This window comes from Hibiscus syriacus, unplaced genomic scaffold (assembly GCF_006381635.1).
Source record: "Hibiscus syriacus cultivar Baekdansim isolate YM2019G1 unplaced genomic scaffold, ASM638163v2 tig00111105_pilon, whole genome shotgun sequence".
Lineage (NCBI taxonomy): Eukaryota > Viridiplantae > Streptophyta > Magnoliopsida > Malvales > Malvaceae > Hibiscus > Hibiscus syriacus.
In genome coordinates, this window is record NW_024062987.1 from 5,682,981 (window position 1) to 5,755,069 (window position 72,089).

The window sequence follows — 72,089 nt, forward strand, 5'->3', positions numbered from 1 at the left end:
TTTTGAACGGTGGAGAGCTCGATTTCAACTCGTCCAAATCTTTAACCGCTCCACCTCCCACACGCGCCGCCGCCTACGGAGTCAAGGACGACACCGTCGGACTCAGAACGACACCAGGAACACGATGGTGCGGGAGGTGTCGAAAACCGATCAACGATCGGAGATGAATTTAAGATTTTCCCGGCGGTGGTGCTAAAAAAAATCGAGACTTTGACTCGAAATTCACGTCGTTTGGCAGCGTTTCACTATAATTGGTTTACTGGGTTTTGATTACGGGTCGACGATGAACACGATGGTGGTTTCAATTTGACGATTGGAAGTCGGACGACGTCGAAATCGGGCTTGAAAGTAAATGTGCGGGAGAAAGGAAATATAAGCAAAACTTGTTTCTGATTTTTGAAATCAGAAACGCTTTTAAAACAATGCTGCCGACACTCTTTGGAGGAATTCAAGGCTTGGTCCCTGAATTTCCTTCCATTTCTAAAATGACCTATAAATTTTCATAAATTTTATTTTAGTCACTAAATTTCACCAAATTACACCGAGTTAATTTTTTTTCTCGGGTTGTTACAATTCTCCCCCTCTACAAGAAATTTCGTCCTCAAAATTTACCTTATGAGAATAGTTGAGGAAACTGAGCCTCCATTGACTCCAATGTCTCCCAAGTAGCTTCAAAGGGGCTTCGGTTACTCCATTGAACTTTTACCATCGGGATACATCTATTCCGAAGAACTCGCTCATCACTTTCCAAGATCTGAATGGGCTCCTCCTCATATGACAAATCAGGTCTTAGCTCTACCTCTTCAACTTGAATGATGTGACCCGAGTCTGGACGGTATCGCCTCAACATTGATACATGAAAGACATCATGAATACGATTGAGCTCAGGAGGCAACTCAAGCTGATATACAACAGGTCATATCCTCTTCAAAATACGAAATGGTCCAATAAATCTTGGGCTCAATTTACCCTTACACCCGAATCTCAATACTTTCTTCCAGGGTGATACTTTTAAAAATACCTGATCTCCAACTTCAAACTGAATATCTTTCCTCATTTGATATGTATAAGACTTCTATCTATCAAATGCCTCTTTCAGACGGTCACGAATCAATCTCACTGTGTCTTTCGTCTCGCGTATTAACTCAGGTCCCAAAGTCTTCCGGTCACACAACTCAGTCCAACATATCGGAGTGTGACATTTACACCCATAGAGTGCTTCGTAGGGTGCCATACGAATGCTGGTCTGATAACTATTATTGTAAGCAAATTCAGCCAACGGCAAAAAGTTCTCCCAGCTACCATGAAAATCAATTACGCAACCCCGCAGCATATCCTCCAGAATCTGAATCACTCTCTCAAATTGACCATCAGTTTGTGGGTGAAAGGATGTACTATAATCCAATCTTGTTCCCAAAGTCATAGGTAGCGCCTTCCAAAATCTCGAAGTAAATCTCGGATCTCGATCAGAAATAATAGACAATGAAACACCATGCAATCTGACAATCTCTGAAATATACAATCTCGCCAGCTTGTCCAAAGTATAATTTACCCGCACATGAATGAAGTGAAGTCTGTTAACAATCACCAAATTGAATCCTTTTTCGAAGGAGTCATAGGTAAGCCAGTAACAAAATCTATAGTAATACGCTCCTATTTCCATTCAGGAATCTTGATAGGCTGTAACAAGCCTGATGGATGTTGATGCTCTGCTTTAACTTGTTGACAAGTCAAACACCTAGCCACAAAGTCTGAGATATCTTTCTTCATGCCAACCCAATGATACCTCTCTTTCAAATTTCGGTACATCTTATCTCCACCGGGGTGCATAGCATATGGACTACTATGAGCCTCATTAAGAATAATCTGTCTCAACTCAGAATCATCAGGCACACAATATCGACCCTTAAAGCACAAAACTTTATCCTTATCAATGGCGTAATCTGAGCTTGTCCTCTACTCTACTTGCTCAAAGATGGATAACAATGAGCTATCAAGGGGCTGCTTAACTTTAATTTCATCAACCAAAGTCGGCTTAATTTGTAATTCTGCTAACAAAGTGCCATCGTCATATAAATTCATCCTGTCCATTAAAGACCTCAACTCCGTTACCGCCTTTCGACTCAAAGCATCCGCCACAATGTTAGCTTTACCAGGGTGATAATCAATCACACAATCATAATCCTTTAGAAGCTCTAGCCAGCGTCGTTGTCTCAAATTAAGCTCCTTCTAGGTCAGAAGATACTTTAAGCTCTTATGATCAGTGAAAATATAACACTTCTCTCCGTAAAGATAGTGTCTCCAAATCTTCAATGCAAAAATAACTACTGCTAACTCCAAATCATGAGTTGGATAATTACACTCATGTGGTCGCAGTTGACGTGACGCATAAGCCACTACCTTTCCTTCCTGCTTTAGAACACAACCAAGTCCTGAATGTGAAGCATCACTATACACTGTAAAATCCTTCCCTGACTCTGGTTGAATCAACACTGGTTCTTGAGTCAAAACCGCCTTTAATTTCTCAAAGCTCTCTTGGTGTGCCTCGCCCCAATCAAACGGCACGTTCTTCCTTAACAGCTTTGTCAAAGGAGCAGCAATGATCGAGAAGCCCTCGACAAAACGTCGATAATATCCAGCCAAGCCCAAGAAACTACGGATCTTAGAGACATTCTTGGGTCGTTTCTAATTCACAATAGCCTCGATCTTGCTTGGATCGACCTGAATACCTCGAGCAGAAATAATGTGCCCCAAAAATGCCACTTCTTGATGCTAAAACTCACACTTGCTTAGTTTGGCATATAGTCGATGCTCTCTCAATGTCCGCAGAACAATCTTCAAATGCTCGTCATGCTCTGCTTCCGTCCGAGAATAAACTAGAATATCATCAATAAAGACAACCACAAATTGATCCAAATATGGCCGGAACACACGATTCATCAAATCCATGAAAGCTGCGGAGCGTTCGTCAAACCAAAAGGCATTACTAAGAATTCATAGTGATCATATCTAGTGCGAATGGTTGTTTTTGCAACATCTGACCCCTTAATTTTCAATTGATAATACCCCAAACGAAGATCAATCTTAGAGAATACAGTAGCTCCTCGCAACTGATCAAATAAGTCGTCAATCCTGGGTAATAGGTACTTATTCTTGACCGTCATCTTGTTCAACTTCCGATAGTCAATACATAGCCTTAGCGACCCATCCTTCTCTTTCACAAACAAAACTGGAGCTCCCCATGGTGAGGTACTATGCCGAATAAATCCTCGATCGAATAATTCTTGCAATTGGACCTTCAAATCCTTAAGTTCCTTTGGAGCCATGCGATAAGGTGCCATAGAAATATGTGAAGATCCCGGATAAGTCTCAATCTCGAACTCTACCTCTCTATCAGGAGGTAACCCAGGCAACTCCTCTGGAAAAACATCAGGAAACTCGCTAACTGTACGAATTTCCTCGATCGTGGACAAGGAACCTTTAGTGTTCAAAATACAGGCAATAAAAGTCTCATACCCCTTCCTGATCATACGATCAATTTCCATAGCTGAAACAATATTGGAGAGATAACCACGCCGTTCACCAATTAACATAATAGTCCGACCATCTGAAGTCTTCAGAGTAGCTCGCTTGTATTCGCAATCCAGATTTACCTTATGTTTATTCAACCAATCCATCCCAAGAATTAGATCGAACTCCTCTAAAGGAAGCTCCATAAGATCAGCGAGAAAAATTTCTCCCTGAACCTCCAGAGGACAATGCCGAAATACTTTATTCACTAATACTGTCTGTCCTACTGGACTTGTAACCGTAACAGTATTATTAGTGTTCTTAATTGGAATCTGAAGGTTTCGAGATACTGAGCTTGATACATAGGAGTGGGTTGAGCCATTGTCCAGTAATGCAAAGTATGGAATAGAATAAATAGTAAATGTACCTACAATAACCTCAGGCTCATCTCTGTCATCCCGACGTCTAGTGGCATAAACCAAAGCTGGCTGTCTAGCCTCAGAAACTGTTGGCTCTATATTCTGCTGAGGTCGGGCTCTACTATCTGTTCTGGATGCTGATATGAAAGGTCTTCCCTGACTGCGACATCTGGCTGGAGTTTGAACTGATGCCTGGGAACGCGTAGGAGTCTGGTTAGTTACCCTCTCAGATGAAACTAACTGTGGGCAATCCCTCGGGAAATGACCACTGGATCCACACTGGTAACAAAGTCCCATCTTCTTACGACATTCACCTCTGTGTCGAATACCACAATACTCATATAGGGGGCCATAATAAAACGATGAGGAACCACCTCGACTGATAACTGAAGGTGAAGATACTGCAGGCCTAGAACTGGTATTGCTTCTCAAATGACCTGAAGTACGAGTGTTCTTTCCAGGACGTGCAGAGAACTCGTTCGGGCCAGAAAATTTCCCAGGCCGCTCTCGATCAACACGATATCTTGCTGGAGCTAAGGTCTCTACCTCCTCAGTATCCTTCGCTCTGCCCACCAGCACATCAAAAATCTCGTCTTGATGGGTAACAACCTGCCTACGTAGCTCATATCTGAGTCCAAGAGCAAATTTACGGCATCGATCTCTCTTAGTAGGTACCATACTGAATCCATACTTTAGCAGCTTCAAGAACTCGATCTCATACTCAGAAATGGTCATGTCTCCCTGTACTAGGTCCTGGAACTGCTGTCGTCTCTGAGCTAAGTAACGCTCTCCCAGAAAACGGCTCCTAAAGCGTTCCTTAAAGAAATCCCAAGTCAGACGATCAGCCGAAATACTACTGACTGCTGACTCCTACCAGGTATGGACATTGCCATCTGACATCGCTACTGCACCCAGATATCTCTTAGTTGGATCCAAACCCAACTGATCCATACGTCTTTCTGTATCCTGGAGCCAATCTTCCGCTTCAGTAGGAGGTCCACCAATCTGTCCTTCAAAAGTTCTGACTCCATTAGCAATCAGAGTCTGAGAAATAGGCACATCTGATCCAACACCAGCAGCTCTGACTGCTCCCTGAATCAACTGTAGAAATTGTATACCAAAATTCTCATCAGGTGCAACTCTGGTAGAATCAGACTCAATATCAGTCGCTCCTATGATTGGTGTAGTTATGCCAATACCAGCTGTATGAGGCAAATTCGTCGGGGTCGCAGGAGCAGGATCACCTGTCGGAGGTGGGGGATCTACTCGAATCTCATCGATTGGGTCCACAAATCTATCCATTCGACCTCGTCCACGGCTAGTTCGACGTCCACGTCTAGCACTCATTTTGGTAGATCTCTAGTTTACTATAGAAGATAAAACTTAAGGTTAGGTAAGCACTTGGAGTCTCAAACACTATTAAAATCGTAAAAACTTTGAGACATGGCCTTAGCAACATGTTTTGTAAAATATTTCAAAACCGTATTTTCAATTTGGACTCATACACAGTCCGATGTTTAACAACCAAAAGCTCTAATACCAATTAAATGTAACCCCATAGACTCGGTCTATGCGTTTCGACTAAGTCTAGTGAATCACATTCATAATTCTTAAAGATATTGTTCTGAAACCATTATTCAATCATGGTAAAATCACATTATAAATGACGTTTATGAAACTATAATAATTTATACTATAAAAATACATCTCATAAATATAATGAAGAAAAACAAATTAATTTAAACATGTCTTAAAAATCCAAATTTACGATAACCCAAATACAAATAGCAAAGGAGAAATCATTATAAAATTCAATACTTTAAAATAAGGGTCATGTTACCAAAATAGTGTCAACTTAAATGATAAAACATTACAATATGATATACTTCAAGAGATATGTTGATCCTCCAAGTGCTCAATCAGGTGTATCTAACCAACAGTATCTGAAAGGGGAAAACATTTTCGAAAAGTGAGCTAGGCTCAGTGTGTCCCAATAGTACAATAAAATCATAGTAGATACAGTAAATGAGTAATAGTTCAGAATTTCATCATCAAATCATAATGAAGTTTAACTTTTGAAACTCGTAATTTAAAACCATTCTCCTGTACACCATCCGCAATTCCCCAGAACTATGTCCATAGGGCTTACCTTAAGCACTCAGCAAAAAGGTAGCCAACCTAAGAATAGGCTTTCGGGCCTGTATTCTTAAGTCCGTAAATCCGTAGGGCTTACCCTAAGCACACAGCAAAGGAAGCCAACCTAATGAAGCATCTTGAGGCCCATGGGCCTACCAAGAGTCACATTAGGTCCATAAAGTTTACCAGCTTGATCAAAGCTGTATCTCCGTAATGCAATCCAACCCAAAATCAGTATTTCAAAAATACTATTTATGCAGTAAGCATAATTTCCATAATTCTATATTCAATATTATCATATACCAATGAAAACCAATAATCATAAATCAATCATATTCCATAAACCATCACCAGTAAATAGGTAGATTAATAAAATATTAAGCCATAGCTTTCAATTTACCATATTTCAAAACATATAAAACAATCGAGTAGTACACAGGGAACACACCTCGACAATAAGTTCAAATAGTAGATCTAGTGATTGCTGCTCTCGCCACGCTCTGCTACTGTTTTCAAACCTAATCCATAATGACACTATATTACTAATGGGTAACAAAATTAATTTCTGAAATCATAAAATTTACGGGTCTTACGGATGAATATTGGCACCCGTGGTTTAACTGATCTAGAATAGCTGGGTCGAGCTGTCGAACGATCCGGAGAGTCTCTTGTACCTTCAAACAATAATAATTTATTAACTCCAAGACTTACTTAATTGATCAAAGCTAAAATTCTTAAGTATATAAGCATTTTCCGGGTTTGACTATCAATTTGGAGGATTTTGATTCTGAATTTAACCATACGGATTGCGGAATCGGAATCAGAACATCGAAAAACATAAAGTATGACTTTTCGAAAATTCAAATTCTTAGTCAAAAACTAAGTCAACGGGTTTGACTGATGATTTGGAGGCTTTCGGGTTCGCATTTGGTGAAACGGACTTCGGAAACGGATTTGGCACGTCGAAAAATATGAGAACATATATACTCGAACAAAATCAAAGGTCGAAAATTCCCAAAATGTCACATTTTTTCAAAATAATTCCCAGCATCTCACATTTTTCAAAATAATTCCCAGAATGTCACTTTTTCAAAATATTTCTCAGAATGTCACATTTTTCAAAATATTTCCCAGAATGTCACATTTTCACAAAAATTCCCAGAATGTCACTGGGTCGGGTTGGGTCGGGTCACCGGGTCGGGCCGGGTGGGTTAACGGTTCGGACCGATCAGACCGGTTTGGATCGGTCAAGCCGATCAACATGAAATCAACCAGTTCGAAACTCTCCCACGAGCAGGGGCGGCGCGTGGGGGCGCGTGAGGCGTCGTACGGTCTCCAATAATTCATGAAAAAAATTCTAAAAATTCTTTTAAGCGATTTTGTGTCACTTACCAACCTCGGTTCAAATATTTGAACGGTGGAGAGCTCGATTTCAACTCGGCCGAATCTTTGACCGCTCCACCTCCCACACGCGCCGCCGCCTACGGAGTCAAGGACGACACCGTCGGACTCAGAACAACACCAGGAACACGATGGTGCAGGAGGTGTCGATAACCGATCAACGATCAGAGATGAATTTAAGATTTTCCCGGAGGTGGTGCTAAAAAAACATCGAGACTTTGACTCGAAATTCACGTCGTTTGACAGCATTTTGCTATAATTGGTTTACTGGGTTTTGATCACGGGTCGACGATGAACACGATTGTGGTTTCAATTTGACGATTGGAAGTCGGACGTCGTCGAAATCGGGCTTGAAAGTAGATGTGCGGGAGAAAGGAAATATAAGCAAAACTTGTACACATTTAAAACAATGCTGCCGACACTCTTTGGAGGAATTAAAGGTTTGATTCCTGAATTTTCTTCAACTTCTAAAATGACTTATAAATTTTCATAAATTTTATTTTAGTCATTAAATTTTACTAAATTACACCGATTTAATTTTTTTCTCGGGTTGTTACACATCATCTTAAAATATTTTTCCTCTCGTTTGCTTTGACAGCAGAGGCAAGGCCATCGCCATATCCTGTTTTTTTTTACAGCCCTATACAATACCTTTTCTCTACTGAAAAAGCAAAAGAAAACAAATCAAATCTTTTGTATGGTGCTTGCTGTTCCGAGAACACAAATAGAAATCAATGAACCCTAACTACAATTTTGGAACTTTTTTAGTTTAAACAGAGGATTGAAAGTTGGTAGACCATACACAACTCAAAGAGGCTTAATGATTGTTTAGCTTGCAAGAATCAAGCAAGCCTTGGGTTTGGTGATGTTGAGGCCGATACAAGCTCATCACCTTAAAAACGAAACACCCCAAAAGATGAAAAAATCTGAAGATAGAAACCAAAACCATAAACTATTTCGTTTCCAAAGTGAAGAAAATAAGTTATTATGATCTTTTAATACAGATCTCCCCTCAGACCATCATCGTTCATAACGAAACACGAATAAAGATTCTTTGGATAATGCACAGGTAGTTGCGAATAAAAAGAAACGGGTCTGCAAAACCTACTTGAAACATTAAATTCTCATTCTTCATTCATTTCCAAAGTACTATTTACAATCATCAGCAGCAGCAGCTATTCCAAAAAACATTACTACTTCCTAAGAGGAAAAAACAGAACAGCTGTCCAGAACATGGGTATTTTTCATTTCAGTAACAAGAAAAGGCAAAGGGAAAAAACCCAGGAAAAGTCGATGAAAAAAAAGGAACTTTACGGGTTAGTTTTTGTTTTTTTTTTTTGGCTCCTCTGTCTCTTCATGGTTCAAGCAAAAACAGAGGCACAAGACAATGCCATCAAAGAAATAGCAGCTTGTTCTTCTTCTCCCAACTTCCTTCTCCTCTGGCACCTTTGTTTCTTCACCACCCCAGATAATGATGATGAACTTTGCAACAGAACTTCGCTTCCCAAAGCATATAATCTCATCTTCACTTTGTCACCAAGTCCATTAAAGTTTCCATTAAGCTTCTTACTACAATCATCATTTGAAGTGGCAATAGAGCTGATGTGTGCTGAATCTGATATCTCTTTCTTTTTCTTCTTCTCTTCTCCCTTGTTCAAACCCAACATTGCTCTTATTTTCTTCCTGTATCTGATCCCACATGCATTGCAAAGTGACTGAAATTTACCCAAAAAAGTTGTGAGCTTCAAAAGAGAAGATGTGTTGCTTTGAAAAGGGGAAGCGAAGAGAAAATAATACCTTGGGACCAGCGGGGCCACCTCTCCAAAGTGGAGTCTTTGTGGTTTTGCAATCAGTACAAAACTTCTTGTTGTTCTCACTCATCGTACCCTCACTAGATGATTTCTGGATCATAAACGGAAACCAAGTTAGTACTAAACAAGAAATTGGGTGTAAAGGAAAGAAAAGACAAAAGCCTTTAAGCATGGAAGATGGCTAATGAATATCAACCTTTGCTTTCAGATCCATTATAACCATGCTGCAACTGTGTAAAGATCGTTGATCAAAAACAGGATGATAATGGTAAATGGAAAGGGCTAAGCAATACCAACTTGGTAACACAATCGACAGCTTTTCTCATTCACTGAGAAGAAGAAAAACAGAGGGACTGAATGAAACAGAGGAAAAACATAGCAAAGGGGATAACCTTTTGCTCTCGAGAAACAAAACCCAGAGATGAAAACAACCCAGAAGAAAGAGAGAGAAAACTAAAATTTGCCGATAAAAACGAAGAAGAATAAACCTCCCCAGAAAAGGGGGAAAACCTGTATAAAAGTACCGACAGCGAGTGAGAGGTTGTTTGTCAGAGGGGGTGGAGGCAATAAACCCTAGACGGGGGTGTGCATGTAAAGACGGAAATACCCCTGTGGGTGACAGCTGAGCGCCACTCCTCTGTCAATGGAATTTTGAGATATCCACGTGGAGGGGGCGGGGCGGGAGATGAAATTTCAGCTGCTGTCAACTTTTTTTAGTATCGCTATCCAATTCTGATATGTTTACGTATCAGGCACCACGTGATTTACCCAACTTTTTAATCATAAACGTTAATTTATATAGTTAGACTATTAAAGAAGTATTTATTGTTACAAATATATAATTAGATAAATATTTTATGGAATTCATTATAGACGGAAATGTAATCGAATAATAATAACTCTTGTGTAATTTTAGGTAGCGTTTGGTTCGCTATGAGGGAATTGAAATCGGTGAAGGAATTGAAATCTGTCAGGAATTGAAATTCAATTCTATATTCTGTTTAGTTGACAAGAAATGGAATTGGAATCTAATTCCATTCTGTTTGGTTCGCAAACATGTCAGATGAATTTGATTTCAGTAATGTAAAATGATAGAATTACCCTTCTTATTTTTTTTGCTTTATTTTAGTTTGTTTTACAACTTACATGTAGTAATATATTATAAAAAATTAAAAAATATTAAATTTTCATTTTATTGATTGATTATTCATTTCAATAAATTATAAAAATCATGCTAATAAATATCATAAGTTAAAATCACCGTAATCAAAATATGTTAATAAGTTATCAAAAACTATACCAAAATATATTTTTATTTAATATATGAATTAGAAACCCGACTAGACACGACACAAAATAATAAAAAAAATTATTTTTATTCAATAAAAACATTGACTTAATTGAAAAAAATTATATATAGAAGGGTATTATTGTAATTATTCCTAAATATATAAAGTAAAATTATATTTTTTTCGGGTCGGTCCGATTTTTTTCACCCTAAACCCGAACCCGACCCGACCAAAATATCACACTTAAAAAACCCGACCCGACCTGAACAAAATAAAGTTTTACCCGACCCGACCCGAATATATGAATTAGAAATCCGACCCGACCCGAAATAATAAAAAAAATTATTTTTATTCAATAAAAACAGTGGCTTAATTGAAAAAATATATATATAGAGGGGTATTATTGTAATTATTCCTAAATATGTAAGGTAAAATTATATATATTTTCGGGTCGGGTATTTTTCACCCTAAACCCGAACTCGACCCGACCCGACCCGAAATAATAAATAATATTTTTATTCAATATATGAATAAGTTATCAAAAGATTGATGAGGATAATATAATCAAATTTCAATTTCCTCCAACAAGGGAATTGAATTCCATTCATTCTTGGATGAAATTCACTTTTTCTCATTTGATAGAAAGTTGAAGCCATGAGAGATTCTAATTCCCTTGAAAAACTTGAACCAAACATGAGAAAGTGATAAAATTAAATTTTAATTCCATCCAATTTCAAGAGATTTCATCCAACCAAACATTACCTTAAAATTAGAAACGGCAGTGACGTACATGATTTTGTAAGTTTTGCACTTTTTGGTTAAAGTTGGCTGTCAACATCCCCATGGAACTATGAATTCTAATCATTTTCAGTACAAGGAGAATATCATTGCGCCCATTTTTGTTAATGGGAAAAAGGTTGGTCTATAAGGTGCGTTTGGTTCACAGAATATAATATTATTAGTGGGAATAAAAGATTATCAAGGAATATGATTACTGAGAATGTTGTATTTTGTGTTTAGTTGGTTTAGCAGGAATGTAAGATTACCGTGTTTGGTTAAAAGAATAAAAGATTATTGGAATGTATATTTGACCAAATTATCCTTATTATATATTTGTATAATATTAAAAATTGTAAAATATTTATATATTTTCTTTAAAAAATTAAATTCATAATATTTATATAATTTGTTTTACAAAATTAAAAATATAAAAAATGTTTAATGAAATGGTAAATTTTTTTTAACCTCTTAACTTCATATAAAATTTTAATTATAGATTTTTTTTTGTAAATCTAAAATAATTTAAGGATAAATTTATAATTTAACCTTTGTAGAATTTTTATTATTCAATGACAGAAGAAGGGTATTTTTGAAAAAAAAAATTAAAACGATTTTAGTCCAAAACGCCGGTAATGTTACAATACATAAGGGAATGGAGGTAATGACATTCCCGGTAATATACCCCAAAAAATCTACTATTAGTAATAAAACATTACCGGGAATGAGATTCCCGGCCAACCAAACATGGGAATGTGGGATTCACAATCCTTGAACCAAACACCCCCTAAGGCGTATTTACCAACAACAAAAAAATACCCTGACATTTTTTATTTAATTATCAGGCATCCATTGAAAAATTTTTGTCGATCTAGCACATTTTGTAGAAAAGTGTAGATGATGATTTATGCCTTAAGTTGTTGTGGCGTTAGTTGGGGTAAGGTGTAGATCATCATCTGTATCTTTCTGCAAATTTAACACTCGCACTAAAAAGGCATGGATCATCAACTGCGTCTTTTATTTAATTTTCAATCATTCATACTCCTCCAATTAATGATATCCATCCGCCCAAATCTCATCTTAAAACCTATAAATACCCCTCTACTATTTCAACAATACCAAATCATCTCAAACCCTCTTAAATCATATCAAAAACCAAACCCTATTAAAGCTCAAACCCGATCAAATTCTATTTAGAAGATAATATATTATATTATAGAGAAAATAACCTCAGTGACCAAAAATCCTAGATAATATACGATTTTGACCAATTTTTTTTGGATTTACGAAAATGACCAACAAAATCGCAATGCGATCTCTAATTCGCATTGCGATCTCCACTATCGCAAATTCGCGTTGCATTTCGCGTTGAGATAGTTGAAAACCGCGTTGCGATTTTCCATTTCGCGTTGCGATAGTTGAAAATCGCGTTGCGATTTTCCATTTCGCGTTGCTATAGTTGAAAATCGCAACGCGATTGTCCATTTCGCGTTGCGATAGTCTACAGTTGTCGTTGCGATTTTCTAAATTCGTTGTGATAATTTAAAAAAAAGATTTTGTTTCTTAAGAATTTTCTCTAAAAAGATAGTATCCGCGCGGACGTGTCGAAGACACGTATTACCACGACCACGACCACGACCACGACCACGACCCGACCCGAGACGGACGGCGACGGCGGCGGCGCGCGAGAGTCCCCCTTGTTCTCTATCACTCAACAAGGAAGTGGGAAAGCCAAGCCTTAAATATCATTCTCAATAGTGTTTCCAATACTATGTGGGATTGAGCATTACCAACACTTGTTTCCAATACAATGTGATTATTCAGGAAACAATTAATAATCATGCACCTTAAAACAATTGAATTAGCAACCAATTGCATTAGTATTATACGATTAAATATGTCATAATTAAAAGTCAATCTACAATCAATCGCGATTATTGCAATTTTAAGCAAAACATTCAAAAATAATATCACTATTTAAGGCTCAATCCCACATAGTATTGGGAACAAGTGTTGGTAATGCTCAAATCCCACATAGTATTGGAAACACTATTGGGAATAGTATTTAAGGCTTGGCTTTCTCACTTCCTTGTTGAGTGATAGAGAACAAGGGGGACTCTCGCGCACCGCCGCCGCCGCCGTCCGTCTCGTCTCGTCTCGTCTCGTCTCGTCTCGTGGTCCTGGTCGTGGTCGTGGTAATACGTGTCTTCGACACGTCCGCGCGGATACTATCTTTTTAGAGAAAATTCTTAAGAAACAAAATCTTTTTTTTAACTATCATAGCGAATTTGGAAAATCGCAATGACAACTGTAGACTATCGCAACGCGAAATGGAAAATCGCATTGCGATTTGCAACTATCGCAACGCGATTTTCAACTATCGCAACGACAACTGTAGACTATCGCAACGCGAAATGCAACGCGAATTTATCTGAGATTTTTGATCATTGAGGTTATTTTCTCTATATTATATTATAAGAAATTAATATTTTAGTATTTTCTTAAATTGTTTTATATTAATTATTTTTTTGTAGTTATAAAATAGAATGTGGTCTGCTTCGTTTAAATGAAAATCATATCTCTAGGCATTTTACTGATATGGTAACATTTTTAATTCTATTTTAATTTTAATTATTGCTAATAATTTATTTATTTACTATTAGTTTATATATTAATTTATTTAATATTTATTAAATTAGGAGAGATGTTGTATATTAGACCCCTTTATCCGCAATATTAAGTTAGAGATACCAATATGTTTCTGGCCGTATTTAGTCGAGGCTGGATTCGGCTACGTAGCTAGATATGAAGGGCACTGTAACGTAGAATCCAACTTGATTTCTGCATTAGTTGAGCGATGGAGACCGAAGACATACATATTCCATCTTCCATGGAGAGAGTGCACGATTAAGCTGGAGGATGTTTCCAAGCACTTGAGACTTTCGGTAGATGGAGATGTACTTTCAAGGGTGGTGTTCATCATTGCATAAAGATGTCTTTATTCAAAAAAAAGGTGCTAGATCAATAAAATTTTCTTAAACAATATCTGATACGTAAATAAAAAATAGCAGAGAAATTTTTCGATAAATACCCGAACCCTAAACCCTTGAAAAAGGGACGTAGAAACCCTAAACACCCATTCCTCGTTCCACGTGTTCTTCCACCGGATATTGGATCAAAGGGGCGAGTAGGATGAGTCTCTCCCTAAACAATTTAAATTAATATATTTTATATTTTTAATTAATAATCTATTTTTGTTTTTTTTAAAGTTGCTTAATCTCTCCAAAAACTATAAAAATTCACCCTAATATAAGATCCTACGCTTGTTCATGTATTCAGCCGTAGATGAGCGGATACAAAAACAATATGAGCTCAGTCTCCATGAATCTCAAAATCTGAGCTTTGGATTCTCTCTCTAGAATACGGACCCCGAACAATGTACGTTTTTTTTATTGGATAAAAAGATGTGTGTATCGAAATCATGTCAAAATATAGTTTGTTTGTTTGTTGGGTTGCCCTTTTAACAATGATGGCAATATTTTAAAAAAAAGGGAATATATATATATATATATATATATATATCAATGTTTAAATTTTTAAATTTGGTTTTTTATTTTTGTTAATTTACAATAATTCCGGAATTCATAATTTTTTCGTTTTAAATAATATTTAATTTTTCCTTTAAAATCAAATGTTACTAATAATCCAATGGCTTTGGATGTAGGTTTCTCCCCCACATGGCGGGAGCAATTAAAATAAACATCACATTGGCTCTTCCTCTTGAACCAACCAGACAAATACTTCAGAATATTAGTGGTAAAAGTTTTACCCATCACTTGCAGATGCACTGAGCCCCTAAGGGATAAGTGCATTCCATTATTTTAGAAATATGATTAGATTTAACTTAACGTGACGTGTTAAGAAAAAAATTACAATTTTTATATATCTATTAATTTTAAAAAAAATTTAAAATTTTAGATTTCATTTTTAAATTTATAGATCTACCACCGTTAATCACAATGGAAAAGATTGACCATTGTTGAACCCAACAACTAGGTTTTATTTTTTTATAGCTAGGAAACTAACCACACAGCAAAACTGAAATAAACAAGTACATAATAGAAGAATCTATATCGCACCTCGCATACCGTAATATACTATTAAAGTGACGTATTAAATCACTAATTAAATTATTTTTATTAAATAAATATTAAAAGGGTAAATTATACATTTAGTATTTACACTATTATTTTTACTTCGTTTTATTACCTATTTTTTTTTTCAAAACCATGAATGATAATATTGATGTGACATTACATATAAATTTTATATTTTTTAATTTTCATATCAGCTTTTTATTTCTTTATTAGTATTTTTTAATTAATTTTATTCAACCAATTAAATGATTATACATGTCACCAACTATGGGGATAAAAATAAAAGAAAGTATTCTTGCTCTTAGCATAAATTGAATCTAGGTCTCTTACATTAAATGCATAACACTCAACCATTGAGTTAAACTAGTAATTTAAGTTAGTTTACCACATTTGGTATTTAACTTATACAATAGTATCATCACAAAATTAATATTTTTAGATAATTATCAAATTTGAATATTTGACACTTTAAATTAATTATTGAAAGCCTAGTCATTCAGCTATAATGCAAATCTATTTTTATTATATCAGACTTAATACTTACTTATATCGTTATAAATTAAAGAATAGTTTTTTACTTTATTTGAAAATAAAAAATAATTATTTATATATATTTATAGAATTTATATTAAATTATTTTATAATATTATGATTTTTTTAAATAATTTTTTTTAAATTTAAATTTTTTATTTGAAATAACATTATTTAATTATTTTAAATAATATTATTTTTAAAATGTCCATTTAATTTTAAATAATATTGTACGATATCAAACTAATAGTTTGATACTAAATGTATAATTTACCATAAATTTAAAATTATTTAAAATTAAATGTATAATTTAAAAATAATATTATTTCATATAAATAATTAATTTGATTTTAAAAACTAAACAAATATTTTTATAATATCATAAATATTTTTTATAATTGTTTCGTATACTTTTTATAAAAATATGTAAACTATTTTTTAATTTTTAAATAAATTGAAAAATAATCTTTTAATTTAATAATGAATAAGTAAGTATTAAGTTAAGTATAATAAAAAAATGTTTATTATAGTTGAGTGATTAAGCTTTCAGTGATTAATTTAAAGTGTCTCATATTTGACCCTTATAATCATCGAAAAATACGATTTTTTGGTGATACCATTATATAAGTTCAATACAAAATGTGATGAAATTCATTTGAATGATTAGCTTAACTTAATGGTTGAGTGATTTGTTTCTTATGTAAGAAGCCCAAGTTCAATTCATACTAGGAGCAAGAGTGATTTCTAACATTTTATCCCCATAGCTGATGTAACACCCTAGATCAATACAACACACAGTCGATCAATATAGGATGCCATACGGAACCACCGGAGTGGCTGACCAACACCTCACTCTTTTCATGTACTATAAAATGACCATTTTCCACTAATAAAACATCCATGAAATAATATAATTTAAAACTTAATATTGGGGAGCTCCCAAAAATAAATATTTACAATCAAAATATTACACAGACCGACTCTTAATAAAATTTAAGACTCAATTGATACAACAGGGTTTATAAAATATACATGTCCTTCAAAAGCTGCTGAAATGTACTATGAATCTGCACTGGGTTTGGACATTGATCTATCTACTGCTCCTCGAACGCGATCTACTAAACTGCCCACGAAAAACAATCTGAGTCGTAAATTTGTTCTAAAATATAAATGCTCTCGATCTACTCAAGTTAACTCCTCGAACTCTTAAGAATTGTTCTAAAATTGGTTTGAAAAATCCAATGGGTTCTATTGACAGGACTCACCTTAATCGAAACTACTAACCTGAAATTCGGGGCGTTACAAGTGGTGACACAATTATGACATGTGCCACCCCTAATTGGTTGAATAAAATTAATTAAATAAAATTAATTAAAAATTTCGACGAATAAAGAAAAGGTAATGTGATAATTAAAAAATATATAAAAAATGACATGTAATTAGGGATGGGTGCGGGGCAGGCCGATTTTTTGACTGCTCTGACCCCGACCCGAAAACATATATCTAAAACCCAACTCTGTCGTCCCGATTTTTAGACTAAAATCACGACCTTGATCCGACTCGATCTAAATATATTAATATTTTTAAAATAATTAAAATAATATATTTATAATTATTTATTATATTTAAACGGTTAAAGTAATATATTTTACATTTTTACATTTTTAATAATTAAATAATATATTTTAATAATATAAAATGCAAATTCTTAAAATATTAGAAATAATATATATATATATATATATATATATATATATATATATATATACCAGGTTGGGTCGGGTCGGAATTTTTTCACTTTAAACTCGGTCCTGCCCAGTCTTGAAATTTCAACAACAAAAACCCTATAGGGCCAGGATTCGTCGGATTCGAGTATTTTGATCATCACTATATGTCATGTCACATAAGCATTGTCATTAATGAGGGATGCATGTACATCCTAGGGTGGGCACGTGCCCACCCTTAAATCTAAATTTATTTATACTAGTTATTCATTTTACTGAAGGTATCTACCCTGAATTTCAAATTTCTTTATATCAATTGTTCATTTCACTGATAGTGTCCCTCTAAAATTTTATTTGTTTTTGTCTCATAAGGAAGTTATTATTATTAATACATATGTGCCCACTCTGAAAAATATTTCTAGATCCACCTCTGGTCACGAGTTCAACCACCAATGACTGTAATAAAGTAATGAGTTTTAAATCACAGTAACAAATGTTGTAGTTCTCAAAATAAAAAATCTACTATCGTATTGGGTTTAGCAATTAGCCCACGTACGGTACTGGGTCAACATTTCCGGGAAGGGAAGCTAATTTGGGCCGAAGATTTATTGAGTAGTACATGTGATTAAATTAAATATTATTTTTGTAAAAACCTCGAATCTTGAAATCGTATATTATACAATATATAAAGATAACATAAACTCTAAAAAAATTTACCTTTAAAAACAAAAGTATTATGATATCTCAAATAAATTTATGTAGATAACAAATTTTAATAAAATATATTTTTATTAAAACTTATACTTTGGCACGATAAAATTCTAATAAAAATTATATTTTATTAAAATTCATCACCTTAAGGAGTTTAAATGAAAAATATTATTTAAACTACAATCGCCTCACGATGATGTATTCTTTATATACCGTAGTATTTACTGTATATTGTAAAATAAAATCTGAGGTACCCTATTAGACTAAATAATTTTAGGGCCCTAGCTATTGGGTAAAGAACCTGCCTTCCCTGAGGAACAAAACTACTGGAGCTTGGACAAAGTGACCCTCATTCTAACATTACAAAAGCCCATTTGTTTTTTCCTCCTTATCTCTTAAGACATCCTGAAAAAATCTAGCAGCTTGCGTGTCCAAATTTGGAGTCATGAAAAATACTGTGAAATGACTTTAAAAAAAAATAAGTGGGCCCCACATCTCGACGATCAACGGCTGAGAAAGGAAGACGAAGCCCCTTTCGTCATCGGAATCGAAATCCCCCCCCCCCCAAACACTTGTCTGGAAAGATGGAGAAGTTTCCAGAACCTTTTTGCAATTTGCCAAATGTCAGAAACTTCTAACAGAACTCAACACATAATACACTCTCCAGAACCTTCTTCTCCACCGCCATTTATAAATATCCAATTCCCCTCTATATCACATTTGATAATCCAACGAACTCCGTCAGTTGTTTTCTTTTTCCTACAAAGATTGAAGAAGATTTTTCAGACAGAACATAGTAAAAAAAAAGTAGAACACTCTTAACAGTAAGACAGTGTGCTGGTACAGGATTGATGGAAGGAGTGGTAGTAAAGGAAGAGGAAACACAAGTGACGTTTGCTGCTCCTGTAACGGTGGGGTTGTCTTCATCTTCATCGTATTCGAACGCTACTCCGCAGCCGCGGGAAGGGCTTAACGAGATTGGTCCGCCGCCATTCCTCTCCAAAACCTTTGAAATGGTCGAAGACCCATCGACGGACGCGGTGGTTTCATGGAGTAAAGCTCGAAACAGCTTCATCGTTTGGGACTCTCATAAATTCTCCACCACTCTGCTTCCTAGGTACTTCAAGCACAACAATTTCTCCAGTTTCATTCGCCAGCTCAATACGTATGTAAGTAGTTTCACTTCAAAACCCTCGCTTTTTCTCTTGGTTTCATCATCAATTCAACATGCAGTATTCAGTTTAATGGTGGATTTGAATTCAGGGTTTTCGAAAAATTGATCCGGATCGATGGGAATTTGCAAATGAAGGGTTTCTGGGAGGTCAAAAGCACTTACTGAAAACGATTAAGAGGAGAAGAAATTTGGTGCCAAGCTCTCCACATCAAGGTGGAGGAGCTTGTTTTGAGTTAGGACAATTTGGAATAGATGAAGAACTGGAGCGATTAAAGAAGGATCGAAGTGTTTTACTAGCCGAAATCGTGCGATTAAGGCAGCAGCAGCAGCATTCAAGGTACCAAGTTGTTGCAATGGAGGAAAGGTTGCAGAACACAGAGAGGAAACAGCAGCAGATAATAGCATTCCTTGCTAAAGCTCTACGAAACGCGACTTTTATCCAGCAATTCGCTCAGCAAAGACAGGTTCCGGGGATCGAAATAGGTCGAAAACGTCGGTTAGCAGCGAGCCCCAGCTTAGAGAATTTGCAGCAAGAAGCAGTCCCTGTGGTGGTCGATAACGATCAAGTCGACGAGCAAGAAGAATTGGCTACCATCGAGTCCGAGATCGAGACGTTTTTTACATACGCCATGGACAATGAATCCAGCAGTGAAATCAAGGATCGTATAACAAGTCCAATGCCCGTTTCAAGTGTGACTAACACCTTGGGTGTTAATGATACGATATGGGAAGAGTTAATAAATGAAGATTTGATAGGTGGTGAACCGAGGGAGGAACTCGTGGTTGGTGATCAAGCTGAAGTTGATGTTCAAGTTGAAGATTTGGCAGCAAACCCTGCAGATTGGGTTGATGATTTGCAGGAACTTGTGGATCAAATGGGTTATCTCAGGTCAAATCCATGACCAAGAAAAAAAAACACACATTAATGGAATGTAGGGATCTTGTTGTTCTAGGGCTTTGACTTGAGTTGGTCTCTTTGGCACCATTCCTTGTGTTATTGAACTGGTATGTTCATCAATCTCAGCTTTTTGTTCATGTTGTTTATGTATATTGCTTGTGAAGACTTATAACATTGTATATGATCTCTCTTACAGCAGGGAATGGTGAAAGTTGCTTAGGGGCCAACAATTGTTCCTGCTATTCTCTGTATCCTTTATTAATCGTCAAATCTTAAACTTTTTTTCTTCTTCTGAGAAACAATTTCAGAGCTATCCTGGAATTTGATTTAGTAGTTTATAACATATTTATTGGTCTTCTTGTAATTTTTGGCAGGCAAACCAAGTGAAAGAGGTGTATGATATGAAGGAACCCTTTGAAGCAATAGATCTTCCGCCGGCTTCAAGTTCCAGAATTTTGGTCTTTACTGCTTCTGTACGTGATTGCTGAAATGCACGTTCGGTCTCCATGTTAAATTCTTATTCTGTTTTTGTTCATGTTGTATATCGGTTTCAGTACATAGGCATATATAATGATGGTTGCCTATTATATGCTGTATTCGTTAGTTTTTACACTATAATTAAATAATGATCATTAGCTCATTACTGTAAGAATTGAATCCTTTGTAAAATGTAAAATGTCTCTTGCACTCCTAATTTTACTGATAATACAAGTAAGAGTTGTCAAGTCGACATGTTTAATTGAATGATCTTATTGATAAAATTTTAAAATTGATTGTCAAAATAAAAAAGGGGTTATAATTAAGTGGTTTTTAGTATAGTTTACACTTATAATTAAAAAAATGTTTATGTTTCAGTGGAAAAAAATGGAGAAGAAAATTGAGTGATGAAATTTTTAATTTACCCTAATTGTTTATGAAATTGCAAGGAATGACTGCATGGATATAAACAATCCAGCGAAAGATCTCATAATGGCAATACATTTATGATTTCAACTTACAAATGCTGCTTATAAGCACCCTTTTTTTCAATTGGTACAAAAGGGCCAAACCACTACGTAAGATCCACAAATATTCTAACCTAAAACATGATTTCAACTTACAAATACTATTTATAAGGACCCCTTTTTGTTTCAATTGGTACTAAAGGGCCAAACCACTACTAAGATCTACAAATATTCTAACCTAAAACATCTAGGAGAGTCTTGAGTCTTGACCCCCTGATTGCACTCATGAATCAACTTGAAGAGCATCAACATATACTTGGACAAAGCTTGATTGCTTTTAAAGTAAATCTAGCTGATCATATATGCAGAAGCCTGGTGGCAAGCCGCCTTCGTGCGGCACTGCGACTAATTGACCTCCATTGGATAATAGCACGTAACTTCAACCACCTAGCTTTGGGCCACACATCTCTGGTCTCTCCAATGCTTTGGCTATTTACATTTGGGGAAGATGAAAGGATGCCTACCGATGATTCGGAGGCCGAAGTTGAAATATTAGACCCACTAAGTAGTCCCCATGCTGGAGTAGTTGAAGCCCAGATTGGCATTTGAGCTTGAGAATTATCCTCGGTCGCAAAATGATCATCTGTGAAAAATGACAAATCGTTCTCTCCATAGGATTGGAAGATTCCCCCCAATCTGAAGCTGTTTCTTAGCGTTGGATTGAAAGCTTTGATGGCAGGTTATCATGGGGTAAAGAAACCTGTAATCGATTGGTATCTTTCATTTCATAGGCATAGGATGATGATGTTTGGTTGAAATTATTATTTGATGTATCTGGTTCATCTTCATACATACATAAAAGAATGAACCACATCAAGATGAGTTTACGATATAGTCTGCGATTTGTTTATTGAAGTTGCAAGTATATATGTCTATACTAGAAAATTGTTGTACCTCGGGTTTCAACTGAGAGATCAGGTTGTTGCAGAAGTAAATTTGGGTTGTTGAGTGGCTCAGGCAGGAGATCTGTCAAGGGAATCGAGGGTCCCGTAGTTGCTCGCCGGTCGACCAAAACCAGGTACCGAACATTCTTGTAAGCTTGTCTTTTTGCATCTTCCACCAGAAGCTGCAAATCAAGCAGAGAATCATTTGATATCGTCATATAGAACATATCTGTGAAGTACAGTAAATGAATGTATCTATTTGAGTTCTTATGGATATGACAAACTAACTTTTTGAGAAAAGGTAAATTTTTCCACAGGGTGGTAATTTTCTCCATCCAATGTTGCTGCCACAACTCTGTAAATGGAGTCTAATAGGAGTCCAACACTTTGTACGGTTCCATAGTAGGAATACCACTCATCATCAAGAACAGAAGACAAAGCATGATCTATGATTGTATCCCACACCCGGTTCGAGATCCCACCACCGAGTATCTGCAGTTTTAATTAATGTCACAATTCAGATTGGTTCAGCAGAACAAATCTATACTATATATGTATATATATACTCGTATCCCTAAACTAGGTGAACACCACACACACTCATGTATATTCTCGTCACTGCACTCATCTCGAATCAAGTAACATAGACCAAGACAATAACATGTATGGTCAAAACTTTGTGATTGAAATGAAGAGAGTATTCTCTTACATCGTGCAGTGCAGATGGATCAGTGACATGCAACCTCAGGAAGTCCTTGACTGTGAAAATATTATGAGAGGTGAGCCGTTTATGGAAGGCACCGTCTTTGGCTATCCTTTCCAGACGCCATACTTCATCATGGGGGAAGGGAGGGTAGTGCTTCTTGTACACTGCATAATATGTATATGTTCCATTAATTAGTTGATTTACAAAAGAGATTATAGAAGCTGAAGTATAAATAGCATTTGAACAATTAACTTACACTCTCCACGATGATCCTTCACCACGAATGCTTCACTTCTAGCCTCTCTGATTGTCGATTCACCAGAAATTCTCTGCATAATTCTAGCTCCTAGTCTAAACTTTCGACTTCTTATCCAGCTCGAATTGTCGGTGAAAATCACATTATCAACTATTCCCACACCATCAACCAAGGTGATAATGAGATCCCCCGTCACCAGTGGCCTTCTACCTTCTCTTTCACGAAGAACACTGGCATTGAATTCACTTTCTGTCCAATCTTCTCGCTCGTCGGTGCCAAACTCACCGTTAAGGACTACAATCTCAACCTTAATAGAAGACAGTGAACCAGATGTGATAATCGTTCCCGTAGTTGCATCGACTATGATAAGCCTAATGGTCACCCCATCCTCGGCTTCGACCTTGCGTCCCGTAAATACGGTAGAGGGCAGTTTATTGACGAATCGTAACTGCAAGCTTCTTCCTCTAGATGCTTCAATCTGATTAAGCAAGGACCTAAAACACCAGTGATAGACTGTTAATTGAGATGAATACTTAAGAAACATGAACGATATGTTGTGAAAAAGCCATTGCAGCAAAATAGAAGCAATGCAAAGCTGAAATTAATTTAGAGAATCATGGAGATGCTGATGAAACTTCACTGTTTTATCCGTCTATATTATCAAAGATCTAATACAACAGGTTTACCTTGAAGATGGGTGAAAGGAAGATAGAATTGCTCTTTCCACTTCTTCCCTTACCTAATCACAAATGACATATACAAGAATTAAAAAAAGAGAAGTATAATAAACAGGTATTTTTTAAGGAAAATGAAGAGTTAAACATCTCAAGTCACAGGATAAGCTGCTAATGTAAACCCGAAATGATTCGATGATTGAACTAACCGCTGATCGAAGCATCGGTTCCAGGTTGAGCACAATTCTGTTAAACGAAAGCCTCCCAAATCCCATTATGCTTCTAACAGCACTGGATGACAAGAAGGAAACATGCAAATCATTAATCAGCTTAGAATCATAAAGAAACAAACTCAGTTCATGCATAAATAAACCAAACTCACTCCTTAAGGGTAGCCCTTCTTTTCAGCTCGGGAGCCATAGATTCAGAACTCTCGTCAGCTTCATCAGGAGCAGGCCTCTTACAAGGCAACTTCATGGGAAGCGAAAGAAGTTGGAAGTTGACAACGGTTAGGGAAAAACACAAACACTTGGAGAGCATATAATATTCAGACCCAAGTGAACAAAACCTTCTCCAGCTGTTCCCTTTATAGGATACTCCTAGCAGTAAATGCTAAATAGCATCGCTTCAGTTGACTAATAAATACAACTAAAATCATTCATTGAATATTACCAGGAAACTTACAAAAAAAAACATCACTAATTCCGAAACACGTATTGCAACTAAAGTCAAGTAAAAAAATTGTAATGAAAGCATTCAAAGCAAGATGAAAAATCCTACAACAAAAAAAGAGAGCTAGCAACTAAATCATTGTAACAAGAACAAACGCGTGAATGATCATTGAAACGTACGTAACATGGCAAAAAAAGAAAGTACAATCAAAACGAGTAATCCAATAAAATAATTTCCTTTTGGTAGTAGTAGTTCTTTGGACAAAAACGCGTGCATGGAGAAGAAACCCATTTTTGTATATTTTTCTACAAATACCGCGTTGTGCTGGATTGCGATCATTTGTTAGATTTGAAAAAGTCCTTCTCTTCTACTGATTTATTAATTAACTGAATTTCAAATTCGTGAACACAAAAATGAATTTCTGAAAAAACTAAGCATATATTGTTGAATATAGTTGTTACTTTGTTAGGTAATATTAAAAGTTATAAAATAGATCAACAATTATATGATATTATTTTTTGAGTAATTCGAGTGTTATAAAATGATTATGTTATTATTTATAAGTTATAATTCATTAATTTTTTGTTAAAAATTAATTATAGTCTGAATTGATCGTTAACTTATTGATTAAGATGATAAAATTTAATCATAAAATCTAAAAAAATATTATTTCCAATCAGTATGTTAACGTATAACTCAGACAACCGTTAATTTTTAGCAGAAAATGATGAGTTTGAAACATATGAATAGTCGAATGATCATTTTGTAATTTTTAATAATCGACAGATAAATTAAACAATACACTATAATCAAGGGACTATTTTGTAACTTTTAATAGTCGAGAGACTCCAATAAAGTAACACCGTATAATCAATGGTGGATGTATGTAAACGTGCTCGTCCTGGAATCTAATTTTCTTTATGTTAGTTGTTTATTTTATTGAAGTACTTACTTAAAAAAAATTTTGTATAAATTTTTTTGTTATTAATACAATTATGTCCAACTTAAAAAATATTTTTAAATTCACTATTACTTATAATCAAGGGGTTATTTATGCACCCTTATTTTTTTTTTTTTGACAGATTCTTCATTCTTGTTTCTCAAGGAATGTGTATTCATGGGCGTTTTTATTTAAAAAACCTCAAAATATTTATTTATTGGAAAAGTAACATCAACATTATTAATTAGAAAAATACCCTTCAAACTGTCATTATCTTGTGTAAGAATGAGCATGTGTTGGATTGGGCCGAGTGTTTGATCCACCCAATCCGACCCGAGATCAAGTAATCGTACCCCTTATACCCGATCCGACCAAAAGAAGGTCGGGTTCATTGACTCGGTCGCTGAAAGCACCGGGTTAAAGTCGAAGTTTTATCGGGCGAAGAAGAAGCCCGGTTTTCTTACCTGGGCGCCCTTCAATTCTTGCCGGTTTTTGACAATCGGGTCTTGAACGTCGATATCGGAGGTGGGTCAACTGAATTTGCCATCGGGTTACGTGGAAAGGTTGAATTTTGTTCGTCTTTGAAGCTTGGTACCGTCACTTTGACTCAACAGAATTTCGGGGATGAAGAGGCTGAAAGAGCTCCGAATATGAGAGTTTATACCTTTCAAAAGAATAAAAAATAAATAAATGAGAGTTTATTCTTTTTATCTCCATCTCTATTGACATGATCTATCATATAGAATGGAAATCATCTTCATGGATATAGTGCTGAGGAGGTCAAGGTACACTATCTGCCTATCAATCTGGTTTGGTTTTGTGATAAAGATGTCTAAACATGTTCTCAATCCTGATCACCTTCTAATGAGATTGCAGTTAATAGTTCTTCTTACGAGACACCATAAAAAGAAATTAAGCAAGTTTGAGGATGATTCTTTTAATGAGTCCGGAGAAGAGGTATCTTATTCTATATGCTTGGTGATTCGTTGTTCATTTGATTTTAAGAGATCTTGGAATGATTGTTTGTGCTTTATTTCAGGCAAAGCAGAAACTCAAAGTTCTTTGCTCTATATACGTTTATCTGTTGTGTTACATCGGAATGGATGCATAAACTACAGAGAAATGGATTTTTCACATTCTTGTGAAGGTTTCAAGCTGGTAATGTCTAGTAACGTGATGTGGAAATTATACTTTGTCCTGTTTTACTTTCTGCAGTTAATGTAGCATTTTTCTTTTGTTTTTTGTCATCCCAAATTGGTACTAAAGCACCATATAAACATGATAAGTCGAGTAAGGGAGCCTGATTTTTATGTGTTTTTAGCCTTGCTGCTGGCACTCGTTTCTTTTGTTTACTGATCTCGCTTTATTTGTGTTATGTTAATGCCAAATAAAGTTGTTGAGCCAATTTAGCTCTGTATGCTTCTTTCTTAAATATGGTTGAAATATTGGATATCAACTGTAATAACTTTTATTTGGAAAACATCCTCCTCTTAAATTGATGTCGTGGTTTTTTTACAGGCTGTTGGGGGAAGCAAGGGTTCAAGATCAGCTGCCTGGCGTCGAGCAATGTACAGCCGATAACTTTGCGGCAGAACTAAGGCATGAATCAGAATACTTTAAGAAGGCAAGTCGTATAAAAGTTCTGCGTATTTCATGATTAAATTCACAAACTAAAACAACCGATATTCCCTTTTGTCCCGACATTGGTTTCTCATCTTCCTTGTTCAGGTATTCAAGCAAGAATTGTTCGTTAAACTTGAAGCACCACCTTCCTGTTCCAACTAATCGTGCTACCTCTTAGTTCTTGATCAAAATCTGGTGGGAAAAGTGGTTCAAGTCGACTATGTCGGGAAATGAAGAGTACGCATGGTATTCTTCTCATTGTCCTGCGACAAAATTCCCTTTTAATCTCAGTTCTAGTAGCTAGTAGCTAGTAGCTAGTAGCTAGTAGCTTTATCCTGGATGTTCCGAGAGGTAATCTGAGTAGCTGACAACCACCTACTGGTGCAAAAACATTCTTGTTTTTGCGTGAGGAGGTTCTCCGGCCAATGGTGTGGCCGGTGCTTAAGAATACATGAAGCCTGGTGAATGCAAATAGTTCATGCCCATTTTCGTCTGCGATTTTGAAGAAAACCTCAGGGTGATATCTAACAGCAGGTGTACCTTGGTCTTTGTTCTAACAGTTGCAACTGCAGATTTCATTGCATCTTTAGACATTTATTTTTTTGTGTATACGAATTCGTATATGAAAAAATTACCAAAATCTAAATATTTTTAAATTTTACTACATTCAAATTTTCACAATATATTCGTATAATTTTTTTAGCAACAGTAAATTTAGAATTCTAAAAAATGTGAAAATATATAACAATTTTATTCAATTGATGGTAGTTGGAGACTACTAATTGCATTCTTTAATTTTTAGGAGTGGAACATTAAATTTGTGCTTATATATTATTTAATTTTATAATTAATATTATTTTATAGTATCTGAACACATCCTAAATAATTAACACATGTTTTTCCTTATAATGAAAATATGAAATAATATTTTTAATCTATTTTTGTAAACAGAATTTTATTAGAATCTTTGAAGGAGAGAATTAAAATATGAAAAAAAAAGATAAAATCCAATGGAATTGAATACTTGTGTCAAAAATACTCCGAGTCGGTTTGTCATTTTCATAAAGGATATAATCGACAACTCGAAGTTGCATATTATCTTTTTCCCAAAACGAACCTTGGGATAAGAGTGCTACTAAATTTGTACCGTCCGACCTTTCATATGTAAGGCTGTAAAATCATGTAATCGGGCAGGTTTCAGTTGGATTTTGACAAGTCGGGTAAAATCGGATACATATCAACTCAGGTTGATTTGACACCAGATCCAGATCGGGTTCAGGTCAGGTCAAATCAATTCGGGTTATTTTGAGGTTGATTTGACACCAGATCCAGATCGGGTTCAGGTCAGGTCATTTTCAGTTCGGATTGAAGTCAGTTCAGGTCAAAACAATTCAGGTCCGAAGCAGATAAAGACCAGGTTAATTCAGGTTCGGGTGGACTTCAATCGGATCTCGTTTAGATCAGGTCACATCATTGACAAATAAAATTCAGGTCGGATGTTTACCAGATACGGATTGAGTTCAAGTCAGATCATTTTTTATTTTTGGATTAATTATTTTGTCATCTTTCATGATTGTTGAATTGCAAGTTGTAGTTGTATATGATTACGAGTAAATTAAGAGAAAAATAAATATCCATTGATCAATTTTGTAAAAATATAAATTTAAGGATAAAATTGAAGAAATGTAAAATTACAAATAAAATTTTAAAATATAAATTAAACAACACACATAGGTAAGTGACTAAATCGAAATAAATTTAAAATGTGAGGTTTAAATTAATATAAAAAGGACTAAATTAAACACATTTAAAAAGTTATGAGCCAATTACAAAAATATAAATAACAACTAACAATGGGTCAAATGAAGATGCAAATATAAATTTAAGGACTAAATTGAATACATATAAAAGTGAAAGACTTAAAATAAAAATAAATTAAAAAACAAAAAAAGATTAAATCGAAATAAATACAAAATGTAAAGAAATAATGAAAAATATAGTAAAATGCATTCATTTAAAAAATTGATAAATATATAATATATATATAATATAAGTTTATATATAAACTATATATATAAACTATATTTATATTATAAATTATATAATTATTATAAGTTATATATATAAATTATGTTTATATGAACTATATATATAAACTATAAAAAATAAACTATAATTTATATTAATATAATATATATATATTATTCAAAGTGAGTGATGGGAGAAAACTTTTTAAAATAAAATTTTTTTTGTGTGATTTTTTTTAATTTATTTGGGAATTTAGAGGGAAATTGAGAAATTTTGAGAATATAGGAAAATTGAGAATTTAGAGGGAAATTGAGAAATTTAGAGGAATAGAAAATTTTGGAGGGAAATTGAGAATTGAGATCTTATTTGGAAAGATATTTTGGGCTAATTAGGCTCATGCTCCTCCAACAATCATCATTTTTCCACTTGTTTTTTATTTTTGATTTCTTTCATTTTAGTCATGGTTTAATTGTAAATGTCTTCTTGAATTTTCAATTCGATGTAATTTAATCATGTATACATTCTAATTACTTTTAATTATATATATATATATATATATATATGTATGTATATAGGTATGTATGTATGTATGTATGTATGTATGTATGTATATAAACTATATATGTATAAACTATATAAAATATATAGTTTATAAATTATAATTTATACTAATATAGTATATGTATGTATAACTAATATAAGTAATCTATAGATTATATATATATATATATATATATATATATATATATATATATATAGAAACACTATGCATAAACTATATAAAGTAATAAAGTATATAATTTATAAAAACCTAAACTTTAAATCCTAAATCATGAACCATAAATCATTAACCCTAACCCCTAACCCATGAACTATATATGTAACTTATAGTACATGTATGTATAAGTAATGTATAGTATATATTTATATATATATATATAGGTTATATATATATATATAAATATATATACTATATAAAGTAAATTTCTTATATAGTTTATAGAAATACTATGCATAAAATATAAAGTAATAAAGTATATAGGTTTATAAAAACCCTAAACCTTAAATTTTAAACTATAAATACTAAACCATAAACTCGAATATAAATTGATTAACACTAATGCATATATATTTGTAATAAAAGAGTGGGCTTATGGGCTTATGTAAACTAATGTAAATGAACTATCACTAATGTAAATGGACTTATTTTGGGGTTTTATTATTACTTATTCATAACAACAAAATAAATGAGTTATTAATGTGAATTAACCTAACATGCAACAAAAATACTAATTATGCAAATGAAATTAATATGACATGTACTATTATTTATGAGCCATATAATATGCAATGTGACATATTAATTATTTAACACCTAATTAATCATGTTTTATATAATTTACATTTAAATAATCTTATTAATTTTATTAGATAATTTTATATAATATGTATGTATAAACCATGTATTTATAGAGGGAAGGTTTGCTTGTTTACCAAGACTTTGGCTGCGGCACTGGGTTAATTTATTCAGTAAATTAGTGACGTTTCATCAGCCTTTACGTAATCCACGACGCCTATATGAAAGTAGTGCTTGGAACTTCGAATATTGAAATATTAAAGATAATGAAAAAGTCGGCGTTTTTCCCGAAAAATCATCGGTGATCGGTATATTTACAGATCTAACGTCAGTCAGATTAGATTTCTCGATCTAACACCCGTAGCAGTAAAGCGCGCTCCCTGCCCCACGTTATATGCTGATTTGGCGCCACGTAGGGTATAACGCGTCCCCTGTACTACGCTATACGTTGACATAGCTTACACGTGGGTATAGTACGCCCCCTGATCCGCGCTATAGTTGTTTATCTGACACGTGGGGTATAGCGCGGTACAGAGGGCGCGTTATACCTTTAATTTTCCCCCAATCGTCCCTATAAATACCCCCTCCTCTATTACTTTCATCATACCATATTCTCTCAAATTCTCTCTCTGTTTAAGGTATATTTTATAATATTTTTAATATTATGTATTTAATTTATTTAAGCATTTTATTTTATTTAATATTTTACTAATATAATTTTTTTGCAGATATATAATGGAAGGTGGTCTACTTTGCTTGGATGGAAATCATATATCTCGACATTTTGCTGATACGGTAACATTTTAATGTTTTAATTTAATTTAAATTATTTGTAATAATTTGTTGATTTATTTAATGCATGATTATTAGATTAAGAATTAATTTGTGTAATTACATACGGTTGCATGATAGTTGCGTCGATGACATCTCCATATGGTCAAAGAAATTTGCATATGAATGCATTCTCTTTGAACTGGATGTGGTGTTGCCATACAGATTGTTCGTGGACCCACCTCGGTACATATCGTAAGGAGTTGCGGATGAATGTCTCCCCATTATGGCATTAAAATCATTACACATTACTGTAGTCGGGCTGTCAACTTGATCAACTTGTTCAGCCAGCCCATAGTGGGAGCTTAATGATTGATCCCGAACAGCACGCACTTGAACAAAATGTGCATACATCTCAATAGCAGCGTCTGAATAATTACTTTGAGCTTAAACCATCATTTGAACATCATCATTGTTTGAAAGCTCGAACGCTGTATAAGTTAATGTCAACAATGATGTTGGATATCTGTACTACAACGACGATATTCTTCTACTACTTCCAACATGAATCTTCCTCGAAATCTTCGTTATCAACTCCTCAAGAGTTATGTTTCTCTTGAATAATATTTTAACATGCTCATTTGATACGAAAACACGCTCATTATTACATGCACCGCAAAACTATTTTGACCTATGCTCATGCTTTTCAATTTTACAAACATAAAAATTCATTGAAAATAATTAGTATAATATTTTTTCAAATAATCATAATAAACAATAAGTATAATAAAAAAAATTATAACGAAAAATCGCACGAACTTCTAAATCAAATATGAAAAAATTACCAGAATTATTACTCGTTGACGGAATTGTTGTATTAATTTATAAGTTGAGAGAAGAGATGTGAGGAGATGTGAGAAACTTAACCGGGAGTGAAGGGTATTTATAACCATATAAGGCGCGGTACCTGCACGGCGCTATATATAATTATTCAGATAAAAGGTATAGCGCGGTTCTGTACCCAGGTATAACGCTGAGCAGGGGCGGCGCTATACCCCTACGTGGTGTATAGCGCGGATCAGGGGGCGCGCTATACCCACGTGTAAGCCATGTAATCATATAGCGCGGTATAGGGGGCGCGCTATACCCCACGTGATGCCAAATCAACATATAACGTGTGGCAGGGAGCGCGCTTTACTGCTACGGGTGTTAGATCAGGAAATATAATCTGACCGGTGTTAGATCGGTAAATATATCGGTCACCGATGATTTTTCGGGAAAAACGCAGAAAAAGTCAAGGACATTGAGCATGGTAATGGAGTAAAGTTGTAGTGTTCCACTGTAGAAAAGAAATTATAAAATTATATATTTAAATTTATTAAATAACAAATCTCATTTTTCAGTTTTCAATCATTAATATTTGAGAAAATAACCTCAGTGACCGAAAATTCCTTATAATATACGATTTTGACAAACTTTTTTTCGATTTGCCAAAATGACCAACAAAATCGCAATGCGATCTCTAAATCGCAACGTGATCTCCAGTATCGCAAATCAGTTTCCAGATTCGCAACGCGATTTTGACTATCGCATTGCTATTTTCCATATTCGCGTTGCGATTTTAGAAAATCGCAATATGAATATGTAAATCGCAACGCGATAATACATAATCGCAACGCTGAATTTCAAATTCGCAACAGGATTTAGTTTTCAACACAAATATTTTTGGTATATAACTACGCAGCAGCATCAACTCATAACCTAAATCCCTAAATCGCAACTCATTCCATCTCCATCTATCACTCTCTCCGGCGACATCCGTTCCTATATCCAACGACATCCTTCCCCATCCGGCAACATGTTTTAGTTTCGCAACTCGTTTGTTTAGTAAATTAATTTACAATAATGAAATTATCTAATGTTGATCATGTTTGGATAGATTTGTGTTTTGGAGGGTCATGGGAGAATGTTCATGGTGTTTTACAATATATGCATTTACCTATGAATCTTCAACTAAAACTGTCATTAAAAAAGTTAACTTATGAAACTCTAATGTTACGTGTTGCAAATAAATTGAATTTAGAGCCCTTAAGTGGATTTAAGCTATCTTATCAGAGAAAATGTAAAGTTTATTTGTTAACCGACAATGAAGATATTGAACGATTCATTTCTTACATTAGTGTTTCGCAAGATGATGTTACATTGTATGTTGTTGAACCTAGAAGTAGTGAAGTTGGTCCAGTAGCGGGTAGTAATCAACTAAGTTTTTCAACCCCAGTTTATGGTGCTCAAAATTTAATGGTTCCACCATAATTTCATCACCAAGCAAATTTTGTTTCACCACATTTCCAATACCAAACACAATCTCAAAACCCACAACATTTCCCTAATCCAAATCCCAATCAACTTTCAGTACCAAATTCCGGTTTTCGTATTGACCAGTTAGACGATGATGAGCCAACAGAAAAAATTGTGAGTACTAGTCGGTATTCGAAATTTGATCTTGGTCAATACCCGGACTTTGATCTTGGTCAATACTCGGATTTTGATGATGTTTCAGAAGAAGAAACAGACCATGCGTGTAATGATTTTGATATTGGTTAATACCCGAATTTTGATGACGAAACAGCCGCTGCCGAGGAAGATGTTGTTGATGATAATGAGGAGGAAGTTACGACTGTGAATGAACATGTTGAACATCCATTCTATAATTCATATAACCCTGAAGAAGAAAACGAAGAATAAGAAATCCCCGAAGAAAATGCCACGGGAGTATAACTGGAATATGCCAGAATTACTTCAGATACCGGAAGAAGAGTTGTTAAAAATAGCAGTTGATTGTTACACAAAAATTATTCGTATCAAGAAAGATGATTATTTTGATACAAAGGAAGACTTGAAGATAGCTTTGTATACGAAATATGTGGAAGATGGCTATCAACTAAAAGTTAACAAATCAAGCAAAGATCGTTTCGAAACAAGGTGTATGATTGACAAAAACTGTACGTGACGTATGATTGCAAAGAGGATAAAAGATTGCGAAATGTTTCAAGTTAGGACTTTTATTGATAAACATACATGTTCAATAACCCAAGTTTTTCCTCACCATAGACAGGCAAACAAAAAGGTGTTTGGTGGTTTTCTGGCTGAATTAATGTTTTTGAATGGAAGGCTATATCGGGGACATAAAATTATGACTGACATGAATGCTCGGTTCAAGATTAGTATCTCATATTCTCAAGCTTGGAGACCCAATGTTATGCCTTGGAATTGTTGAGGGGGTTGCCAGAAGCATCGTTTGCTCAACTGCCGGCTTATTGTCACAATTTAAAGCTGAAAAATCCTGGGTCGGTAACTCATATCAAAACAGATAGAGATGGATGCTTTAAGTTGCTGTTTATCACCATTGGTGTTGCGGTTAGTAAATCAATATAATTTTGTTGACTCATTTTTGTTAGTTACATGCATTTCACATTTAAATGATTATATTTCTTGTGTATATTATTTTGTAGATTCAGTCGTTTATTACTTGCATGCGCTCAGTTATTATAGTTGACGGAGCACATTTGAAAGGTCGATACCTTGGAGTAAACTTATTAGCAGTAGCCATGGATGCTAACAATGGGATACTGCCAATAGCTTACGGGGTTGGCAAATTTGAAACCTCTGATTCATGGACATGGTTTATGGGGCATCTTAGGGATTGCATATGTCCTATTAGTAATCTGACAATCATATCCGATAGGGCAAACTCAATTGACAACGCTGTTAGAAGGTGTTTCCCAGATACTTTTCATGGACTTTGTGGTGTTCATTTGTATAGAAATCTAAAATCAAGGTCTGTTGGTATAAAAAATCACAAATGGACATATTGGAAGGCTGTAAAAGCTTATCGGGAAGTGGATTTTAATAAGCATATAAATTGTTTAAGACGTGTTTTGCCTCAGTGTGCTCAAACACTAGAAGATGTCGGGTTTGAAAGATGGTCAAGAGTACATCAACTTGGAGCAAGATATGGTTTCATGACGTCTAATAGTGCAGAATCAATCAACGCTCTAAGTCGTCATTCCCGGAAATTACCCATTACTATGTTAATGGAGTTTTTTCGAGCCTCTATTCAACAGTGGTACTACAAGAAAAGAAACCATGCAGGTATTATTTCTTTAAATTCGTAACTTATCATATGTTTTACTAAGTATTATTTATTTAAATTTACAGGAACATTGGAACATCGTGTTACACCATGGACTGAAAAAAAGATAATGAAACGTGTTGTGAAGTCAACGTCATGGAGAGTTGAGCTATGTTCAAACACTTTGTTTGAAGTACTGGATAATAACTTAAATGGGCTTGTCGATCTAAATGCAAAGACGTGTAGTTGTATGAAATGGCAAACATCTGGTTATCCGTGTGGCCATGTTATAAAAGTTGCTTTTCATCTAAACCAAGATGATTCAAGCTCATACGCTATGGATTGCTACACTACAGAAGTATATCGACAGACTTATGCCGAGATTATCTACCCTATTCTACATCCTTCTGAGTGGGACATACCAGATGACTTACAAACAGTTTTGCCACCAGCCATGGACAGAAGGCTACCTGGCCGACCAAAAAGTCACGATCGTATACCGTCTAAGGGTGAAGAGAAGAAGAGATCGACATGTAGTCGGTGCAAGGAAAGTGGTCATACAAGGTTGACATGTGGATCACCAGTGCCATCACAATCATCTTTTCCTCTACCAAAATATAGATCCTCATCAAAATCCAAAGCTCATATGGTGTCAAGAAAAAGACAATCAAAATCGCAATCAAAATCAAAATCCCAATCACAACCGGCTTCATCTTTTGGGACTATTAACTTAGGTGATTTTTAAATGCAAACGTTGTATTATGTGTATTTTATGTGTAAACTTTTAACATTTTCAGTTAGGCATGTATTAGTAACTTGAGTTTAAACATTGCTATGATCTGTTCAGTTTTTATCACTTATTACACATTCATTTGAATATCGCAACGCGAATTTGACTATTATGTGTATTTTATGTGTAAACTTTTAACATTTTCAGTTAGGCATGTATTAGTAACTTGAGTTTGAACATTGTTATGATCTGTTCAGTTGTTATCACTTATTACACATTCATTTGAATATCGCAACGCGAATTTGACTATCGCAATGCGAATTTGACGATCGCAACGCGAATTTGACTATCGCAACTCAAAAATCGCAACGCGAATTTTACTATCGCAACACGAATATGACTATCGCAACGGGAATTTGACTATCGCAACGAGAAAATCGCAAAGCACATTAGACTATCCCAACGAGAATTGACTTTCGCGTTGCGATTTTGGCTTTCGCATTGCGATTTTGACTTTCGCATTGCGATTTTGAGTTTAGCGTTGCGAAAGTGTACCTTCAATATGATGCAGATTGAAATCAACAAATCAACTTTTACATTTCAATCAATTAAATAAGCACAAATAAGAATTATTTACACATCAATTAAACAAATCAACTTTTACAAATCAACTTTTACAAATCAATTAAACAAGCAAAAAATGCTAATAATTCTTATTTTCCTCATCAATTAAACAAATCAGACTTTTAAGAATCAATTAAACAATAAAAAAGTGTACCCCAGACAGTTGTTTATGCACTCATACATCAATTTCACGCAGTTCACTTCAGGATTAACCTGCAGAAACCAAACATTTGCTCAAACAACACTTTCTACACATCTAAAACCAACAAACAGCAAATTATTATTGAATTCTAGGTACTTAACAACACTTGCATTTGACTTACAAATTGTTTATGGACACTTTCATAACGTGGATGCAGGTAGGCAGCGTCTCGCATATATCGCTCTAGCCATAAAATGCCGAAACCACAAGCCTACTGCACCTCTATCTCTATCAGTGGGAGGTAGAAACTGTGTACTTCCTGTCGTCAAACGCTCCAAGCACATGCATTCGAGAGGACCACAATCCCCTCTGGCTTCCTGCGTTTGTTGTGGCGTGGTCTCGTCTATGATAACTGTAACATTGAACTTCTTTGGCTTCTTGTTTCCAGAATAAGTCCAATAATTAATCGCATCCAAGAATTTAGCCAAATGAGAGCTCTATCCCTGAATAATATCTCTCAAATCAGATAATGATATGTAATTTATCATGCTGTCATATACTATTGTCTTCAGGGATGGGAGCTGAAGCTCGACGAGAAGCCAATGAGTACGTTCCAAAACAGGGATAAACACCTGAAATCATAAGTAATAATTCAAATTGCGCACTTATTTATGAACACCTTTAAAATATTTAAAAAAAATAAATACTAACCTTATCGACCTTCTACCATGCAGGATAAAGTTTAGCTTGTCCATTAGCCAACACAAATGATTCCTATCGTTGATTCTTCAAGTGAACTACGTGAAAAGACGTCGGCATAATTGTATATTGCGTTTTTTATTATTTTTCTTCAATTTCCTTACTATTAGAAGACGTGACACCCATGCATCAATATATTGTTTTACAAAAAAGACATATATTAGTGAATTACATAAATTTAAAAAAATTAATCAAAATGAAATATAAGAAGAAATATAAGACTTACCCCCCATCGAAATAGCCTTTGTCTTCAACCCCTAATAACACACCCCACCAAGACCGATCAATCAACAAATGCATATCATCGTTGAGTTTGTATATGTCAGCGTAACACCCTTGGCTCCGCTCATGTAGATAAAAATCAACTGCGGTCTTAGCCCAAAGGGTATTATCCAGAATTGTTTCCGGTAGTTGTCTCCTCTCCACTTTATATGCCGGAATGATACTGGCCGGTAACTCATACGAAAGCCAACAGTCATTCATCATGTCCGGCACGTGAGGGAGTTTCTCAATAATTCGACATATTATGCCGAATGAATCAGGCCCTTGAATGGTGGGAGGGACCTCTTTAACGATGACAAGGGCCTCTTAAACGGTGGGAGGGGACTCTTGAGGGATGATAAGGGCCCATTGAACGATAGGAGAGGCCTTTTAAACGATGACAGGTGAGTCAGGCTTCTTCTTACGGAGTCTTCGCACTATTGGGGTGAACGGAGACGTAATGGCACGTGCACGCCGTCTGATGCGTGAACCCCGTCGTGCAAGAAAAACCCGACGTAAAGCATCCACCTTATCGAGCCGCTAAAAATAAATTAATACATAAATCAGTAAATAAACAGACATGATATTAAACAATGAAAACAAAGACAAATATGTTTCAAACTTGCACGGTATTCACCCAAGTCATTATTCTATCATAGTTCACAAAATGCATCAGATAACATTCCAGAAGTAAACAATTATAAACATTTGTCCTTAAGGACATCATATAGGTTTAGTGCATGTTCAAGGACAACATAAAGAGTAGTAGTTTATTCTTGAAACTTAAATTTGCAACACTGTGAAGTTAGTATTTGTCTTTGTCTTTTGGTTGAAGTAATGCAATACATTCAAGTTTCAATTTGCAGAAGAATAATAGTTTCTGAAACTTAAAATCGCAACACGAAACTTAAATCGCAACGCGGAAATCACTATCGCAACGCGGAAATGACTATCTCAATGCGAATTTGACTATCGCAACGGGATAATCGCAATGCGAAATAAAAATCGCAACGAGAAAATCGCAACGCAAAACTAAATTCGCGTTGCGATAGTCATTTTTGCATTGCGATTTTCACGTTGCGATTTTTATTTCGCATTGGGATTATCCCGTTGTGATAGTCAAATTCGCGTTGCGATAGTCATTTCCGCGTTGCGATAGTCATTTTTGTGTTGCGATTTTTAAGTTTCGTGTTGCGACTATTCTTCTTCTGCAAATTGAAACTTGAATGGATTGCATTACTTCAACCAAAAGATAAAACAAAGACAAATACTAACTTCACAGGGTTATTTTAGAACTGTTTAGCAGTATTGGCAGCAACCGAATGAATTTACTAAGCAATCTAAGTGAAATGGTTAATCTAAGTGAAATTACGAGTAAATCAAGTTAAATATGAAAAATCTTAAACTTACCTCGTTACGTAGAGTATGAACCTCATTCTGCAACGATGCTACCATCTCACGTAGAGCCGCTACCTCACCACGTAAAGTAGATACCTCGTCACGCCATGCACCATTGTCATCGCGTAAAGTACTGACCTCCTCACGCAAGGCATTGACCTCATCACGCAACTCCTCTAACTCATCCCGTGGAGGTGGAGAACAGGGAGATAAATGTCGTGGCATCTTTGTCGGTCACCTATCATGAGGTGATGGTGAAGAAGAGGCTCGATGATGTGACAGAATAGGTGATGGCTCTCGTTGTAGAGGTATATAGTGTGGTCGATCAGGTGATGGCTCTGGGTGAGGTGATGGCTCTCCAAGTGGAGGCTGCTCATCATCTGTGCCATAAAAAAAATGCTTACTAGCTTGCCACCAATCAGTGGCAAGCTTAGCCTCTATAATAGAGTGTTGGCCTCCTAACAATATAAAAGCTCAAACAAAGTTAAACGTGTACTAGTAATAACTTGTTTATATATGGTAGTATTTGTGTTAACTTACATCATTTATTGTCGTATACCGTAGTAACTCTTCCCAAATCAACAGCCGACGTTTCCTCTTCCAGGAAATAGCTCTAGGAATATCATTTGAAGTTTTTAATGCATATGTCTGCATGTCGAGAAAAGCCTCAAATATCCAAATCTATAAAAACAATATAATACACAAACATTAGTAATTGTTAAATAATTAATTATAATTTTGGAAACATTATATAGAAATTCTTACCTTAAAAGCCCAAATAAAGCCTGACAAAGTGTATTTGGAATCATCACCACGCAAACTTTTACGGTCATCAAATGCAGACGACAACTTATTCCAGGTAGCTTTCCATAGATACGAACCCCACGGAAACATGTTCCATGCATTTAGGTCCTATACCAATAATATTATGTCCTTAGGAATAGGTTGTCTGGCCTCTCTGCCTAAAAAGTCGGCATGCAAAAGTACTAAAAGGCATACTCAGACAACATCGATGTCATCCATCCGAGTAAAACCATCTTTCTTATTCAATAATCTCGTCAAGTGATCAACGTGTAAATTCGGCTTCACCATTGACAGCTCAGGTAAAACCCGGGATAACCATGATGGGCGGGTAATATGACTAGTGTATCGACCTACATCATCATGTCTGAAGTGTAGACCAGTGATTAAGTAAAACTCCTCCCGTCCAAAACACGTATACGCCGGTGGAAAATGAAACCATATCTCTTCATTACCACGTTTTATACTCTCGGGTAGATCGTTAGTCATGGTCTGAAGCCACAAATGGGTCAACATAGCATCTCCACCGGATGTTGTATTTTCAGCCATGGCCCGAAGCAAGTATCCTCAAACAATTTTCTTTGTACAGGTGAAAGCTTCGACGCAATTATATTGACTAGGCTTATTTTTTTCCTTAAGGTCAATTGAGCCGAAAAAAAGTTCTACAAAAACAATAAACATACCAAGTTAGATTAAAAACTACACTGTGAAGATATACCAAAAACAATAATAAACATAAAGAGTAGTAGTAGTTTATTCTTCAAACTTAAATTTGCAACACTGTGAATTTCGTATTTGTCTTTGTTTTTTAGTTGAAGTAATGCAATTCATTTAAGTTTCAATTTGCAGAAGAATAATAGTTTCTGAAACTTAAAATTGCAACACGAAAATGAAAATCGCAACACGAAAATGACTATCGCAACGCGAATTTGACTATCACAACGCGAAATGAAAATCGCAACACGAAAATGACTATCGCAACACGAATTAAACTATCGTTGCGATTTTCATTTTGCGTTAGTTCAAAGACAAATACTAACTTTACAGGGTTAAAGACTAAACAGTTTAGCAGTATTGGCAGTAATCGAATGAATTTAATAAACAATCTAAGTGAAATGATTAATCTATTATTGAAATTACCAGTAAACTTATCATCAATTTCAATATGAAAAACCTAATAATAATACAAAAATTTCAAAATAAAAATAATTAAAAAAACAAACCCGCGGTGGTTGATTTGGATGATTTTCCATGTCTGATTGTGAATGATTGTGAGGGTTGTAATACCCCAAAAATTTAGATAATGACCAAAATGCAAAATTTGAAAGTTTGATGGTCAAAGTTAAAACTTGGGAAAAGTTTAGGGAATTAAGTGATAAATTTCCTAAAAAGATTTTTATTCCATAAATATATGGTTTACTCTTGAGATTAGAGTTTTATGGAAATCACATTTATGGATTTGGAATTTTAGTAAAGAAAAATTAGAAAGGGTTAAAGCCGATAAGGAATCGGAAATTCGAATCTAATTGGAATGTTATAAAAATTTGAAGGATGTTATAAAATGGTTGGAAATATTATTGTTATATTTTAGATCAGAGAAAGTTGGTCTGGAAATGTGCAAATTTTCAGATTTAACCGAAACAATGGAATTTAGTGACTAAAACACAAGTTTTAAAAATTTTAGGGCATTTTCGTAGGTCAAAGTCAAATTAAATTATATTTGACTTTGTAATATCAGATGGCATGGTTTTATGGTGATTTTGGAGATTCATTAAGGGTGATTTGGTCTTATCCCAATTAAATGAATTTTATATTCATTTAAAGTGAGATATTATGTTAATTAAGATGAAATGCACTCAAAATGTAATCTAAATTTGCTTTCTTCTTCTTCAAACCAGACGTGGGTTTCTTCAAAGGGTGAGAAAGGTTCGAAAATTCACCAGAAAATATATAAAAATAATTTGGAGTTTATTTTTATATATTGTGTTCATATATGGATCTAGTTTCGTTTAAAATAAACAGGGATCAATTTCAAGTTGTATTCAAATAGATATGAATTGTTAACTGAGGAAAGGTCAGAAAAGTCGGACAACAGAATTCTGTAACAAAACAGATTTTGTTGGTGAACTTTGGAAATTCACCATAAATTGTACATAATGAATTAGAATGATTTCTTTATATGGATAGATTCGTATTCGAGTCTAGTTTTCAATGGAAAAAACGGAATTAAATTCCAGTGTGTGTATCAATACAGTTTAATGATTCTTTAAAGGTAGTACGAGTTGTCTGAATTCTGGAAAATTGATGGGTTATTGTATAAGTGTTGCATAATTGATGTACTATGCTGGAATTGTTGTTTGAGAATTGAAATGGGTGTTAAATGTGAAATTGATTATTTTGAGAAGATTGAAATGATTGGTGATTTAAGTACAACAATTGCATAGTTGGGGTACTTAAATGTATTTATGCTTTTGTAAAAGCATTTGAATGGAAATAATTTCAATGTTGGAATTATTGGTATTAAGAATTTAAGTGGTAAAATGGTGAAGACCATTTTGAGTAAATGGGAAAAATTGGTTCCAATATTATAAGGAATTATTAAGAGTAAATATTTTGATAGATGATGAATTTCAAATATACTATGGAGATATGGTGGAATGTATTTATGTTAGTAAAATACTAACTTATGTATTATTATGAATTGATGATTTATACAGATTGTGATTGATTTGTAATCGAAGCAAATCAAATATAAAAAGGCTTATGGTGGACAATAGTGAGGCTTATATATTTTGAAAGACATAAAGTGTCAAGGTGAGTGCAATACATGCATGAAATTATACATGGATGTTTTATACATCATAAGGAAGACTTGTGATAAGTCGACCTTGTTTATATCGGCATGATTTTATATCATTTTTTATAAATTGACATTGAGATGTCAGAGTATGAAATTAAAATGCATTGATCATGAAAACAAAATGTGATATTTTACCATGAACGTTTTCGGGTATGAACTGCCCAATGTTAAATTTGATAATATACTTTGCCATGGATGGATTGAATAAAATAGACTATATGCCCAAGTAAGTCATTGAGGGACAAGGTATAGTTGGCATGCCATAGAGTATAGCAGCTGCAGGTTTATATTAGCACTATAGTGTGTAAGGACACTAAGTGCAGGTTTATATCCGGATTAGCACTATAACGTAAGCTTAGTGTAGGTAATGGGCACGACCTTATGTGTATTGTCCGGATTAGCACTATAGCGTAAGCTTAGTGCAGGTTTAGCACTACGGTGCAGGTATTTTACTCGTATACCCAGGGTCCTCAGGGTGTTATATTGGGCTATTGTCTACGGTTTATTGACTATGGATTATGTTTTATTGGTTAATAATGGTAACCATGCAAATAAGCTTATGAGCTTACGGAATAATGGCAAGTATATTGGAAAAATAAGCTTACGAGCTTATGGAATTTAAATGGTAAGTATTTTGGTAAAATAAGCTTATGAGCTTATGGGATAAAAGGTAAGAAATTTATATTATTTTGATCATGGTAAAATATTGAAGATGCTATTAGCATGGTTTTATGGCATTGGATTTGAAATCTAAATTCATGCATGAATTGTATTGCACTATATATTGTTTTAATTGCCTCACTAAGTTTATACTTAGCGTGTGATGATTTTCACGCGTAGGTAAAAAGCAAAGAATAAGAATAAAGAGTTCAGAACGACATCAAGCATCGAGAGGTATATTTCAATATCAGTAAGACATCCTATTGTGAAATTTGATTTTAGATAGTGACATGTAATTTGAAAATGTTCAATTTATTTGTTGAATTAATTTTGGAATTTTTTATAGTGATTAAAGGTTATTTTTTATGAATTTATATGTAAATTTTCGGAAGTTACTGTAGGATGAACATTAACCACGATTTTTAAGTTAAATTTCCAGATTGTTAAAGGGGTACCGATTCCCCTGCTACAGGGAATCGATTCCACCACTGTTCAATGTTCACTGTTCGGGTACTATTCACTATTCATAAATAAAAATATTTTGAATTAAATTGGTTACAACGAAACAAAATTTTTATGTTATGATAATTTTATAATATCATTTACCATTTTAAGAAAATAAATCTTAAATTGCTCTCAAATTTTGAAATGGTTTTGGAAAAATACGGGTGACATCTATAATCTGTATAGTTATAATTATACGGGTTATGGGTGTTACAAGGGTGGCTCTGAGAGATGGAGATAGACGGATTTCATCGGAGATGGGGACGAATTTCGTTGGAGATTGGGACAGATGTCGTCGTAGAGAGTGAGAATGGAGATGGGACTGAGTCGTGATTTAGGGTTTTAGGTTAAGAGTTGCGATTACGGGTATATTTCAATATCAGTCGGATGCAGTTTGGGTTCGAGTATCATATTTTCGGTTCAATTCGGGTTCAGGTCGTTCTCAGGTCGGATGTAGGTCGAGTTCGGATCCAAAATTTCCAGGTCCAAATCGGGTTCAGGTAAACATCAGTTCCGATTCGAGTCGATTTCGGATCGTCACAGTGCATGTCAAAAATAATTTTGACTAGAATAATTTTCAGTCAATTTTATAGGCCAGGTCAACTTTTTATAGCCTATATGGGGTTGCAGATCTAATCAAAACAAAATACTTTTTCTTGGTCCAATTTTTCAATTTTTTTATTCCTGTCCGTTCCTGGTGGTATATATTGGGGGTAGTTCTGCGGTGCGGCGCCTAAAAAACGGCTAATATACGGTGTGACCGGTTAAACAAGTGACCGGTTAAAATTTAGACCGGTTATGTTATATTATTTAACCGAAAATATTATAAAGTACAATAACATATTAGGTAGCGCTTATATAATGTAATAGGTAGCGCTTATATTGACCTATTTAATAAGTAAACCAGTATATTTATACCGATAACATTACAAATTTACCTATTACATTATAATATGTTGAAAGTGTCCATACTTTTTTTATAAAAAAGATCGATACTTTTTTTAAAGTTATGTAATTTATGTTTCAATTTTTTAATACTGTTTCATGTTTTCCACCTACAATATTAATTTAATAATTTCATTTGCACAAAATATTATTTGATTGTTTTGATATTTTATAAAATTTAGAATTTAAATTTAACAATATTAACCAAAGATAATAATAAATATGTAATATATATGTTTTTTGTTTTTAATTTAATAATAATATATATCGTAACGTAAAAAATAAATCATTAGACACCTATAATTACTAAATTAATATCTTAAAACTCACTCAAAAGATAACATTAAATTAATGTTTTCCACAGTGAAAAAAGTATGGACACTTTTATAAAAAGGATAGATATTTTACAATATAAACACTACCTATTACATTATATAAACGCTACCTATTACATTATATAAGCGCTACCTATTACATCATATTTTTACCTATTATATTGAAAGTGTCCATACTTTTTATAAAAATGATCGATACTTTTTTTAAAGTTATGTAATTTATGTTTCAATTTTTTTAAATAGTGTTTCATGTTTTCCACCTACAATATTAATTTAATAATTTCATTTACACAAAAAATTATTTGATTGTTTTGATATTTTATAAAATATTATTTAGAATTTAAATTTAACAATATTAACCAAAGATAATAATGAATATGTAATATATATGTTTATTTTTTAAATTTAATAATAATATATACCGTAACGTAAAAAATAAATCATTAGACGCCTATAATTACTAAATTAATATATTAAAACTCACTCAAAAGATAACCTTAAATTAATATTTTCCACAGTGAAAAAAGTATGGACACTTTTATAAAAAGGATAGATACTTTACAATATAAGCACTACCTATTACATTATAGAGAAAATAACCTCAGTGACCAAAAATCCCAGATAATATACGATTTTGACCAACTTTTTTTGGATTTGCGAAAATGACCAACAAAATCGCAATGCGATCTTTAATTCGCATTGCGATCTCCACTATCGCAAATTCGCATTGCATTTCGCGTTGCGATAGTTGAAAATCGCGTTGCGATTTTCCATTTCGCGTTGCGATAGTTGAAAATCGCGTTGCGATTTTCCATTTCGCGTTGCGATTTTCCATTTCGCGTTGCGATAGTTGAAAATCGCGTTCCATTTCGCGCTGTAATTTTACATTTCGCGTTGCGATAGTCTACAGTTGTCGTTGCGATTTTCCAAATTCGTTGCGATTTTCCAAATTCGTTGCGATAGTCTACAGTTGTTGTTGCGATAGTTTACAAATTCATTGCGAAAATTCGTTGTGATAGTTAAAAAAAAGATTTTGTTTCTTAAGAATTTTCTCTAAAAAGATAGTATCCGCGCGGACGTGTCGAAGACACGTGACCACGACCACGACCACGACCACGACCACGACCCGAGACGAGACGGACGGCGGCGGCGCGCGAGAGTTCCCCTTGTTCTCTATCACTCAACAAGGAAGTGGGAAAGCCAAGCCTTAAATACCATTCCCAATAGTATTTCTAATACTATGTAGGATTTGAGCATTACCAACACTTGTTCCTAGTACTATGTGGGATTGAGCCTTAAATAGTGATATTATTTTTGAATGTTTTGCTTAAAATTGCAATAATCGCGATTGATTGTAGATTGACTTTTAATTATGACATATTTAATCGTATAATACTAATGCAATTGGTTGCTGATTCAGTTGTTTTAAGGTGCATGATTGTTAATTGTTTCCTGAATAATCACATTGTATTGGAAACAAGTGTTGGTAATGCTCAATCCCACATAGTATTGGAAACACTATTGGGAATGGTATTTAAGGCTTGGCTTTCCCACTTCCTTGTTGAGTGATAGAGAACAAGGGGGACTCTCGCGCGCCGCCGCCGTCGCCGTCCGTCTCGTCTAGTCTCGTCTCGTCTCGTCTCGGGTCGTGGTCGTGGTCATGGTCGTGGTAATACGTGTCTTCGACACGTCCGCGCGGATACTATCTTTTTAGAGAAAATTCTTAAGAAACAAAATCTTTTTTTTTACTATCACAACGAATTTGGAAAACGCAACGACAACTGTAGACTATCGCAACAAAATGGAAAATCGCAACGCGAAATGGAAAATCACAACGCGAAATGCAACGCGAATTTGCGATAGTGGAGATCGCAATGCGAATTTGCAAAATCGCAACGACAACTGTAGACTATCGCAACAACACCTGTAGACTATCGCAACGAATTTGGAAAATCGCAACGACAACTGTAGGCTATCGCAACGCGAAATGAAAAATCGCAACGCGATTTTCAACTATCGCAATGCGAAATGCAACGCGAATTTGCGATAGTGGAGATCGCAATGCGAATTAGAGATCGCATTGCGATTTTGTTGGTCATTTTCGCAAATCCAAAAAAAGTTGGTCAAAATCGTATATTATCTAGGATTTTTGGTCACTGAGGTTATTTTCTCTACATTATATAAACGCTACCTATTACATTATATAACCGATACCTATTACATGATATTTTTACCTATTATATTGAAAGTATCTATACTTTTTATAAAAAGGATCGATACTTTTTTTAAAGTTATGTAATTTATGTTTCAATTTTTTTAATAGTGTTTCATGTTTTCCACCTACAATATTAATTTAATAATTTCATTTACACAAAAAATAATTTGATTGTTTTGATATTTTATAAAATATTATTTAGAATTTAAATTTAAAAATATTAACCAAAGATAATAATAAATATGTAATATATATGTTTATTGTTTTTAATTTAATAATAATATATATCGCAACGTAACAAATAAATCATTAGACGCCTATAATTACTAAATTAATATTTTAAAACTCACTCAAAAGATAACCTTAAATTAATATTTTCCACAGTGAAAAAAGTATGGGCACTTTTATAAAAAGAATAGATATTTTACAATATAAGCACTACCTATTACATTATATAAACGTTACCTATTACATTATATAAGCGCTACCTATTACATCATATTTTTACCTATTATATTGAAAGTGTTCATACTTTTTATAAAAAGGATCGATACTTTTTTTAAAATTATGTAATTTATGTTTCAATTTTTTTAATAGTGTTTCATGTTTTTCACCTACAATATTAATTTAATAATTTAATTTACACAAAAAATTATTTGATTGTTTTGATATTTTTATAAAATATTATTTAGAATTTAAATTTAACAATATTAACCAAAGATAATAATAAATATGTAATATAAATGTTTATTGTTTTAAATTAATAATAATATATACCGTAACGTAAAAAATAAATCATTAGATGCCTATAATTACTAAATTAATATCTTAAAACTCACTCAAAAGATAACCTTAAATTAATGTTTTTCACAGTGAAAAAAGTATGGACACTTTTAAAAAAAGGATAGATACTTTACAATATAATCACTACCTATTACATTATATAAACGCTACCTATTACATTATATAAGCGCTACCTATTACATCATATTTTTACCTATTATATTGAAAGTGTCCATACTTTTTATAAAAAAGATCGATACTTATTTTAAAGTTATGTAATTTATGTTTCAATTTTTTAATAGTGTTTCATGTTTTCCACCTACAATATTAATTTAATAATTTCATTTGCACAAAAAATTATTTGATTGTTTTGATATTTTATAAAATAATATTTAGAATTTAAATTTAACAATATTAACCAAAGATAATAATAAATATGTAATATTTATGTTTATTTTTTTTAATTTAATGATAATATATACCGTAACATAAAAAATAAATCATTAGATACATATAATTATTAAATTGATATCTTAAAACTCACTCAAAAGATAACCTTAAATTAATGTTTTCCACAGTGAAAAAAGTATGGACACTTTTATAAAAATGATAGATACTTTACAATATAAACACTACCTATTACATTATATAAACGCTACCTATTACATTATATAAGCGCTACCTATTACATCATATTTTTACCTATTATATTGAAAGTGTCTATACTTTTTATAAAAAGGATCGATACTTTTTTTTTAAAGTTATGTAATTTATGTTTCAATTTTTTTTAAAAGTGTTTCATGTTTTCCACCTACAATATTAATTTAATAATTTCATTTACACAAAAAATTATTTGATTGTTTTGATATTTTATAAAATTTAGAATTTAAATTTAACAATATTAACTAAAGATAATAATAAATATGTAATATATATTTTTATTATTTTTAATTTAATAATAATATATACCGTAATGTAAAAAATAAATCATTAGACGCCTATAATTACTAAATTAATATCTTAAAACTCACACAAAAGATAACCTTAAATTAATGTTTTTCACAGTGAAAAAAGTATGGACACTTTTATAAAAAGAATAGATACTTTACAATATAACATGTAAAAATATGATAAAATCAGTTTCATTATGACAAAACTGATAAAATTTACCTAATATGTTGAAAGTATGAACACTTTTATAAAAATGATAGATACTTACCGATAACCAAAATTTACCGGTTACCAATTTTTTTAATAGTTTTTCATATTTTCTACCTAAAACATTATTAGTCTGTCAATATAATAGGTATCACTAAACCGAATTTATTAAATATCTTTTAATGTATCTGATAATACTATATATTAACCGTATATTAATCTACATTTCGTGAGACAATCTCATATCTTGGGCTTTCTTATATTCAGAATTTAGAATTATATATATAGCTTTATTTTTTTTAAGGAATATATTTTTTAAATTCCAAATTATTTATTTTTTCCTGTAAAAAAGGGGGGAAAACAAATGGTCAAACAGAGTAGGTATGTACTGTATATATATATATATTTTCTCAGAGAAGCGAGAACGAAAGCGAGAGATACAACAATTTCACAAAATTCAAAAGAAAATAGTTGGTGGGTTTCTCCTTATCCTTTTTTATTCTCCTTTTCTTCTCTGTTTGATTATACTTTCAGTTTTTTTTAACTATAGAGAATGTTTGGCTCGCGGGAAATGGAAGAAAGTATTTCTTGATCTTATTTATGCTATTATTTCTTTTTCCTAATTTGCTTCAGTTTTCATGAGTTTGTTAGTCTAATTTTGAATCATTTCAGATTTTTCACGGTTTTTCTCTTCGAATGACTTCGAACTCTTTTGTTCAAGCTTTTAACGAAGTTCTTAAATCAACTATCATTTGCTTTGCATTTTTATGTATGCTCAAGCCAATGTTTTCTCAATGTAGAATATCCAGCTTTATACCTTTTTTGGATGCTGGGAAAATGGAGGTAAAATCAAAAGGAAATAAAGATGAAAATGAATAACCTTGGCATTTAGATCTTGCTTCAGTTGCCGTTGTTTGTTTTTCTGAATTTTGAACTGTATTTGTGCTGTTTTGTATGTGTATTTCCTTTCACATAGGGAGGATAATTTATAGGATTAATAGTTCATCCAGGTCTGTGGTTATTGTTGCTTCTATTACCTGGCCTTCAAATTACAGAATGACACATCAAAGTCAAACATAACACATGATGATTATATGAAGTATTCACGCTAATGTTTCGTTTTTCTTTGGATATTACTTTAGCATTGTTGTGTGCCTTTTTGAAATGGGATTTGAGGAAAAAGCTATAAAGCTGCAAGTTAAAGAGGAGAACGCTTGCGAAACAAAAACAATTTGTCTGCATGCTTTTACAGATCTAACCTATGTTCCTCCAGTAGTGTTCATATACCTTCTTAAAGAATGTTATGTTCATGGTAAAGTTTTACTTCTTTTCGCTGATAATATTATCACTCCGTAGAAGTTTTCCCTGCCTTTTTCTTGTTTGTTCTGATTCTCTGGAATGATTTGACAGGAAACTTGAAGGCAACTAAAAAGTTCCGAGCTCTTCAACAAGAAGTTTGCCAACTTCTAAGTAATTCTCCCCAACCAGGACCGGCAGCTTTTGTTGCTCATTGTCTCTATATCCTGCCTATATTTGGATCATATTGTGAAGGCTTCAGTCATTTGATCATATCTTCTTTTCATCGTTTTTTAAAGACAAAAGCCACCACTAGGGACTTTTCGGAAGCAAAATGTATAGCCGTGCAGTTATTTCTCGATATTGTTGAGGGTTCTATTGACCATGACGAGAGGATTGCTGTGAAGATACTTGAAGTGTTTGATGTCCGGTTGACAGATATTGAGAAAGTTGTATCCCAATTAAAGGCCAAGAATGACCATAGGTTTGACAGTGTAAAGACATTTGTTGAGCAGTATATATTTGCATTGATAGAATCACAGTCATATATGACGGCTGTGAATATGTTGGAACATTTCTCTATCCGTCAACCCGGGCAATCTTTTCTTCTCAAAATGATAGAAAAGAAACAATTCGAAGCAGCTGAGAAGTGGGCAACATTTATGGGGAAGCCAATGCTATCCATACTCGTCCAGGAGTATGTTGAGAGGAACAAGCTAAAGTTTGCTTATTTGATTGTAAAGAAGAACGATCTCCAGCAAGAATTTCCAGATGTGCATTACAAATACAAAAAAAGGTACCTGAAGATATCATAATCTCCATACTGGCAATATGCTCTGCCCATCTCTGATCCCAGAAAAGGCTTGGAGTAGAGGTGTTAAAAACGGTAAATATGATACAACTATTTTTTCCATATTGTAGCACACTAAAACAATTATCAGAAAAAGGATGCTGGGATGTTGCAGAGGCGAAGACAAACGGTGATAGACAATTAATTGAGTATCTGGTAAGTATATTTTTAAATGGACGTTATCATTTTCAAAAGGCTATTTAATATGAAATGAAGCTCTGGGGTTTTTGCCAACTCATTTGTTTTTCCCAAATTTCTCATATGTTTGTATGTTTATTTATCTTGTTGATTTTGAGTACATCCTATGGATGTTAAAAATTACTTTCTGGATGTTAGGCTTATCTGGCCATGGAAGCTGGTTACTTGGAGAAGGTTGATGAACTGTGTAATCATTACTCCCTTGAAGGTCTTCCAAAAGTGCAAGGTATCATCACTGATGGGGCTTGTTTTTTGAAATAAAGGAACATGATATATAGACTACAGAGGACTGATGTTACTGAAACTTATTGTAAAGCACATTTGTTTGGATCGAATGTGAATCTACAATCAAGACCGTATAATAGAAGCATATATAATTCTGATATTTGTATTCCTTCTTACTCTGTTCAGGGTGATAATACTTTACATTGCTTAACATTTGTGTTGCTTAGCATTTGATGCTGTTAAAATCCACTATTCCAACCCTAGCGCTTGTTGTTCATTCTGGTTTGTGCAGTATTTGTAGATATAAATAGAATTTTTGGACTTCTTTGATGATTAGCCTAAAGGCAGACTCTCATGCTACTGGTTCTGCTTTTTTGTTCAGAACTTGAAGCAAGTTTTCTGCGTCCGCGTTTTTTAAATCTCAATGAATTGGTAGTAGATGGCATAATCTGGGTGGATGAACTTAATGGGCTTGGCGAGGCAACATGTCATATAGAGGGATCCAAAGTTGTGGGACTTGACTGTGAATGGAAACCCAATTATGTAAAAGGTAGCAAGCCAAACAAGGTAAGCATGTACCATCTTCTTCCATTGCCTGTAGTTTTTGATTACTCCTGATTGATATAGCCTAGGACCTCGGAACATTGTTCCTTAGAAGAACTGTTGAAATGAATGTTAATCCTCTCTTTTATAACTTGGTTCATTATGGAAATAGCAGCAGGCTTGCAAAGCCAAACCATAAGTTACTGAACTTGTTTGCATTTGTGGTTTTTGACTGATCAAAGTGTCCTTAAACAATAAATATGTGTTTCTATGTATCAGGTTTCTATCATGCAAATAGCTTCTGATAAGAAGGTTTTCATCTTTGACCTAATAAAATTATATGAGGATGTGCCTGATGTTCTGGACAACTGCCTAACTCGCATCTTGCAGTCTCCAGTAATTCTAAAACTCGGTATGATAATCTGTCCTTTTTGGAAGAAGGGAACCTTCTTCCCATATGTGGATCCTACTTTTCTAAATTTTTTTTCTGATGTATTGAAACCATCCTGATATACACACAGAAGGTTTGCATTCTTGATTGTATGGCTTGAAAAGGAAGGCTGTCCGTCTTACCAAACTAAAGCATCTCTTGGTTTTTGTAACAAGGCTGAGTTAGCTTTTAAACATGCTTCTCATTGTAGGATATAGTTTTCAATGTGATATAAAACAACTAGCTCAATCATATGGAGATTTGAAGTGTTTCAAGAGCTATTATATGCTATTGGACATTCAGAAATTGTTCAAAGATTGCCGAGGTGGCCTATCTGGTCTTGCAGAGGTAAGCTAAACATGAAATTCGAGTTTATGCATTCTATCCTTCCAAATTCCTTTTCAGATACGACCCTGTTTCCTATATTTTATTTTCCGCAAATAAATGGTGCACAATTCCTCCTACCCAGAAAATATTGGGAGCCGGCTTAAATAAAACAAGACGGAATAGCAACTGGGAACAAAGACCATTGACCCAGAATCAGGTTTCTATACATGCTGTTCCTCGAATTTTCCTATCTTCAGCTTTAATAAAGCAAGACAGAGTAGCAGCTGTGTTTACATTTCTTGAAATTTTCTTCAGCTTGAGTATGCTGCTCTTGATGCTGCTGTTCTTATCGAATTATTCTACCGTGTTCGAGATCATTCTCATACCGCTGATTCATTAGACAGGAGTGAAAAAATCGAGTGGAAATCTCACATTGTAAGTACATGGTAATGCTCCTATATTTAAAGTGCCTTCTAATGCCCTCTGGGTCTTAGCTTTGGAGTATTTTGCAGGTTTCTCACATGGATAATCCGAAAAACTCCAGGAAGGAATCTAGACTTCGAAAGGAACCAGAAATCGAGGATGAGTCGTAAGATTTTTAGTTTTCATGCCAACCACATTACCACAAGGCCATAAATTGCATATAAGCTTGTAAATATGGTTCAAACTCAGGACTAAGACATGGATGTTTGTGTACATTGCAACTAGGCTTTAAACTGTACCAGGATTTCTTATGATAAGTCGAAATTGCATATCTTGTGACCTCGTAAAAGTAGTGAAGGATGTTGGGAAAAAAATGAGATGGACTAAAATTAAAACTCTCATGGTTTTCAAGAAAATAGAGTGAAATTATTACAAATTTTCACAGGTGGATTTTACTCAAAATATTCCGCCATTAAAACTACCGTAAAAACGGTTGAACAGAAAAAAAACACTTTTCTTTTTTAAATTACAACTGTCGCTGAGCTTTCTTCTAACTACTTCACTAGTTTTTCTTCAGTAAAAAATCAAGTTTTTACGCTCTCAACCATAGATGCTGAAAGCTTGGTTAAACTTTTTAAGTTCTACTACTATTGTTGGATGAGTTGATTGAAATATTTACTTTTATTTCAAAATGACATTGTTTCAAATTTAAATTTTTGTCACGAGTTGTGGCGTTCGTTGACACTTTTGCAGATAAATTCTTGTGGAGTTGTTAAAATAAATTAAAAGATCTAACTACATATTCTTGTATTCTTCAATTGTAAAATTTAAAATTTTAAATTCGAAAAAACATAATGCATTCAAAATTCGAAATTGGACATTTTTAGAGATAATTAAGAATAAATATTAAAATTATATACAAATTTTTTTGTTAAATGATAGTGTTGTACATAATTTAATAATACCCGCTGACTGCGCGAAAATGAAAAGCGAACGATTGATAACGGAAATCAGACATTTGGAGAGAGGGAAACAGCTGTGCCGACCGATTAGCAAACCTTGGCGCTTGGGATGGAAGAGGGAACCAAATTGCTGCCTGAACCCCCTTCAGACCTAATCCCCTTCTTCACGCGGACTCCAATGGGACTTTAAGATATATATATTATAGAAAACCGAAAGTTTTATTAAAAATAAAAAATATTCAGAATTATAATGAACATTTACAAATATAATCGTAAACGTAAATTAAATTATAATTATGATATTTTTTTATAATTATTAATACAAAAATAACCACCTAGATCACACAAAAACCATAAAAGGAAAAGGTTAAAAAAACCTAACAAATGCTCGAATGAAATAAAGATATGAATAAATCTGACTGTATCTGCAAACGAATCACAAAAAGTGATGAAACTAATGAAAGATCACCGACTAATCGCAAATCAAAGTCAACTGACGTGAGAAAACTATCCACGAGCGGAAAACACATATCTAAATCAATCCGAGGGTCCAAAGCAGGGAAGATCAGCATGATAACAAATAAGTGTCATCTTGATCAGTTGTGGCAATGTCAAATCCAACCCTGTGAAAAAAGATAAACGAAAACAACGGTAAAAAAACATAAGCTACCAAAAGACAGAGAAAAACATGCCACAAAGACAGAGATAAACGTGTCATAAAGATAGAGAACATGTCACAAATACATAATTATTCTTATTAAAAAAAACGACGTATGACAATCAACATCAAAATCGATACTACCGCCGATTAAACAAATTTAAAGAAGAAAAAAAATTAGATTAACACAACTTTAAGATATTAAACTGCTAAACGTAATCGTTTTATAATCTTTTGTTCCCAAAAAAATGATTTTGTATAATTATATGTATAAATCTTAATTTAGATCCATTATATATATTTAAAAAAATAAATATACTTATCTATTTTGTAAAGACATAATTACAATCATGTTTAAATATAACTATTACATATAGAAGTCATTACAAATAAAAACTACAGAGTATATAATAATTGTGTTATAATTACACATGATGGGATTTAATCGAAATAAGTACAGAGAAATCTTTTATATGCATATATATAACAGAATTGGTATTTGATTAACTGATATTATATATTTATATGGAGTAATTAAGTTTTTTTTGAAAGCTATATGGAGTAATTAGTTTAAATAAATATAGATTATATAAAAGAGAAAATAATTTCATTGGCCGAAAATTCCTTATAATATACGATTTTGACCAATTTTTTTTTGATTTACCAAAATGACCAACAAAATCGCAATGCGATCTCTAAATCGCAACGCGATCTCTAGTATCGCAAATCAGTTTCCAGATTCGCAACGTAATTTTGACTATCGCATTGCGATTTTCCAAATTCGCGTTACGAATATGTAAATCGCAACGCGATTCTGACTATCGCAACGCGATAATACATAATCACAACGCGATTCTGACTATCACAACGCGATAATACATAATCGCAACGCGATTCTGACTATCGCAACGCGATAATACATAATCGCAACGCGATTCTGACTATCGCAACATGATAATACAAAATCGCAATACGATTTTCAAAGCGCCATTAGTATCGCAACACATATTTTATTTTCAAATTCCAAACACGAATATTAATACATCCCGTAATCGTAACTCTTAACCTAAAACTCTAAATCACAACTCAGTCCCATCTCCATTCTCACTCTCTACGGTGACATCCGTCCCCATCTCCGACGAAATCCGTCCCCATCTCTGGCGAAATCCGTCTATCTCTATCTCTCAGAGCCATCCTCATAATCATTCACGATCAGAAATGTAAAATCAACCAAATCAACCACCAAGGGTTAGTTTTTTAATTATTTTTATTTTGAAATTTTTTCATTATTATTAGGTTTTTCATATTGAAATTGATGATAAGTTTACTGGTAATTTCAATAATAGATTAACCATTTCACTTAGATTGCTTATTATATTCATTCGATTGCTGCCAATACTGCTAAACTGTTTAGTCTTTAACCCTAATAAGTTAGTATTTGAATTATTACTTATGATTGCAGGTGTTTATCCCTGTTTTGGAACGTACTCATTGGCTTCTCGTCGAGCTTCAGCTCCCATCCCTGAAGACAATAGTATATGACGGCATGATAAATTACATATCATTGTCTGATTTGAGAGATATTATTAAGGGATGGAGCTCTCATTTGGCTAAATTCTTGGATGCGATTAATTATTGGACTTATTCTGGAAACAAGAAGCCAAAGAAGTTCAATATTACAGTTATCAGAGACGAGACCGCGCCACAACAAACGCAGGAAGCCAGAGGGGATTGTGGTCCTCTCGTATGCATGTGCTTGGAGCGTTTGACGACAGAAAGTACACAATTTCTACCTCCCACCGATAGAGATAGAGGTGCAGTAGGCTTGTGGTTTCGACATTTTATGGCTAGAGCGATATATACGAGACGCTGCTTACCTGCATCCGCGTTATGAAAGTGTCCATAAACAATTTGTAAGTCAAATGCAAGTGTTGTTAAGTACCTAGAATTCAATAATAATTTGATGTTTGTTGGTTTTAGATGTGTAGAAAGTGTTGTTTGAGCAAATGTTTGGTTTCTGCAGGTTAATCCTGAAGTGAGCTGCGTGAAATTGATGTATGGGTGCATAAACAACTGTCCGGGGTACACTTTTTTTGATTGTTTAATTGATTCTTAAAAGTCTGATTTGTTTAATTGATGAGGAAAATAAGAATTATTAGCATTTTTTGCTAGTTTAATTGATTTGTAAAAGTTGATTTGTAAAAGTTGATTTGTTTAATTGATGTTTAAATAATTCTTATTTGTGCTTATTTAATTGATTGAAATGTAAAAGTTGATTTGTTGATTTCAATCTGCATCATATTGAAGGCAAAAGACCTGTTGAAGGTACACTTTCGCAACGCTAAACTCAAAATCGCAATGCGAAAGTCAAAATCGCAATGCGAAAGCCAAAAACGCAACGTGAAAGTCAATTCGCATTGCGATAGTCTAATACGCTTTGCGATTTTCTCGTTGCGATAGTCAAATTCGCGTTGCGATTCAAATTCATGTTGCGATAGTCAAATTCGCGTTGCGATTTTTGAGTTGCGATTTTTGAGTTGCAATAGTCAAATTCGCGTTGCGATATTCAAATGAATGTGTAATAAGTGATAACAACTGAACATATCATAGCAATGTTCAAACTTAAGTTACTAATACATGCCTAACTGAAAATGTTAAAAGTTTACACATAAAATACACATAATAGTCAAATTCGCGTTGCGATATTCAAATGAATGTGTAATAAGTGATAACAACTGAACAGATCATAGCAATGATCAAACTCAAGTTACTAATACATGCCTAACTGAAAATGTTAAAAGTTTACACATAAAATACATATAATACAACGTTTGCATTTAAAAATCACCTAAGTTAATAGTCCCAAAAGGTGAAGCCGGTTGTGATTGGGATTTTGATTTTGATTGCGATTTTGATTACCTTTTTCTTGACACCATATGAGCTTTGGATTTTGATGAGGATCTATATTTTGGTAGAGGAAAAGATGATTGTGATGGCACTGATGATCCACATGTCAACCTTGTATGACCACTTTCCTTGCACCGACTACATGTCGATCTCTTCTTCTCTTCACCCTTAGACGGTATACGATCGTAACTTTTTGGTCGGCCAGATAGCCTTCTGTCCATGGCTGGTGGCAAAATTGTTTGTAAGTCATCTGGTATGTCCCACTCAGAAGGATGTGGAATAGGGTAGATAATCTTGGCATAAGTCTGTCGATATACTTCTGTAGTGTAGCAATCCATAGCGTATGCGCTTGAATCATCTTGGTTTAGATGAAGAGCAACTTTTATAACATGGCCACACGGATAACCAGATGTTTGTCATTTCATACAACTACACGTCTTTGCATTTAGATCGATAAGCCCATTTAAGTTATTATCCAGTACTTCAAACAAAGTGTTTGAACATGGTTCAACTCTCCATGACGTTGACTTCACAACACGTTTCGTTATCTTTTTTTCAGTCCATGGTGTAACACGATGTTCCAATGTTCCTGTAAATTTAAATAAATAATACTTAGTAAAATATATGACAAGTTACGAATTTAAAGAAATAATACATGCATGGTTTCTTTTCTTGTAGTACCACTGTTGAATAGAGGCTCAAAAAAACTCCATTAACATAGTAATGGGTAATTTCCGGGAATGACGACTTAGAGCGTTGATTGATTCTGCACTATTAGACGTCATGAAACCATATCTTGCTCCAAGTTGATGTACTCTTGACCATCTTTCAAACCCGACATCTTCTAGTGTTTGAGCACACTGAGGCAAAACATGTCTTAAACAATTTATACGCTTATTAAAATCCACTTCCCGATAAACTTTTACAACCTTCCAGTATGTCCATTTGTGATTTTTTATACCAGCAGACATTGATTTTAGATTTCTATACAAATGAACATCACAAAGTCCATGAAAAGCATATGGGAAACACCTTCTAACAGCGTTGTCAATTGAGTTTGCCCTATCGGATATGATTGTCAGATTGCTAATAGGACCTATGCAATCCCTAAGATGCCCCATAAACCATGTCCATGAATCAGAGGTTTCAGATTTGCCAACCCCGTAAGCTATTGGCAGTATCCCATTGTTAGCATCCATGGCTACTGCTAATAATTTTACGCCAAGGTATCGACCTTTTAAATGTGCTCCGTCAACTATAATAACTGGGCGCATGCAAGTAATAAACGATCGAATCTACAAAATCATATACACAAGAAATATAATCATTTAAATGTGAAATGCATGTAACTAACAAAAATGAGTCAACAAAATTATATTGATGTCTATCTCTATCTGTTTTGATATGAGTTACCGACACAGGATTTTTCAGCTTTAAATTGTGACAATAAGCCGGCAGTTGGGCAAACGATGCTTCTGGCGACCCCCTCAACAATTCCAAGGCATAACATTTGGCTCTCCAAGCTTGAGAATATGAGATACTAATCTTGGACCGAGCATTCGTGTCAGTCATAATTTCATGTCCCCGATATACCCTGGTGTAAACACCATTTTTCAACACCAACACCTACCACCCCATTTTTTCAACACCAACACCCATCATCCCATTTTTTTCAACACCAACCCCATCACCCCTTGTTCCCTGCGAAAATCAAGGTATAATCAACTGAAAAATCATTGTAAAATTGGCTATAAAAGCCAAATGCATGTAATCAAAAAGGGAGGATTTTCTCTCCGATTTTTCCAGAAAAATACAAGCATTTAACGGTAATTTTTTTATTTTCGTATTCAAATACTATTTTTTTTACTCTATGCTATTACGAGAAAATACTAAAATAATTTAGAATCAGAGAGAAAAGAAATAAAAATCAGATTATTCCAAGGTATTTTGAATATTTTTTTAGTTTTGAATCTAATATTTTTTTTGAAGCTTTGTATGTAAAATAAGAAGGAAAAAGAGTGAGTAGATTATTACCTTAGATCGGGACGGTTCGCAGTGGTGGCCATGGTGGTTCATGGCCAACGATCGTTTATTCCACGAAGTAAAAATGAAATAGGAAAAGAGGAAGAAATTTGAGAGAAATAATAAAGAGAATAAGAGAGGAAATGAAAAACCTTGCGCAGAAATGATTCTGGGGAGAGAAAAAAGTAAAGTTATTTTGGGTTTTGGGTTAATCACATGTCAAGTCATCCATTTTTAATATGTTTCATGTTTTAGTTTAAGTATTAGGGTAAATAGCATACTAGGTCATCATAGTTTTAGTGTGTTTTGCATTTAGATCACTAATTTTAGGTTAAATCACTTTATTGGTCCTTTAAGTTTAATGTGATATGCGTCTTTAGTCATTTTAGGGTTAATCGTGCCTTAGGTCCCTTCAAGTTTAGCGTTTTTTGTGTTATGGTCACCATTTTCTTTTACTTTACATGATTTGCGAATTGGCTACTTTGTTTTGTATTATTTTAATTTAGTCCACTATTGTATATATTATTTGTGTTCGAAATGGGATACTGATGTTTATGCTATTCTATTTTAGTCATATATTTATTATTTTATTACGATTCTAGTGCTCATGTTATGTGATTTTCTTGTTTCATGCCATGATATTTATTTTTATTAATGTTTATAATTTTAAAATTATTTTTCACTCATTTTTGTCACTAAGATATTAATGAATATATATGTATATTGTTTATTTGTACCATTAAAGTATGTTTTATGTTCTAGGTATTTATTTTACTTATATTATTATATATTACTTTATTATATACATAATATTATATGTAGAGCACGATAAATATTATATTTTATATTTTCATTATATTTTAGAATAAATATTATGTCATACGTTTAATATCATATTTAGAAAATATGTATCTATTTATAAAGTAAAACAAAGTTAAAATTAACCTTAATGTGTGTATTTATTTTTTAAATATATCAATGTATCATATTTTATTATGTTTAAAAATAACCTTAGACTTTTAAATCTTTTAGGTCCGATATTTTAATTCTTTGACATGTTTATTCCCCGAACTATGTTTATACATTTAATATTGATATAATTAAATATGTTAAATAGAACCTCCATTTTAGGTTAGATTTCAAACTAGTCTTTAATTTAGGGGATAATTCGAGTTGGCCCTTGCGTAAACGCTCGAGGGACCATCTCGGTTATTTGATTTAATAATTTTTTAAAATCAAATAAGATTAATATTAGAACCTACATCTTTAGGTTTAAGCCCTAGGTTCCTTAATTATCATAATTTGATACCTTAAGTTAGAAAAGGCCTTAATTTATCTTAGATTGATTAGGATTGAATAAGATTTTGTCCGAGTGCATTTTATTTTAAACTTTAAGGCACTATTCACTTATTAAGGAGTTAATAGTATATCCTCCGCGATCGTGCTCAGGGGGTGACTACTGGTAATTCCCTAATTAAGTTAACATCCTTTTCAAAATCACATCATGTTTTTAAAACGAGGCAATGTTCGGTTATTAGACACAATAGCTTATCTCCCGCATTTACGCTCGGGGGCGAATGCTATCGGTCTCAGTAAACGAATACCCTTTTAAAACTTTGCATTCTTAATGATTTTTAAATTAAATAAAGATCGAATTCAAAATTTCCAATTTTAAATATAGGGTAATCGACTAGGTACCAATTTTTGGGCGCTTGTGGGGGTGCTAATCCTTCCCCACGTGTAAATGACTCCCGAACCTGATTTCTGGATTTTTCGCAGACCTTAAAACTTGGTATTTTATTAAAATAAAATGTTTTATTAAAATCACCTGGTTTTTACGGTGTTCCAATCTCACCTTAAATGATTGGTGGCGACTCCTCACATTTTTAAATGATTTTCAAAGAGAAAAAACCCGAGTCGGTATCGGTCTTTCCCCGCCCGGGCGAAAAACGGTGTCGACACCTGCCATTCAAAAACATTAACTCATCCAGAAAACCACCCAACACCTTTTTGTTTGCCTGTCTATGGTGAGGAAAAACTTGGGTTCTTGAACATGTATGTTTATCAATAAAAGTCTTAACTTGAAACATTTCGCAATCTTTTATCCTCTTTGCAATCATACGCCACGTACAATTTTTGTCAATCATACACCTTGTTTCGAAACGATCTCTACTTGATTTGTTAACTTTTAGTTGATAGCCATCTTCCACACATTTCGTATACAAATCTATCTTCAAGTTTTTGTTCAACATGTTCATTCACAGTCGTAACTTTATCCTCATTATCATCAACAACATCTTCCTCGGCAGCGGCTGTTTCATCATCAAAATTCGGGTATTGATCAATATCAAAATCATTACACGCAGAGTCTGTTTCTTCTTCTGAAACATCATCAAAATCCGAGTATTGACCAAGATCAAAGTCCGGGTATTGACCAAGATCAAATTCCGGGTATTGACGAAGATCAAATTTCGAATACTGACTAGTACTCACAATTTGTTCTGTTGGCTCATCATCGTCTAACTGGTCAATACGAAAACCGGAATTTGGTGCTGAAAGTTGATTGAGATTTGGATTAGGGAAAGGTTGTGGGTTTTGAGATTGTGTTTGGTATTGGAAATGTGGTGAAACAAAATTTGCTTGGTGATGAAATTGTGGTGGAACCATTAAATTTTGAGCACCATAAACTGGGTTTGAAAAACTTAGTTGATTACTACCCGCTACTGACCCAACTTCACCACTTCTAGGTTCAACAACATACAATGTAACATCATCTTGCGAAACACTAATGCAAGCAATGAATCGTTCAACATCTTCATTGTCGGTTAACAAATAAACTTTACATTTTCTCAGATAAGATAGCCTAAATCCACTTAAGGGCTCTAAATTCAATTTATTTGTAACACATAACATTAGAGTTTCATAAGTTAACTTTTTTAATGACAGTTTTAGTTGAAGATTCATGGGTAAAGGCATATATTGTAAAACACCATGAACATTCTCCCACGACCCTCCAAAACACAAATCTATTCAAACATGATCAACATTAGATGATTTCATTATTGTAAATTAATTTACTAAACAAACGAGCTGCGAAACTAAAATCTGTTGCCGGATGGGGAAGGGTGTCGTTGGATATAGGAACGGATGTCGCCAGAGAGAGTGATAGATGGAGATGGAATGAGTTGCGATTTAGGGATTTAGGTTATGAGTTGCTGCTTCGTAGTTATATACCCAAAACATTTGTGTTGCGAAACTAAAACCTGTTGCGAATTTGAAATTCAGCGTTGCGACAGTCAAAATCGCGTTGCGATAGTCAGGATCGCGTTGTGAATCTAGAAACTGATTTGCGATATTGGAGATCGCGTTGCGATTTAGAGATCACATTACAATTTTATTGGTCATTTTGACAAATAAAAAAAAATTGATCAAAATCGTGTATTATAAGGAATTTTCGAGTTTATTTTCTCTATAAAATCATGATCTGTTTATACATGCGGTCGTGTGCCACGTCTTCCCAGCAGTGAGGAAGATCCGAAGGCCGTGGTAAAACTGCTCCGTGTGGCATGGCATTGATGAAAGAGTTAAAGAAGAAAATTACAAGGCAGTTGATTTGTTTCACAAGGGAAGACGTTGGGTTCTTAAATTTCCAATGGCAGAGTTAGGTTTGTGTATTGTAATGTCACTGCTTCTGCAATATTTACTGCTCTCTGCTCAAACTCAGACCAGACTTTTTTCCGACTCCTTTAAGCTCTCTTGTTTTGTTTTTTTACTGTTTCTGCTATAATCTGATCTTATCTGGTTTCAACTGAAGCCGACTCTTAGCAGTTAGCATCTCTGCTATTGTCACCAAATATTTTTCTCCTGAGATAAATCTTTCTTCTCTGTCCTTTTCTTACTTAGAAACCAAGCCCATTTTTTTTATTACAATTATCCTAGTTGCAATAAAAGGAAAAAACAAATCCTTACCGTACATGGAAGAAACGAAAATGGTGCTTGGATCATGAAATTTGGCAGCTTTTAAGAATCCAAGGCGAGTTTTTGTTTTTCCTCTTGCAATGAAGTTCACGGTTTGCTTATTAACATCTTTGTTTTCCCTTTGGGAGGATTTTTTTCCATCTTCTCTTGTTGATTTTTTTCCTTTACATGTTGGATTTATGGAGATCAGATCCCCTTGTTCGTTTACGTCAGAGTTGATACATTGTACATTGTTTCTCTTTGTTAGCTGAATGAGCAAATGAAAGTAAAATCAGGTATGAGTTTGAAGATCAGAGTTTCTTCCTTTTTGTTAGCCACTTAGATTATGTTTTGTTATAGTTGACTTAAGGTGTAATAATTCTTGTATATATATATATATGTTATGATTCTATAGATGCAATAATGGAGGTCGAAAAGAAACATTCAAAGGGGGGAGTTTTTCATTTGTTTGATTGGAATGGTAAATCTCGAAAGAAATTGTTCTTGAACACTGCCGAAATCTCAGGTGTTTGTTAGTTTTTTTTTTGGTATGTTATAAGTTGCTTTTTTTCGTCTTCTCGAATAAATTCGTGATTCATGTGCAACTTGCAGGAGAATCAAAGAGAGGAAAACCTGTGGAAAATCTACTGAAGTCGCCGCCTTTTATGGTGGAAAATCTACTGAAGTTGGCCCTCAGACAACTTCCAAAACTAAAGTGCCTTCATTTGGTTCTTCTTCAGTCCCTTTGAAAATACGGGATTTGAAAGAGAAAATCGAAGCCGCACATAAAGTATCCAGGCCTCAAAATCTTGAAGAGCCTAGTTCGAGTGCGGCGAAGGCTTTGAAAGAAGGAAAGAGTCGAAATAAATCAGATTCTGCATCAACATTAAGGACATCTAGGGATTCAGAGAAAGGTAGTTGTAACAGTTCAAGGAATAAGGGGAAATCAGTCTCACTTGCACAGCAAGCAAGGGCTAATGGTCGGAGGAAAGAGGAGTCCTTTTCAAGTGGTAATGGGAGTTCTGCAAATCCAAAGCAAGGGAATGATGCTAAAGGAAAACAATTTTCTAGGAGCCGGGCCGATATGCGAAAAAATGTGGAGAATGGAACTTCTGCTAATAGGACTAACAATGTCCTGAGGCAGAATAATCAGAAGCAGAACTGCATATCTGGTAAAGACTACTCGACATCAAACGCTTCAAATCGGAAGCAGCAAGGTAGAAAGGTTAGATCCTTAAATGGTACAGCGGGTCCGAATAGGACTATAAACAAGGTGACTATGACCTCAGAATCTCAGTCCAGGAACACGGGCTCTTCAAAGGAGCTTCCCATGTCTAGAAGAAAGAATTTGCCCAGAAAGAAACAGCCTGCAAATGAGGATCTTTTGTCTGGAAAAACAGTTTCTGAAAATTCATCAATAAATGGTGTTGGAAGGTCCATAAAATGTAATGTTACAACCGACGGGCGACCAAATCAGGATGCAGAGAAAATGAAGACAAGCATGGATGTTGTTTCGTTTACATTTACATCTCCCATTAAAAGATGTATGCCTGATGTACCTTCCACAAGTGAAGTTGTGGAACCGAGCTGCAGCGTTCATAGTGATCCTTCCGGTAAAAATGATACACCATTCTCGAAAAGCTCAGGATTTTCTTCTCTTGGACTTGATAAAATTGGTGGGGATGCTCTGAGTGTTCTTTTAGCAAAACAGCTACATGAATTGGCATATAGAGTCGAGTCATCCAGTTGCAATATCATTTTAGAGGAGACTTCGTGCAGTCCCACATCTAGTCAGCAAAATTCAGTGCTTCCGTCTAGTACAGTGACCACTACATCAACGGGACATCACAAAAGACTTCCGGTGGATCTAATGAAAAACATATCACTTAGTTTCGATGACTTAGATTGCTCTTCAATCGACAATCTGGAGCTTGAGCAGGTTTGGTTTACTCACTCACTGCTTCCATTTACTTGTACAATGAAATTTGTTGCTTATTTCTTGGTGTTTATAATAATGTCTCACACCGCACAAGGATTTTCCAAAGCATAGAATTGACTCCTTGGATTTTAGATGGCATTCTTCCTTAACCAAAAATACATCATAATTTTACTGAATTATACCTAGAGACAGAAACTTCAGTTTTTAGGAGTTAAAATCCAAGCTAATGGAGAACTTTTCCTTTTTCCATTTTCTAGTAGCCTACACCTGCATCCTTCGATTCTATTCGGAAGAATATATATTCATCTGTTAGTACACTTAACATTTCTTCATAATGTACAGACAAGTTGTTCTTAGAGTGATATGGAAGGTTGATAAGATGTCTCTAAATTCAAAAATTTCCTCGATTGCCTTTCACATTTCATAATTCGACATATGACCTTAACTTTATCGGACAATACCAGCTTCCAGAAGAAATGGAAGATCGGAATGCTAGCAGCAGCAGCAGCAGCGAGACTGGCATAGAATCAGATCTTCCGTGGCCTAGCCCGCTTTCAACTCTTGAACATGCTGTTGTGAGTGAGTGTTTCACTGATGGTACAGATGGTACCAATGGTAAGCTTTACTCTTCTTATTTTCTTGGGGCAATGCCTAGAGTATACTTATGTGTTTGTCTCAGAGGCAAAGAAATGATTATTGGCATAGATGATTAATATGTAAACTCAGTAATCAAGTTGTTGCATTGACTGCATCCAATCTCCATTTGCAGGCATGATGTGTTTCGCTCTCGATCATGAAGTATTAAGCTCATCACCTGGAATTAAGTCTTCCCAAACCACGGGAGAAACCGACGAAAAGCTTCTAACTACGACATCCGGTTCAACAAATTTTAAACGATCAACCAATTCCGAACTCGATTATGTTAAAATGGTGCTAAAAGACTCCGACCTAAAGTTCATAGAACATGCATTGGGTCAGACTGATAATACCATGATCCCGAATGCCTTCGATCAGCTCCAGCATTGGAACGGAACAGAAAGACACAGAGAAGACTGCAATAAGCTCGAACTAAAGCTTTTACTCGGTTGTGTGAGTGAATCCCTGGAGCTAAGGTACGGCCAAGTTTTTATCGGAAGCTGCAAAGGATATGCTAAGTGGGGAACATTGATCCAAAACAAAGAATGTCTAGCAGAAGAATTGTACAAAGATATATTGCGTTGGAGAAACATGGCAGACATCTTGGTGGTGGATGACCTTGTAGGCAAGAACATGAACGCAAAGCATGAGAGATGGCTTGATTTTGACATGGAAGCATTTGAAGAAGGTTTAGAGGTTGAGAATTCCATATTAACTTGTCTAGTTGATGAATTAGTTTTTGATTTATTGCTTTAAAGGCTCTCTCATAACCATTTTCCCTTGTAATTCACTGTCCAGCCAAGCATATATTTGGCAATGGAAGGTGGAATGTGGAAAAACATGTTCTTGAGGCCAAAGGGCTCTCAGTTTATTCCATGGTTAGGAAAAAAACTGAGACGTTGTTGATAAATTAGTATGATCTGATGTGCCTTTCAAACCAGAATCTGAAAATTATATTAACAATCAACCTAATGATATCTCGATTCTCGAAGAAGGTGGCCGCCGAATAAAATATGCAGTGCATAAATGACACCTAATCCTTGTTTTATGAGATACGAACAGTAATAATACAAGTTAATTAACCATTTAAATTACTTCGGACTGTAGCAGAGGCAGAAGGATATATATATATATATATATATATAAATTAATATCATGGATGATGGATCCCTACTCTTCTCTCAAGGCTTGCTTTTTCTTTTGAAAAAAAAGTGGTTTTTTAATGTTACAGGATAAAGACATTCAGCAGCCATTCATCCTTATAAACAGGGTGATATATATATAAAAAAAATAATTAACATTTGCAGGAATTTAGGGATTGCTTCTGTAACGGGAATTAATCCCTGCATAATAATCCCTGCGAAAGAATCTCTGCATATAGACAGAAACATAAGATCCGACTAAATTTAAAAGAGGAAACATGAAGAGAATGATACACAGAAGTCAACGTTAGCAAGCCCAGTTCTAATCCTTCATAAATACCAATAACAGAAACGTATAAAAAGTATAAGTCATGGAAAATACTACAAAGACATTAAAAGAAGACAGAGATGATACACCCTATAGATGTGACCCACGCTACTCGACTACCCTAGTCTTTAGCCTCCATATTTTCCTATCAGAGGTCATGTCTTCGGTAAGGGCTAAATCCCTCAAATCAGATCTTAAGCAGTCTTCCCACTTTCGCCTTGGTCGTCCTTTCCTTCTGGCACCGTCGACTGTAATCGACTCTACCCTCCTTACCGCATCCGACGGTAGTCGCCTAAGGACATGCCCAAACCACCGTAGTCTTCCCTCCCTCAATTTTTCGGAAACAGACACCACCCCCAAGGACATCCTAATAGCAGAGTTTGTCGTCATATCCCTCAGAGTCCTACCACATGTCCATCGAAGCATTCTCATTTCTGCGGCCTCAAGCCTCCTTACGTGATCCTTCTTGGTTGCCCAACATTCTGATCCATACAACAGCGCTGGTCTTATTGCCATTCTATAAAATTTTCCCTTAAGTTTTAGAGGGACCTTCTTGTCACACAGAACTCCAGTAGCGGCCCTCCACTTTAGCCATCCCGCCTTTATACGGTGTGTAACGTCATCATCTACACCCCCATCTTTATGTATCATAGACCCTAGGTACTTGAAACAATCCTTTGAGGGGAGAACGTGTCCTTCTATGCATACTTCTACATCTTCATCGTTTTGGTTCCCATTGAAGTTTGAACATAAATACTCTGTCTTTTCAATATTGATCCTTAAACCTTTTTCTTCCAAAGCAGTCTTCCAGGTAGCCAGTCTGCTATTCAAATCAGATTTTGTTTCAGCAACTAAGACAATGTCGTCAGCGAAAAGCATACACCATGGTACACCGTCTGGTGTCGCACAATAGATGTCGTCCATAATCAAGGCGAAGATGTAAGGGCTAAGAGCCGACCCCTGGTGGAGTCCGATTTCCACCGGGAATGCCTCGGTGTCGCCAACTGTAGTCCTGACGTAAGTAGTAGATCTACAATACATATCACGAATCGCCCGGATATAAGCAGTTGGGATCCGTCTCGTTTCCAAAGTCTTCCAGATCGTATCGCGGGGAACACTATCATAAGCCTTCTCAAGGTCAATGAACGCCATGTGAAGATCTCTAGACTTTTCCCTATATTTCTCCATAAGCCGTCGAAGTAGATGAATCGCCTCCGTGGTAGACCTGCCTGGCATAAAGCCAAATTGGTTTTCCGAAACCCTAGTAACTTGTCTCAACCTAGCCTCTATCACCCTTTCCCATAGCTTCATGGTATGGCTGAGGAGTTTAATACCTCTGTAGTTACCACAACGTTGGGGATCTCCTTTATTTTTATAGATTGGTATCACCGTAGACTCTCTCCACTCCTCTGGCATCTTGGCAGTCTCTAAAATAATATTAAAGATGTTGGTCAACCACTTAACTCCCTCTTCTCCTAGGGCCAACCACACAGTGATAGGAATTTGATCAGGACCGACAGCTTTGTCCCTTCCCATCTTTCTAAGAGCCATTTTGACTTCCTCAAACCCAATCCTACTTGTAGGGCAGTCATTGGCCGTAGTATGATAGTCGGCTAACCCATCAACGATACTATCTCTACATGGAGAGGCACCGTCATTAAATAAGCCAAAGAAGTAACTACCCCAAACCCTCTTAATATCGTGATCTTTCGCTAAAAGAACACCATTGTTGTCCTTAATAAACCTAATGTTACCTAGATCCTTTTTCCTAATCTCCCTAGATTTTGCAAGTCTGAAGATGCCATTTTGTCCTTCCTTGGTGTCTAATCTCTTGTACATTTCCTCGTATGCCTTATCCTTTGCTTTAGCTACCGTTTTCTTGGCTTCCCGCTTTGCCTCCTGGTATCTTTGTTTAGCTCTCGACCTTTCTTCGTCGTCATTGCATTGTAGAAACTCCTTGAAGCAAGTTTGTTTTGTCTTCACCTTTGTTTGGACTTCGTCGTTCCACCACCACGATTCTTTATGTTCCTTGGCCTTCCCCGTCGACAACCCAAGGGTATTTTTGCCAACATCTCTGATGGAATTTGCCATATTTTTCCATAACATATCTGCATTTTTTGAGTTTGAAGTTTCAAAACTTGTATTAGACAAAACCTTACTCCTAAAGTCATCAGTTGTCGCTCCATGTAAGTTATTCCAGAGGATCCTAGGTTTACCAAGTTTAGCCCTCCTATGAGTGCTCCGCCCGTGGGGTACGCGGTACACCAAAACCAACAATTTGTGTTGTGATGCACATGCCTCTTCAGGGAACACCTTACAGTCAATGCAAGCCCATCGTTCCTGATTTCTAATCAAGATGTAGTCGATTTGGGTACAATGTCCCCCGCTATGAAACGTAATCAAGTTCGCATCTCTCTTATTAAAGAAGGAGTTAGTGATCACCAAATCGTGAGCAGTAGCAAAATCAAGCAACGTACGCCCCCCATCGTTCCTGCTACCATAACCGAAACCCCCATGAACACCGTCATACCCGTCGGTTGCACTTCCTATATGGCCATTGAAGTCTCCCCCTATGAAAACTCTTTGGTCCTCCGGAATACTCCTAAGTATATCATCTAACTGATCCCAGAAGCAACGTTTCTCCCCCTCCCCTAGGCCAACGTGTGGGGCGTACACTGAAAGGACATTCACTACTTCCTCTTCTATAATAACCTTAATCATCATGATCCTATCCCGGTATCTGCAAACTTCAACTACATTTTCCTTGAGCCTAGAGGATGCCAAGATACCCACCCCATTTCTAGCGTTATCTACGCCTGAATACCACAACTTGTACCCATTACACTCTCTGGCGCGAGACCCTTTCCACCTAGTCTCCTGAATACATGCAAAATCTATTTTTCTATTATTAAGTACGTCGGTCAACTCCAGCAGCTTAGCATTTAATGTGCCTACATTCAACGAGCAAACTCTTAATCTAGTCTCCTTGTCACCACTCTGTCGAGCCCTCCCCCTATACGCCCCATGGGATCTAAAAGAATGACATGACCTCAAGTAATCATCTGTAACAGAAGCTATGAGGAACTATGAAAAAAGAATCCAAATAAGACAGAAGATGCACTAATAAAACGCTAGAGAATTGAGGAGTACTAAAAATCCTAGTTGGTTACTTAATAGGATTTTAAGAAAAAATAATACTATCTTATTTAACTATAGGCCAATATCTAGAAACTATAATTTAAAATGTTCAATAAATATCCGAGCTAAGCAAAAAAGGATTAAAATTGTAACACGAGATATAAGAGTAATGAAATCCTACTCAACTAATTAAAAAACATCAAACCCAAAGCTGGTAAAAAAAGATCAGTATAAAAACAAGAGAAAAAACAGCAAGAAGCTAAGTCAAAGAAAGCAGATCCAACAACAACAAGATTAAGAAATATTAAGTACAAAAATATGCAAGGGATATGCGAAACAACGACAGAG

At 34.6% G+C, this 72,089-nt stretch overlaps 4 protein-coding genes, 1 long non-coding RNA gene and 2 pseudogenes across 9 annotated transcripts; 5 read left to right on the forward strand and 2 right to left on the reverse strand.

Moving 5' to 3' along the window:
- Positions 1 to 8,670: 8,670 nt before the first annotated feature.
- LOC120153905 (GATA transcription factor 15-like) lies at positions 8,671 to 9,796 on the reverse strand. The gene is made up of 3 exons (XM_039165769.1): positions 9,474 to 9,796; positions 9,264 to 9,368; positions 8,671 to 9,181 (listed from the first exon to the last, which is right to left on the reverse strand). The coding sequence occupies exons 1-3, from the start codon at positions 9,498 to 9,500 to the stop codon at positions 8,828 to 8,830; spliced, it is 486 nt and encodes a 161-aa protein (XP_039021700.1). The 5' UTR covers positions 9,501 to 9,796; the 3' UTR covers positions 8,671 to 8,827.
- A 9,297-nt stretch (positions 9,797 to 19,093) lies between these two features.
- LOC120154011 (heat shock factor protein HSF30-like) lies at positions 19,094 to 35,104 on the forward strand. 5 transcript variants are annotated; one of them, XR_005518842.1, is made up of 4 exons: positions 19,162 to 19,635; positions 19,730 to 20,696; positions 21,734 to 21,737; positions 35,093 to 35,104. XR_005518842.1 is itself a non-coding variant. In XM_039165870.1 (3 exons), exons 1-3 carry the CDS (start codon positions 19,318 to 19,320, stop codon positions 20,923 to 20,925), a joined length of 1,131 nt encoding a protein of 376 aa, XP_039021801.1. In that variant the 5' UTR covers positions 19,094 to 19,317; the 3' UTR covers positions 20,926 to 21,178. The 5 variants fall into 5 exon arrangements, 1 of the variants encoding a protein (XP_039021801.1); XM_039165870.1 differs by lacking the exons at positions 21,734 to 21,737; positions 35,093 to 35,104 and adding an exon at positions 20,913 to 21,178 and having other exon boundaries at positions 19,094 to 19,635; positions 19,730 to 20,529; XR_005518841.1 differs by lacking the exons at positions 21,734 to 21,737; positions 35,093 to 35,104 and adding an exon at positions 20,738 to 21,178 and having other exon boundaries at positions 19,161 to 19,635; positions 19,730 to 20,645.
- LOC120154009 lies at positions 21,731 to 24,853 on the reverse strand (annotated as a pseudogene).
- Positions 25,608 to 27,487, forward strand: LOC120153764 (annotated as a pseudogene).
- A 15,098-nt stretch (positions 35,105 to 50,202) lies between the features above and the next one.
- LOC120153910 lies at positions 50,203 to 54,383 on the forward strand. The gene is made up of 11 exons (XM_039165773.1): positions 50,203 to 50,234; positions 50,903 to 51,072; positions 51,171 to 51,852; positions 51,978 to 52,062; positions 52,243 to 52,330; positions 52,712 to 52,896; positions 53,152 to 53,284; positions 53,514 to 53,650; positions 53,772 to 53,846; positions 53,945 to 54,064; positions 54,142 to 54,383. Exons 2-11 carry the CDS (start codon positions 50,925 to 50,927, stop codon positions 54,220 to 54,222), a joined length of 1,734 nt encoding a protein of 577 aa, XP_039021704.1. The 5' UTR covers positions 50,203 to 50,234; positions 50,903 to 50,924; the 3' UTR covers positions 54,223 to 54,383.
- A 10,424-nt stretch (positions 54,384 to 64,807) lies between these two features.
- LOC120154018 lies at positions 64,808 to 65,230 on the forward strand. Its single transcript, XR_005518847.1, has 3 exons — positions 64,808 to 64,854; positions 64,974 to 65,084; positions 65,171 to 65,230. It is a non-coding gene; the product is annotated as an uncharacterized LOC120154018 (long non-coding RNA).
- Positions 65,231 to 65,642: 412 nt separating this feature from the next.
- Positions 65,643 to 67,936, forward strand: LOC120153765. Its single transcript, XM_039165649.1, has 3 exons — positions 65,643 to 66,497; positions 66,962 to 67,112; positions 67,267 to 67,936. Exons 1-3 carry the CDS (start codon positions 65,643 to 65,645, stop codon positions 67,887 to 67,889), a joined length of 1,629 nt encoding a protein of 542 aa, XP_039021580.1. The 3' UTR covers positions 67,890 to 67,936.
- The last annotated feature ends 4,153 nt before the right edge of the window (positions 67,937 to 72,089 follow it).

Excerpts from the sequence above, each read along its gene's own strand:
- LOC120153905 (XM_039165769.1), bottom strand. The coding sequence starts at position 9,500 with ATGGTTATAATGGATCTGAAAGCAAAG. Across the intron at positions 9,369-9,473 it reads TAATGGATCTGAAAGCAAAG|AAATCATCTAGTGAGGGTAC; the intron begins GTTGATATTCAT and ends TTTATGATCCAG. Across the intron at positions 9,182-9,263 it reads GTGGCCCCGCTGGTCCCAAG|TCACTTTGCAATGCATGTGG; the intron begins GTATTATTTTCT and ends GGTAAATTTCAG.
- LOC120154011 (XM_039165870.1), top strand. The coding sequence starts at position 19,318 with ATGGAAGGAGTGGTAGTAAAGGAAGAGGAAACACAAGTGACGTTTGCT. Across the intron at positions 19,636-19,729 it reads TTCGCCAGCTCAATACGTAT|GGTTTTCGAAAAATTGATCC; the intron begins GTAAGTAGTTTC and ends ATTTGAATTCAG.
- LOC120153910 (XM_039165773.1), top strand. The coding sequence starts at position 50,925 with ATGGGATTTGAGGAAAAAGCTATAAAGCTGCAAGTTAAAGAGGAGAAC. Across the intron at positions 51,073-51,170 it reads TAAAGAATGTTATGTTCATG|GAAACTTGAAGGCAACTAAA; the intron begins GTAAAGTTTTAC and ends ATGATTTGACAG. Across the intron at positions 51,853-51,977 it reads CATTACAAATACAAAAAAAG|CACACTAAAACAATTATCAG; the intron begins GTACCTGAAGAT and ends TCCATATTGTAG.
- LOC120153765 (XM_039165649.1), top strand. The coding sequence starts at position 65,643 with ATGCGAAAAAATGTGGAGAATGGAACTTCTGCTAATAGGACTAACAAT. Across the intron at positions 66,498-66,961 it reads ACAATCTGGAGCTTGAGCAG|CTTCCAGAAGAAATGGAAGA; the intron begins GTTTGGTTTACT and ends GGACAATACCAG. Across the intron at positions 67,113-67,266 it reads TGGTACAGATGGTACCAATG|GCATGATGTGTTTCGCTCTC; the intron begins GTAAGCTTTACT and ends CTCCATTTGCAG.